The sequence below is a fragment of the Bombina bombina genome, chromosome 5 (genome assembly GCF_027579735.1).
Source record: "Bombina bombina isolate aBomBom1 chromosome 5, aBomBom1.pri, whole genome shotgun sequence".
Taxonomy (NCBI): domain Eukaryota; kingdom Metazoa; phylum Chordata; class Amphibia; order Anura; family Bombinatoridae; genus Bombina; species Bombina bombina.
The window spans coordinates 234,509,283-234,581,371 of NC_069503.1; positions in this window are offsets into that span (position 1 = coordinate 234,509,283).

A 72,089-nucleotide genomic window follows, 5' to 3' on the forward strand; every position below is an offset into this window, starting at 1 on the left:
AAATGCAAGAATGTAAGTTTAGATGCCGGCCCATTTTTGGTGAACAACCTGGGTTGTTCTTGCTGATTGGTGGATAAATTCATCCACCAATAAAAAAGTGCTGTCCAGAGTCCTGAACAGAGAAAAAAGCTTAGATGCTTTCTTTTTCAAATAAAGATAGGAAGAGAACAAAGAAAATTTGATAATAGGAGTAAATTAGAAAGTTGCTTAAAATTGCCTGCTCTATCTGAATCACGAAAGAAAACATTTGGGTTCAGTGTCCCTTTAAATATTTTTATGAAAAATTACATTTTCAATTGATTGTCCCTATAAGTTCAAAATATTTTCTCCCTGCTACCAAATTGACCTGTTAAAAGATAGATAGATAGATAGATAGAGATGGATGGAACTATTACAATTGCTATCAAGAAGCCCATGTTTGTGCAAAACTCACAGAAAACTTACTGGCAGACAAAGAACAACGCAAACATAGTGTACAGCGTCACTTCCCAAAAACATAAAATAAAATGTGTTTTCCGCCTCATTACAAGATATTACTTCTTTAATGTGTATTACATAATACCTATTGCAACATTTATATCATTCTAAAATTAAAATAACTGCAGCAGAATGCTACCTTGGCACCATCAGTCAATTCCCAAGCAACTATAAAAACTAAAAAATGTTCTAGGACTAAGGTGTCTCAAAAATGTTATTGACTTATGAATTCACATATTATTTCAAAACACAAAGAAAGACCAATAAAAGTATTATGTTGTAGAAACTCCAAATCAATGACAAATATAGTGCAACTAGAAACTGTAAATCAATGGGACCCATTCCAACCAATCAGCGCTGGTAAATCAATAGGGTCAATTCTAACCAATCAGTCAGTGCTGGTAAATCAATGGGGTCCATTTAAACCAATCATCACTGGTAAATCAATTGTATTAATTTCAACTAGTCAGCAATGGTAAAGCAATGTGGGGTCCATTCCAATCAATCAGGGCTGTAAAATCAATGGGGTCTATTCCAAGTCCAATCAGCCGAGTTAAATCAATGGGGTTTATTCTAACCAATCAGCACTCATAAATCAATGGCATAAATTCCAACCAGTCAGAGCTGGTAAATCTATGGTGTCCATTCCAACCAATCAGTGCTTGTAAAGCAATGGTTTCTATTCCAACCAGTCAGCGCTGCTAAATCAATGATGTCCCTTCCAACCAACAAGTGCTGGTAAATAAATGGGGTCCATTCCAACCAATTAGCAATGGTAAATCAATGGGATCCATTCAAACTGATCAGCAGTGCATGGCAGGACCTGAGTGGCATTTCCACTTTGTGTTTGCGGGGGGGAGCACTAATGGGTCGCTAGTAGTAGATTGACATGCTCTAATGCAGCATGTAACTTTTCTACTAGAATGGCCCTTTAGTTGTAAATTTGATTAAAAATATTAGGAACCCTGAACTGGCATAATGATTGGTAATGTAACGTTTTATTATTATACGGGCTAGATTACAAGTTTTGTGTTATACTGAAAAAGCAGCATTATCAGGTTATAACGCAGCTTTTCACTACCACTGGTATTATGAGTCTTGCAGTTTTTTGGCCTTACGCAAATTGCGTATAGTCATTTTTCTATGGAACTTCCATAGCACCGGTATTATGAGCTTGTCCTAGGAGGCCAAAAAGTGAGCAGTACACCCTATACCATCAAGATTCCTACCGCATTTTAAAGTCAGTAGTTATGAGTTTTACACTACAAAGCCGTAGCATAAAACTCATAACTAAAGTGCTAAAAAGTACACTAACACCCATAAACTGCCTATTAACCCCTAAACCGAGGCCCTCCCACATTGCAAACACTAAAATAAAAATATTAACCCCTAATCTGCCGCTCCGGACATCGCCGCCACTAGAATAAACATATTAACCCTAAATCGCCGTACTCCCGCCTCGCAAACACTAGTTAAATTATATTAACCCCTAATCTGCTGTCCCTAACATCGCTGCCACCTACCTACATTTATTAACCCCTAATCTGCCGCCCCCAACGTCATCGCCACTATATTAAATTTATTAACCCCTAAATCTAAGTCTAACCCTAACACCCCCTAAATTAAATATAATTAAAATAAATATAAATAAAACCTACTATTAATTCCTATTTAAAAATTAATACTTACCTGTAAAATAAACCCTAAGCTAGCTACAATATAACTAATAGTTACATTGTATCTAGCTTAGGGTTTATTTTTATTTTACACGCAAGTTTGTATTTATTTTAACTAGGTAGAATAGTTACTAAATAGTTATTAACTATTTACTAACTACCTAACTAAAATAAATACAAATTGACCTGTAAAACAAAAAACCTAACCTAAGTGACACTAACACCTAACACTACACTACAATTAAATACAATTACCTAAAATAAATACAATGAACTAAATTCAATAAAATTAGCTAAATTACCACAAAAAAATCTAAATTACAGAAAATAAAAAACAAATTACAAGATCTTTAAACTAATTACACCTAATCTAATAACTTTATCAAAATAAAAAAAAGCCCACCCAAAATAATAAAACCCCCTAGACCAGTGCTTTCCAAACTGTGTGTCGGGACACACTAGTGTGTCGGCAGCAGTGTGTAGGTGTGTCCCTGCTTCAGCACAAATTTCTTTTATTTTTATTTTTTTGGTTTCTGACTTTCCGCCTGCCTGCTATGCATATCACATGGTTGACACGTTATTGATACCTAGGGGGACACAGATCATCTTAACCTATTGGCGCAGCTCAGTGGGAACTGAAACTATTCCCATTGGCGGCACATTTATCTCCTGACTGCACGTGTAGTCTCCTTAATTGGCTCGTGACTGCATGTGTAGTCAGTGAGTGGGAGAGCAGTGTGTTTGCAGCGCGGGCAGTAGTCAATCGAACTCACCGAGCTCTGAGGGCGGCAGCTTAAATGCTGAGCTGAAGTCAGTGGGTTTTTTTTGCAACTAGCTCCCAGTAGTGCATTGCTGCTCCTGTTCTTGATATATGGATAGGAAGTGGAAGCTTAAAAATGCTTGATGATGAAATGTGAGTGTCTTTATCTAATATTCCACCAAATATTCAGAAATTGTGTTCATCCCATCAACCTCATACATCCCATTAAAATAGTAAGTAGCTATTGGTGTTGTTAAACTTTTTTTAATTCTTGCACATACTTACTGTTACTTGTAAATATATTTCATTATTATATAATTTATGTATGTGTCCGTATCTCTTAAAACAAGTTAGTTTAACCTCCTTTTTGCTAGTACAACTGAATTACTGTTGCAAAATGATGTAGGTCTAAAAAGTGTGTCACCAACATGAAAAGTTTGGAAAGCTCTGCCCTAGACTAAACTAAACTACCAATAGCCCTTAAAAGGGCCTTTTGCTGGGCATTGCTCTTTACCTGTAAAAAAAATTACAAACAACCCAACCAACAGTAAAACCCACCACCCACACAACCAACCCCCCAAATAAAATCCTAACTAAAAAAACCTAAGCTCCCCATTGCCCTGAAAAGGGCATTTGGATGGGCATTGCCCTTAAAAGGGCATTTAGCTCTATTGCGGCCCAAAGCCCTTATCTAAAAATAAAACCCACCCAATACACCCTTAAAAAATCCTACCACTAGGCCATCCGCCATCTTTAAGACATCCAATGCTGAGCATCCTCTTCTTCCGATGGACTGAAGGTTCCTTTAAATGACGTCATCCAAGATGGCGTCCCTTAGATTCCGATTGTCTGAATTAAGGTTGAAAAAATCCTATTGGCTGACTGGATCAGCCAATAGGATTGAGCTTGCATTCCATTGGCTGATTGGAACAGCCAATAGAATGCAAGCTCAATCCTATTGGCTGTTCCAATCAGCCAATCCTATTGAAGGATTTTTTCAACCTTAATTCTGATTGGCTGATAGAATTCTATCAGCCAATCGGAATCTAAGGGACGCCATCTTGGATGACGTCATTTAAAGGAACCTTCATTCATCGTTAGTCCATCGGAAGAAGAGGATGCTCAGCGTTGGATGTCTTAGAGATGGCGGATGGCCTAGTGGTAGGATTTTTTAAGGGTGTATTAGGTGCGTTTTATTTTTAGGTTAGGGCTTTGGGCCGCAATAGAGCTAAATGCCCTTTTAAGGGCAATGCCCATCCAAATTCAGGGCAATGGGGAGCTTAGTTTTTTTTTCGGAATTCGGAATCTAAGGGAAGCCATCTTGGATGACGTCATTTAAAGGAACCTTCATTCGTCGTTAGTCTGTTGGAAGAAGAGGATGCTCCGCGTCGGATGTCTTGAAGATGGACCCGCTCTGCGCCGGATGGATGAAGATAGAAGATGCCATCTGGATGAAGACGTCTGCCCATCCGGAGGACCACTTCTGCCCGGCTGGAGGACTACTTCTGCCGGCCTCTTTGAGAACATGTTGCCGCTTGGATGAAGACTTCTCCCGGTAACTGGATCTTCGGGGTTAGTGTTAGGATTTTTTAAGGGTGTATTGGGTGGGTTTTATTTTTAGGTTAGGGCTTTGGGCCGCAATAGAGCTAAATGCCCTTTTAAGGACAATGCCAATCCAAATGCCCTTTTCAGGGCAATGGGGAGCTTAGGTTTTTATAGTAAGGGTTTTATTTGAGGGGTTGGTTGGGTGGGTGGTGGGTTTTACTGTTGGGGGGGTTGTTTGTAATTTTTTGTACAGGTAAAGAATTGATTTCTTAGGGGCAATGCCCCGCAAAAGGCCCTTTTAAGGACTATTGGTAGTTTAGTTTAGACTAGGGGTTTTATTATTTTGGGTGGGCTTTTTTATTTTGATAGGGCTATTAGATTAGGTGTAATTAGTTTAAAGATTTTGTAATTTGTTTTTTATTTTCTGTAATTTAGTGGGGGGGGGGGTTTGTGGTAATTGAATTTAGTTATTTGTATTTATTTTAGGCAATTGTATTTAATTGTAGGGTTAGAACGAAGAAAGTGTCCACGGCTCTCCAATGCTTAAAAGATATCTTTATTAGGACAAATATAGCAACGTTTCGAGGCTAATACCTCTTAGTCATGCATAGGCTTACACTAACTTAACACACCTTAAATACCTGTTGGTTTGGCTCCACAAGGCCCACAACCTGTAGAGATAGTGACACCTACTGGTGTTAATTGACATTACATTAAAAAATTATTATACAAATATATGTACATACTTGCAATAAAATATTATATTATATTGTATAGATGGAACACATAAAGCATACATAGTAGTTAAATTTGAAAAATTCTTTGATAATTCAAGTTTCACACATGATAATAAAAAAGGATAATTGAAACCTGATGGTAGCAAGAAAATATCTGTCTAAGGGTAAATACCTCCCATTAACTATCTAAGAACGTTACACTCTCTTCACTAAAGGTGATTGTTAACTCTAGGCCCTGTACTGCTGAATTTACCTCTCTGACAAATTCTTCCAGGGATCCAATGTCACCCCACCACACGCCAAAGACATCATCTATGAATCTCCACCAGATGGAGCCATATTCTTTAAAGATATTGTTCTCGTAGATGATTTTCTCCTCTATCTCATTCATAAAGAGATTGGCGTATGATGGGGCGACATTGGACGTGTAACGTTCTTAGATACAAAAGTAATAAAAGCTGCCAATGTACTAGAATTTGATTTATATACCAAAAGCACTGATAAGAATACCTTACTCAGATTTGACAGTTTCCATCCAAGGCCTTTGGTAGAATCTCTCCCTAAGAGCCAGTTACTTCGAGTAAAAAGAATAGTCAGCAGTACACAGAAATGTAACCAACGTATAGATGAAATGGCAGACAAATTCATTGAAAGAGGCTACCCAGCTAAACTAATTGAAGAAAAAAAGCATGAGGTATTAAAGTATCACAATAAAAACAGTACTGTTAAACAATAAGAGAACAGGATGGTCTTTATTTCTCAGTACAGTAACTATAGTATGGAGATTACGAAAAGTATAAGAAAACATTGGCATATACTAAATGACTGTAATGATAAAATACCTATTTTCAAAAATCCTCCCTTAATGGCCCACAGACGCGTAAAAAATTTGAGAGACCACTTGGTAAAATCTGATGTTGGACCAAGTAAGGGCAGTATTCAAACCCACATAGGTAGTAAAAACTATGGCACATACCCATGCTTAAATTGCATGAGTTGCAGATCCATAATTAAAGGTAAATTTTTTCATCATCCCCATAATGGTACTAGATATGATATTAAAGGCTTTTACACGTGTGATACTACCCATGTTGTATATTTAATAAAGTGCCCTTGTTCTTTGGTTTACTTGGGTGAGACCACCCGTAAGGTAAAAGATAGGATGAGCCAACATCGCTCGAATATACGTTGTAAAAACAAAGAGGCCCCTGTATCTAACCATTTCATAGAGAAAGGCCATAACATCAGCCAAATGAGATGGCAAGTAATTGACCATATAAAATCACAGAGAAATGGACAGGACAGAGAAATTATATTGAAACAAGTTAGAAACTATGGTCCCTAGAGGCCTAAATAGAGAATTGGATTTGTCTGTCTATCTATAACAAAGGTTCAATAAATAATAAAAAAGAACATAACATTTCTTTACATCTCCCTTACACTCATCTTGACTTTAAAGAGTAATAATATATTATTATGGCCTAGTAAATTTTTGTCCCTTTGATGGATTTTAATAATCTTTATCAGTTGATATAAATATCTTTATCTTTTGATATCATATACATACTATTAGTGTGCCCTATAGTCTTGATCCAATAAAATAAGCTAGATAAAATAAGTTAGATAAAATAAGGATTTAACTTTTATGCAAGATGCATTTGGATAGTTCATGGGAGGTATTTACCCTTAGACAGATATTTTCTTGCTACCATCAGATAAGAGTTTTCAATTATCCTTTTTTATTATCATGTGTGAAACTTGAATTATCAAAGAATTTTTCAAATTTAACTACTATGTATGCTTTATGTGTTCCATCTATACAATATAATATAATATTTTATTGCAAGTATGTACATATACAGGGAGTGCAGAATTATTAGGCAAGTTGTATTTTTGAGGATTAATTTTATTATTGAACAACAACCATGTTCTCAATGAACCCAAAAAACTCATTAATATCAAAAATGAATAGTTTTGGAAGTAGTTTTTAGTTTGTTTTTAGTTATAGCTATTTTAGGGGGATATCTGTGTGTGCAGGTGACTATTACTGTGCATAATTATTAGGCAACTTAACAAAAAACAAATATATACCCATTTCAATTATTTATTTTTACCAGTGAAACCAATATAACATCTCAACATTCACAAATATACATTTCTGACATTCAAAAACAAAACAAAAACAAATCAGTGACCAATATAGCCACCTTTCTTTGCAAGGACACTCAAAAGCCTGCCATCCATGGATTCTGTCAGTGTTTTGATCTGTTCACCATCAACATTGCGTGCAGCAGTAACCACAGCCTCCCAGACACTGTTCAGAGAGGTGTACTGTTTTCCCTCCTTGTAAATCTCACATTTGATGATGGACCACAGGTTCTCAATGGGGTTCAGATCAGGTGAACAAGGAGGCCATGTGATTAGATTTTATTCTTTTATACCCTTTCTTGCCAGCCACGCTGTGGAGTACTTGGACGCGTGTGATGGAGCATTGTCCTGCATGAAAATCATGTTTTTCTTGAAGGATGCAGACTTCTTCCTGTACCACTGCTTGAAGAAGGTGTCTTCCAGAAACTGGCAGTAGGACTGGGAGTTGAGCTTGACTCCATCCTCAACCCGAAAAGGCCCCACAAGCTCATCTTTGATGATACCAGCCCAAACCAGTACTCCACCTCCACCTTGCTGGCGTCTGAGTCGGACTGGAGCTCTCTGCCCTTTACCAATCTAGCCACGGGCCCATCCATCTGGCCCATCAAGACTCACTCTCATTTCATCAGTCCATAAAACCTTAGAAAATCAGTCTTGAGATATTTCTTGGCCCAGTCTTGACGTTTCAGCTTGTGTGTCTTGTTCAGTGGTGGTCGTCTTTCAGCCTTTCTTACCTTGGCCATGTCTCTGAGTATTGCACACCTTGTGCTTTTGGGCACTCCAGTGATGTTGCAGCTCTGAAATATGGCCAAACTGGTGGCAAGTGGCATCTTGGCAGCTGCACGCTTGACTTTTCTCAGTTCATGGGCAGTTATTTTGCGCCTTGGTTTTTCCACACGCTTCTTGCGACCCTGTTGACTATTTTGAATGAAACGCTTGATTGTTCGATGATCACGCTTCAGAAGCTTTGCAATTTTAAGAGTGCTGCATCCCTCTGCAAGATATCTCACTATTTTTGACTTTTCTGAGCCTGTCAAGTCCTTCTTTTGACCCATTTTGCCAAAGGAAAGGAAGTTGCCTAATAATTATGCACACCTGATATAGGGTGTTGATGTCATTAGACCACACCCCTTCTCATTACAGAAATGCACATCACCTAATATGCTTAATTGGTAGTAGGCTTTAGAGCCTATACAGCTTGGAGTAAGACAACATGCATAAAGAGGATGATGTGGTCAAAATACTAATTTGACTAATAATTCTGCACTCCCTGTATTTGTATAATAATTTTTTAATGTAATGTCAATTAACACCAGTAGGTGTCATTATCTCTACAGGTTGTGGGCCTTGTGGCGCCAAACCAACAGGTATTTAAGGTGTGTTAAGTTAGTGTAAGCCTATGCATGACTAAGAGGTATTAGCCTCGAAACGTTGCTATATTTGTCCTAATAAAGATATCTTTTAAGCATTGGAGAGCCGTGGACACTTTCTTCGTTCTACATTTTATGTGGTGAAGTGGCAGTTCACCTGTCTGCACGAGCACTCCCATCCTTTTGTGCTGTTCCACATCGGACTGTTTGGTAATTGTAGGGTTAGGTTAGGTGTTAGTGTAACTTAGGTTAGGTTTTATTTTACAAGTAAATTTCTATTTATTTTAGCTAGGTAGTTAGTAAATAGTTAATAACTATTTAGTAACTATTCTACCTAGTTAAAATAAATACAAACTTGCCTGTAAAATAAAAATAAACCCTAAGCTATGCAAGAACCATAGGGAAAATTACAAAACAAATTAATACAACACACAGAGAAAACCCAGCACTCACTTACAAGCTCTCAGCTAAGATTTAAAAGCAAAAATAGAAAGGTTAGTCACCGCATCTGGCCAAATGGGACAAGCTCAGGTACCACGTCAAGGTCCTTTCCAATACCTGAGACCCTAAAACAGCCACACAATGAAAGCTTTCAAATCCAAACAAACTGAAAACAAGGGAAGGGTGCACAGGAATATGTAACCACCCTAGACATATACAAAACACGGAAGGGAACTGCACTCTCATACCGGACCGGGTACACATCCCATGACCCTGCAACATGCTCAGTGCTGGGTGCCACCGGCACTCACAGGAAGCTGTGCTGTCCCCAGAGCCACAAGCAGTTAACCCCAGACAGGTCTGGGTGCAAGAACCATAGGGAAAATTACAAAACAAATTAATACAACACACAGAGAAAACCCAGCACTCACTTACAAGCTCTCAGCTAAGATTTAAAAGCAAAAATGGAAAGGTTAGTCACCGCATCTGGCCAAATGGGACAAGCTCAGGTACCACGTCAAGGTCCTTTCCAATACCTGAGACCCTAAAACAGCCACACAATGCAAGCTTTCAAATCCAAACAAACTGAAAACAAGGGAAGGGTGCACAGGAATATGTAACCACCCTAGACATATACAAAACACGGAAGGGAACTGCACTCTCATACCGGACCGGGTACACATCCCATGACCCTGCAACATGCTCAGCCCTGGGTGCCACCGGCACTCACAGGAAGCTGTGCTGTCCCCAGAGCCACAAGCAGTTAACCCCAGACAGGTCTGGGTGCAAGAACCATAGGGAAAATTACAAAACAAATTAATACAACACACAGAGAAAACACAGCACTCACTTACAAGCTCTCAGCTAAGATTTAAAAGCAAAAATGGAAAGGTTAGTCACCGCATCTGGCCAAATGGGACAAGCTCAGGTACCACGTCAAGGTCCTTTCCAATACCTGAGACCCTAAAACAGCCACACAATGCAAGCTTTCAAATCCAAACAAACTGAAAACAAGGGAAGGGTGCACAGGAATATGTAACCACCCTAGACATATACAAAACACGGGAGGGAACTGCACTCTCAGGGTCATGGGATGTGTACCCGGTCTGGTATGAGAGTGCAGTGCGGTGACTAACCTTTCCATTTTTGCTTTTAAATCTTAGCTGAGAGCTTGTAAGTGAGTGCTGGGTTTTCTCTGTGTGTTGTACATATGTATATATATATGTACTGTATATATATATATATATATATATATATATATATATATATATATATATATGTCTGTGTGTGTGTTTATATGTGTATATAAGTATGCATGTATACATATATAGACATATAAACATAAATACACGTGTATACACACACACACACACACACACATATATATATATATATATATATATATATATATATAATGGTAACAAAAACTTGCACTCACTGGTCTTTTTAAAACACACTTTTTTACTGTGAAAAAATAGTGACGTTTCGGGGACAAAGTATCCCCTTCCTCAGACATCTGAGGAAGGGGATACAGGCAGTCCCCGGGTTACAGACATCCGACTTAAGTACATCTCATACTTACAAACAGAGAAAATAGAGCTTTATTGAATAGTAGCAGATGTGGTGTATGCACTCTCACCATCCAACAACAACAGCCACGGTGCTAAAAAATAATATAGTAGTAAAGCATGGGGGTTTCCGCATAAGAGTTGTGCCAGCCCACAATATGACGGTTGTAAACAACTAGGGATGTCCTATGATATGCGTGATTTGGGCTGTGTATAAACAAGATATTAGTATTGTGCATTTGAACTCGAGGGTTGTGGTTATTCACTAGCAAGGTTGGGTATGGTTGTGTGGCTGGTAAGGAGCTGTGTTTAATGTTTACATAGAGAATCTCCAAGCATTGATCATATTGACGTTAGCCAGTGGGGGCATTATCAACATGACCTTTCAGACATGAGGGGCCCACTGATAGGGACATAGATGCGTATGTCAATGGGAGTAGTAAGAGATATTAGAAGTACAATGCTGAATATGTGGGGTGCTTCATAGGGTCCTACATGTTAGGTATGCTAATTGCTGTAAGCTACAACTCTCAACCTGAGAGAGCGGTTTACGATCCCCCAATGGAAGGCGAAGGGAGTGACCCATTAGACAGAATGGAAATAACACTTAAAGCTTAGTGATTGGACAACATCCGGGGGTTTGAGATTCCCCTATGATGATAATTGGCTGTGGTTTACTCTTGGGAGTCCCTGATGAGGAGCTTGTAAACGTAATGATTAGGTGGTTTTCTGTTTAACTCCATTTATTTTGATCCCCTGCAGGCCTTGGGATAAGTGTACACTTATACACATGTTTATATTTCACATTGATCACAATGACAACGTTTCGGACCCATGTCCGGGAAAAGAGAGAGAGAAAGAGACAAAGAAAGAGAGACAAAGAAATAGAGAGGGAGAAAGAGAGAGAGAGGGAGAGAGAGAAGGAGAGAGGGAGAAAGAGAGAGAGAGGGGGAGAGAGGGAGTAAGAGAGAGAGAGAGAGAGAGAGAGAGAGAGAAAGTAGGAGAGGGAGTGAGAGAGAAAGAGAGGGAGAAAGAAAGAAAGAAAGAGAGACAAAGAAATAGAGAGGAAGAATGAGAGAGAGAGAGGGGGAGAGAGAGGGAGAAAGAGAGAGAGAGAGAGAGAGAGAGAGAGAGAGAGAGAGAGAGAGTAGGAGAGGGAGTGAGAGAGAAAGAGAGGGAGAAAGAAAGAGAGAGAGAGAGAGAAAGGAGAGGGAGGGAGAGAGAAAGAGGGTGAGAGAAAGAAAGAGAGAGGGAGAAAGAGAGGGGAAGAGAAGGAGGGGGGGGCGAAGGGAGTGACCCATTAGACAGAATGGAAATAACACTTAAAGCTTAGTGATTGGACAACATCCGGGGGGTTTGAGATTCCCCTATGATGATAATTGACTGTGGTTTACTCTTGGGAGTCCCTGATGAGGAGCTTGTAAACGTAATGATTAGGTGGTTTTCTGTTTAACTCCATTTATTTTGATCCCCTGCAGGCCTTGGGATAAGTGTACACTTATACACATGTTTATATTTCACATTGATCACAATGACAACGTTTCGGACCCATGTCCGGGAAAAGAGAGAGAGAGAGAAAGAGACAAAGAAAGAGAGAGAAAAAAATAGAGAGGGAGAAAGAGAGAGAGAGGGAGAAAGAGGGAGAGAGGGAGAAAGAGAGAGAGAAAGCGGGAGAGAGGGAGAAAGAGAGAGAGAGAGAAAGAGAGAGAGAGAGAGAGAGAGAGAGAGAAAGTAGGAGAGGGAGTGAGAGAGAAAGAGAGGGAGAAAGAAAGAAAGAGAGACAAAGAAATAGAGAGGGAGAAAGAGAGAGAGAGAGGGGGAGGAAGAGAGAGGGGGAGAAAGAGAGAGGGGGAGAAAGAGAGAGAGGGAGAAAGAGAGAGAGGGAGAAAGAGAGAGAGGGAGAAAGAGAGAGAGAAAGAGAGAGAGAGAGAGAAAGGAGAGGGAGGGAGAGAGAAAGAGGGTGAGAGAAAGAAAGAGAGAGAGGGAGAAAGAGAGGGGAAGAGAAAGAGGGGGGAGAGAGAGATGGGGGAAAGAGGGAGAAAGAGGGAGAGAGAGAGAGAAGGAGAGAGAGAGAAGGAGAGAGAGAAAGAGAGAGAGGAGGAGAGAAAGAAAGAGGAAGAGAGAGAGGGAGAAAGAGAGAGAGAGAGAGAAAGGAGAGGGAGGGAGAGAGAAAGAGGGTGAGAGAAAGAAAGAGAGAGAGGGAGAAAGAGAGGGGAAGAGAAAGAGGGGGAGAGAGAGATGGGGGAAAGAGGGAGAAAGAGGGAGAGAGAGAGAAGGAGAGAGAGAGAAGGAGAGAGAGAAAGAGAGAGAGGAGGAGAGAAAGAAAGAGGGAGAGAGAAAGAGAGAGAGGGAGGGAGAGAGCAAGGGAGGTGTCGGAAGGGGGGAGCGAGAGGGAGGGGGGAGAGAGAGGGGGAAGAGAGAGAGGGGGTAGAGAGAGGGAGGCGGTAGAGAGAGAGAGGGGGAGGGAGACAGAGCGAGTGGGAGAGAGAGGGGGAGAGAGAGGAGGGGGAGAGAGAGGGGGGGAGAGAGAAAACACAGAGCTTACAGAGCCCATATACTGTATCAGCTACTGTAACACTTTGTTTGAAGGGCAGTCTGCCTCTTAAATGTATTAAAAAATGCAATAAAAATGGTAATTGCCTGAAGTGGCCAAACTATTATCTTGTGTGAGATGAGGGAGGATTTAACGATCTCCATATCTCCCTCTAGTTTGATCTATAGGAACAAATGGCATTGGCCCATGATCAATTCATTCTTTTAAATTTCCCCCTAACATGCAGGTGATATTTGGGGGTTCCTTTCTATTAACCCCCATCCAACACAATACAGAGGATGTCAAAAGGCTGGTCTTGTGTTACCTTTTGATAAACTCTCTGCTCTGGTGACGTCTTCCGCTGCTGCCACCCTGTCCTTTCAACTGGTAGTGCTACCAGCATGGAGAGGAGGAAGTAACTGTCCCGGTCCGGATGAAGTAACAGTCATTTAGGGAGGGAGGCAACAGTCTGGCAACCGGTCCCGGAACTTGATTTTAAAGGAGGGACATTGACTGTGCCTAGCTTTCTTGCTGTGACAGTGACACTGCCAGTCTCCCTCCCTTGAAATCAAGTTTCAGTTGCACTTGTCAGTTGCCAAACTGTACTCTGTTGCCTCCTTGAATGTCGCCTGCCTCCATCTCACAGCAACTCTGCACGGCTCCCAAAAACGTACAGCAATAGTGCCCTGCTCGCCTCACCCATTGACTGTGAGTCTGTGACAGTGCGTGTGATGGAAAAAAGAGCCACACAAGCCAGTCAGCCAGCCAGCCACTTCAGTAGAGTGGCCGCGTGGCACGTGCCATGTGTCAGTGGTACTCAGTAGGGATTCAGTCACCGTGCACCAGAGACAGTGTACGGCCGTTATTATATGTATATGCTGCAGCCTAATAAACATAATTATAACACAGTCACATACTCATCAATTATTGAATACATATTCTTAACAAATAAATAAAATAATGTGGCCGGTCGTGATGGGCAGGGCTAACTAACATGCGGCCTACCGGGCATTTGCCCGGTATGCCTGACGCTCAGTCTGGGCCTGAGTGAATGCTTTTGTATTCATGCTATATATATGTATGTACGGTATATATACATTATAGCCCTTTCTATTCAAATAACTTGTCATATTCTATATACCTTTTTTTTAATATTTATATAAATATTTTTTATCAGATAATGTATATATGAGTGTAGCATTTTATTTTAATGTATTAAAGTGAAGGTCAATTTTCATGTGAAAGTGCCCGGTTTTTAAAAAACTATTAAAAACAGGGGCATTTTCATTCATGAAAATTGACATAGCACTGTATTTTAAAAATACTTACCTTGTTCTTCTGAAACGCTGGATCGCCGTTCTGAAACAATGCCCCGCCTGCTTCTTCCTGGTTTACTTACCCAGCAATGATGAAACCAGCTTCCTTCAATCACGGCGTTGCCTCAGGCAATGATTACCCCGGGGGAGAAGCCGTGATTGGAGGATGTCGGAATCGTCATTGCTAATGTATGAAGAGGCTTGCAACGGGCTAGTGAAGCACTGGAGCGGCTTCAAGAAGAGATGGTAAGTAAATTTAAAAAAAACAGCTGAAATGTAAATTTTCATGAATGAAAGTGACCTTGTTTTTAATAGTTATTTTAAAAAGCGGGTACTTTCACATGAAAATTGACCTTCACTTTAAAGTGAAAGCACATTTTTCTATTCCATATTAATGCCATTCACTAATCTTATCTAGCTAACTTTTTTTTTTTTTAAATCTTTCATCTTTTGTAGAAGTTTATATTATAAATACCATACCGTTTTCTGTCTTTCCTCTGCCCACCCACTCATTTCCTGCTTTTTCTCCTTTACACGTAAGAGTGGTCCAACCCGCTGTTACGTATACTTCCGTGCACGTTCTTGTGAAGCGTCCTTTTATTGGGCATGCGTAGACAAAAACTTTGCCGCAGTGATACATATTGAATCAATGAATCACTAGATTAATTCTTGTTTATCGTTGCAGCGTAACGACGGTCCGAAATTATTGATCACGGAGAGAATACGCATGCATGTCTCATGAGCGTGCATCTATAGAGGCCGTGAATTATGTGAGACACGCATGCATATTTTTAATTGTGGGCATAGAGCAAGTATGTTGGGACGCCAGTGGAGGACCAATCAAAACGTTTATAAAGATATTCGTCATTTGAAAACAAAAAAAAATTGTATACACAGGCTGAATTATGGCGTGAGAAGCTATCGGTATAAAAGGTAGATTTCTAGGTTTAATAGTAAAGATGTAAATAAATGATGAATGAAAGTCTAACTAAATTTCGATGTTATTTACGATGCTGCATATCAGATCAGATCATATTCCAGTTATAAATTTAATTAGTAGTAACAGCAAAAGGGACAGTAAATTTAAAATTAAACTTTCATGGTTTAGATAGAGCATACAGTTTAAAACAACTTTCCCATTTACTTCTATTATCAAATTTGCTTTGTCACTTGGTATCCTTTGTTGAAAAGCATACCTAGGTAGGCTCAGAAAAAGCAAGGCACTACAGGAAGCTAACTGATGATTAGTGACTGTACATGTACGCCCATTGGCTCACCTAATGTGTTGCATTGCTCTATCTGAATCAGTATAATTTTTACTTTACTATCCCTTTAATACAATGATTTTATTTTTATGCCAACCACTAAGTTCGCAGCCAGTATGTGATAAGTTCACTGAAAGGTATCACAGCCTGCATAGACTCTTATTGTTAGGTGATATACACTGTAGCAATGCTGTGAAAGCAGACAGCTGGGACTACAGACAGAATAGTAGAGAGAGAGAGAGAGGGAAAGATCCCTCAGGGAAAATGCACAAACGAGATAGGCAACAATTATTGTAATTGAAGGTAATGACGCTCAGGCGCCAGCCCAAGAGATCTGCTTTGCATCATTCAATCCACAGAAAGAAAAGCTTCAAAAGACAGTTTCTTAGTCAAGGGCTGCTCAGCACAACAAGGCAAAGGAAATCTGCTTTTATGAGAATGGATCATGTGTCTGAGTTGTTAGGACTTTTAGCTGCATGAATCAACTGATCAGAGAAGTACAGAAGTGGCTTTGCTAAGCAGGCAGTGTACTTATTATACACTGTGTATTTGTATCTACTTTTTTTTATATATTACACAAACACTATTCAATCCAAAAATGATACTGACACATACAACTCTTTCTTCAACATTTATAAGTTTGTTAAACTTATTTACACCTCCTTACAGAGAAGAACTCATATACATGTATACTGTAGTTTATCTTCCTGACATTAATAATAATAAATAATATAATAATAAAAATAAAGTACTGTGCCCAAGATAGAGTTGTCGCCCAGTCAGTATTTTACCGACATGGGGCTCGTTTCCATTGAGCTACCAGTGGGTTTTCGCCAGGTCACATAAAGAAAAAAATTGCTGTCAGAATCCATTACAGTTATCGCCAGTTTCCGATGGCACATTTTCCATTATTACCAGTAGCCTGAGTCTGGCTGCCAAAAAAGAATTACGCATTCCAAAGAAAATAATAGAGGCCGAAAAGCAAAAATTTACACTCGGTTTCCATTGAACGCACAAACAGGTAAAAGATTTTTGGAAGCTGTCAATAAGGTCTCAAACTTTACAACATGGCCAACTGAGTGTAAAAGATATATTAACATTTTCAAACAATACTTATTATTGCTAATACAAACAATATTTATTGCTGGAGTTATGTTCCTAATTAAATATCAATATGTATTTACATATTAAAATATAATCAAAAACATATATTCAAAATTCCAACTAGGCCTATGCCTAGGGCAGAACTAAATATTACATATATCAATACGTTTTAAAATGTAATAAAACCAACAAAATGTTTTTTCATTAATAAAAAATAGTTTCATTTTATTTAATTGGTTAATTAATTCAATGTATCTTTGTTTTTATTTCTCTCTAAAGGCAATCACAGGTAAGGAGTGCAGACGAATACATTTAGATAAATGTTATAGTGTACGGCCGAGTTACCATGGCAACAAACTTGTTATGCCGAGATTTTTGAGAAGAAATCCAATGTCAAATTAAACCTGGTGCTAAATGAAGCCATAAACTACTTTTAGCTGTCGGCAACTTTGGTAGCTTACGGCTTTATTTTTAACAACTCAATGGAAAGGAGCCCATGGGTGGCATTTTTAAGGTTCAGGTCAAGTTAAAAATAAAGATTAAATACAGATATAAAAATGCTAACATGGTGAATCTAATTATAAACCAATGATCATTTATTGATACTATTTTTGTATGGGTTTTCTATTCGGGTATTTGGACAAATCTCAAGACCTCTATATTTGCGAGAATAAAATAGAGAAATAGGGAAAATGATTAGAGAATACACCAGACCTGGTTGAGAAATGTCAGCTTTACCTATAGAATTCCCCTGTTCCGCCAACTAGCAGGGGCAGAGAAATTCATTATACAATAAGCAAAATAAAACGCCCTGCATTTTGTGTTAAAAAATACGCATTTCACAGCTTTTTTTGCATGTGCAGTATCATTTTATTAACATTTCTACTGTGTTTTAAATTGTCTTTTTCTTGTGTAATTTCAATTAAAAATTTTCCATAAATTACAATTTTTGTAGAACAATATTCTTAGGGGTTTTAATTCAATTAAACAATAACATTTTTATTTCAATATTTAATTTATTAATTTTGTAAAAAAAATTGTTAGTCCTATTTTAATCTATGCATCACTTCTTTGTGAAATAAACTGTTCTCAAGGTAAACTGCCTTTATATAATTTTGACAAGGGGTTTAGTAGTACTGGTGAGATTTCTTAGAGAATCTCACAAGTGCAGAGAGCTTTAGAGAATTGTGCCCACATAAGTAACAATGTCTATTGTGTATAGGAATGAACAGGGTGTAAAATGGTGTTGATTTATTTATTTATTTTATTTTGTTTTTGCCTAAACATTTTTTAAATACAATTTATCTCAATTTAAATTGAATCTTCTACGATAGACAATGCTTTACAGATAATAATTATAATAATAATGATAATAAAACCAACTGAAATACATTTTGAAACATTCTCTTTAATAGGAAAAAAATAAATAAAAATGTTAACTACAATGTTCCATTAAAGTAGCAGATACATAAGGATTAAAAATAACCCCTATTACAATAAATCCAAAATATGGTAATGATTTTCATGGTTTATAAATCTTTGTTTTTATGGTTTTTCCTTATCTGGCAGTTTAAAATGGCATCATGCTAATAATGCTCAATTCTTTTTTAAACAAACAATTGAATCCTGTTTTTTATCTGTGAAATCAACACAATATCTATCGTCTGTTTATCTATCTACTTATCTATCATCTATATATCAAATTATTATTATTTTACTAAAAATGAATATGTTATGGAACTATATAAAGTAATAATTCCAAATACTATTTATTTATTGCTTAGTCTATCCAGTTACCCAGATAATGGTATAATGGAAATATTTTTTACATAGCCATACTTTCCAATATGTATGAATATAAACCCTATTTCAATAAACACGGAGACAAAAATTATTTGTCACCTACAAATCAGGTTTTTTTTTAATCACAAACAAAGGATGCCATTAGGTTACAAGTGGTGTGCTTAGCGTAGCGCGAGTCGTGATATCAATATTGCATCCACGCTAACTTTAGTGGAAAGTAAACCCGACCGTTTACATTTACATGTAGCCACCAATCAGCAATCGCTACCCAGGTGCTGATCCAAAAATGGGTAGGCTCCTAAGCTTACATTCCTGCTTTTTAGACAAAGATGCCAAAGAGAACAAAGAAAAATTGATAATAGGAGTAAATTAGATAGAAAGTTGCTAAAAATTGCATGCTCTATCTAAATCATGAAAGAAAACATTTGGATTTCACATCTCATTAAAGGAAGATACAAATGGTATTTTAAAATTTCATTAGAACCTGTTTTTTTTAAATGCATCTTTGAAAGGATCAGGGTTGTTGTATGCACAGGAAAATATAGACTAACTACAGGCAATTGATTGAATTTAAAATATTCTGCTGTTTATTTAAAATTCCACTTATCCATAACCAGTACTACTGTCAGGCTTTTGGTATTAGTGTTAAAGCTTTTACAGGGATTTTTGTAGGAGAAAGCAAGAGCGACAGTAGCTTTAGCATCAGATACTTTAATAATGTAATCTCCTTGTCCCACCTAAGAACAAGTCTAAACGAGAAATTCTGCTGCTCTATGTAACCACAAGTACAGTTTGCTAAGTGCATTCTGCCCCCTAGTGGTTGCAATAAATATTACTGATAAATTGAGAGACTTGTACTTTCTTTTATTATGAGATCATGCTATAGTATTTGAAATAAGAATGGAATCTGCCCAGCTTTTTAAAACAGAATTACAGTTCTACTTGCTTGTGTCAACATTTTACTGCCTCCTTTTTAAAATGTTAACATTGCTATTGGAATGTTAGTAGTACAAATACTACAACCAAATGGTTAAAATGACATAATATTCATTTTCTACTGTGTATAGGAAAGAACAGCAGTTAAATATATTACAAATGTGTTTGGCACAAATGCATGGTTATGTACAACTGAGTCCCAGTACATTGCTGCTCAGTGGCTGACAGGGACAACTCCCACATTAAAAAAAAAAGTTTATTCAGCACAGAAACATCCAGTTTTCAAAAAGTAGTAATCTGTTACACATTTTCAAACATTCACTTTTAGATGGAGCAGAGAACATTTTTTTTAATATCATGTTCCTGTATTATAATTTTCATATAATTGGAAAGTGTGCATGTGTGTTTATGGCTGTGTCTGTTCAGGTGCATGTGTGTTTATGGCTGTGTCTGTTCAGGTGCATGTGTGTTTATGGCTGTGTCTGTTCAGGTACATGTGTGTTTATGGCTGTGTCTGTTCAGGTGCATGTGTGTTTAGGGCTGTGTCTATTCAGGTGCATGTGTGTTTAGGGCGGTGTCTGTTCAGGTGCATGTGTGTTTAGGGCTGTGTCTGTTCAGGTGCATGTGTGTTTAGGGCTATGTCTGTTCAGGAGCATGTGTGTTTAGGGATGTGTCTGTTTAGGTGCATGTGTGTTTAGGGCTGTGTCTGTTCAGAAGCATGTGTGTTTAGGGCTGTGTCTGTTCAGGTGCATGTGTGTTTAGGGCTGTGTCTGTTAAGGTGCATGTGTGTGTAGGGCTGTGTTTGTTCAGGTGCATGTGTGTTTAGGGCTGTGTCTGTTCAGGTGCATGTGTGTTTAGGGCTATGTCTGTTCAGGAGCATGTGTGTTTAGGGATGTGTCTGTTCAGGTGCATGTGTGTTTAGGGTTGTGTCTGTTCAGAAGCATGTGTGTTTAGGGATGTGTCTGTTCAGGTGCATGTGTGTTTAGGGCTGTGTCTGTTCAGGTGCATGTGTGTTTAGGGCTGTGTCTGTTCAGAAGCATGTGTGTTTAGGGATGTCTGTTCAGGTGCAGGTGTGTAAGTGTGTGTGTGTGTTTAGGGCTGTGCCTGTTCAGGTGCATGTGTGTTTAGGGTTGTGCCTGTTCAGGTGCATGTGTGTTTAGGGCTGTGCCTGTTCAGGTGCATGTGGGTTTAGGGCTGTGCCTGTTCAGGTGCATGTGTGTTTAGGGCTGTGTCTGTTCAGGTGCATGTGGGTTTAGGGCTGTGTCTGTTCAAGTGAATGTGTGTTTAAGGCTTTGTCTGTTCATGTGTATGTGTGTTTAGGACTGTGTCTGTTCAGGTGCATGTGTGTTTAGGGATGTGTCTGTTCAGGTGTATGTGTATTTAGGGCTGTTTCTGCTCAGGTGCAGGTGTGTTAAGCGCATTTTATTATTGCACTATTGCTTGCAGATAATGAATGTGTACCTACCTACATATTCCTAAATGGAAATACATACATGTACACACACACACATGTATCGATACACACAATATCTATCTACCATATCCCTCTAAAACCATGTTAAAACTATTTTGTTTTGTTTTTTTAAATAGAAATCCTTAAAATAGCATTGTGAGCTGAATGTTTTAACTGTTTGACAATCGGTGCTCTAGCCTTACGGCACTCACACCATTTTTTTTTTTAGCTAGAGCACCAATTGGAGAACTGTTCAAACCTTTAGCTTACAAAAAAAATGCTTTAGAGGTGGGCGGCCGGAGCGCGGGGTATTTGAATTCAGAGTTACATTAAAAAGTAAGTTATAGCGCATCTTAAAGGGAAACTGAACCCAATTTTTTTCATTTGTGATTCAGATAGAGCATGCAATTTTAAGCAACTTTCTAATTTACTCCTATTATCAAATTTTCTTCATTATCTTGGTATCTTTATTTGAAATGCAAGAATGTAAGTTTAGATGCCGGACCAATTTTGGTGAACAACCTGGGTTGTTCTTGATGATTGGTGAATAAATTCATCCACCAATAAAAAAGTGCTGTCCACAGTTCTGAACCCCCCAAAAAAGCTTAGATGCCTTCTTTTTCAAATAAAGATAGCAAGAGAATGAAGAAAAATTGATAATAGGAGTAAATTAGAAAGTTGCTTAAAATTGCATGCTCTAAAAAATTTGGGTTCAGTGTCTCTTTAATTAAAACTGATGAATTAAAATCCATCTAAAATATCACTAACATTCCAGATCTTTTTTTATATAAAGGCAGAAGTTTGTGTAATTAAAGGTGTTCACTGTCCGTTTAAGATAATCTGTTCACATTTTAAATTGTGAAATAATAACCCTGACAACCTGCTAGAAATATATACAAGTGTTCTTCACCGTATTTAGAGTTCCTTCTGGCCATTCACACACATATTTGAGTTGTTGCTACTGTCATATTTTGTTGCCTATCAATTGACAATAAGATTTGTGAAAGGACTGACATCTGCAGTAACAGCTGTGGGGCATATGCTTTGCTGACCCTCTTTCCACCTAGAACAATAGTAAATCCAATATCCATGGAGTCACAAACATATATGTAATGAGTAGAAAAGTACTTTACAATTGTTTGACCTTTTTTGCTCAAGTGTCCTTTATAAAGCTTATACTGCCATGGGCATAACATTTCCATGATAAATACATTTTGGAATATATAACACAGTGTGAGAATCAAGGACAACTTATAATTCTTAGGATTTTCTAGATATCTTAATAAAAGTGCATGAAACACAATTTTTTTTTCTTTCATGATTCATAAAGCATGCAATTTTAAACAACTTTTCAATTTACTTTTATTATCAAATTTTCTTTCTTGTTTTGCTATCTTTTGTTGCAAAGCAGGGACGTAAGATCAGAAGCGTGCACGTGTATGGAGCACTATATGGCATGTTATCCATTTGCAAGAGCACTAGATCAGCCAATAGAATGCGAGATCAATCCTATTTTTTCACCTTTAATTCCGATTGGCTGATAGAATTCTATCAGCCAATCGGAATTCAAAGGACGCCATCTTGGATGAGGTCATTTAAAGGAACCTTCAGTGTACGGCTGGAACTGTATGAAGAGGATGCTCCACGCCGGATGTCTTTAAGATGGAGCCGCTCCGCGTCGGAAGGATGAAGATAGAAGATGCCGTCTGGATGAAGACTTCTGCCCGCCTGGATGAAGACTTCTCCTGGCTTCGTTAAAAACTTCTTGCTGCTTGGATGAAGACTTCTCCCGGCTTCGTTAAGGACTTCTTGCTGCTTGGATGAAGACTTCTCCCGGCTTCGTTAAGGATGGATGTCCAGTCTTCAAAAACTATAATTGGATCTTCGGGGGTTAGTGTTAGGTTTTTTTAAGGGTTTATTGGGTGGGTTTTATTTTTAGATTAGGGGTTTGGGCAAAGAAAAAAAGCTAAATGCCCTTTTAAGGGCAATGTCCATCCCAATGCCCTTTTCAGGGCAATGGGGAGCTTAGGTTTTTTAGATAAGATTTTATTTGGGGGGTTTGGTTGTGTGGGTAGTGGGTTTTACTGTTGGGGGGTTGTTTGTATTTTTTTCTACAGGTAAAAAAGCTGATTTCTTTGGGGCAATGCCCTGCAAAAGGCCCTTTTAAGGGCTATTGGCAGTTTAGTTTAGGCTAGTGGGTTTTTTATTTGGGGGGGGGTTATTTTGATGTTTGTTGTTTTTGTAATTTAGTTAATTGTATTTATTTTATGTAATTTATTTAATTTTATTGTAATGTTAGGTGTTAGTGTAAGACAGGTTAAGTTTTATTTTACAGGTAACTTTGTATTTATTTTAACTAGATAGTTAGTAAATAGTTAATAACTATTTTTTTATTTTTTTATTTTTTATATATATTTTTTATTGAGGTTGGAAAACAGGTTACGACACACATGCAACATTACAAGAGATATATCAACACAGAGAAAGAGCAAAATCATATCTGATATACTTTCAAGGATATAGTCATAGCCATTGTATCACAGAAAAATTTAACCATACAGAATAAATACCTCACATTTTCGAATTTAGTTTTGCTGTAAAACATTCTGCGGATATGCATGACTAATTTTATAACATAGAGAGTTAAGGGGTCCCCCTACAGCTTGAAACATTCTATAAACATATATAACTTGTGATACAGCATAAATGAATTTAAGGAATACAGCATTAATACTTGTTAAACTTAGGGGAAACAATCTATAGCCATGCATAACCAGCATAACCACCATATCTTACATCTACATGAAAATTTGAGTATAAATATAAGGAATCTCACATCATCAAACTGTATTATACTTTGGACCATTCTTTAGACATATATTACCAGTGTTACAGCATAAATGAAAAAGAGGGATGTCACATTAATACTTTCAATATTTAAGGATGCGGTACAAGTAAGATAGACCGCTTAAGTAGCCCTTCCAAACAGGAACGTACATTATATGAAAATGGGGGGGGGTGATCAATCAGGCGTGGACGATAATATAGACTAAAAGCTATGGCAATGAAATAATGGGAGTGTTAGCACTTAATGCAGCATTGTCTGTAATAACATGTAGGTTTTTTCAAAAGTCTGAAGGTTAAATTATCAACTTATAAATACCGTATTAACGTATAGGGAGAGTAGTGTTGTTGATCACAAAAACCCTAAAACCATAAATGTTATCGTTTGGAACATCTAAACTAATAAAATCTACTCTAACTGGCTCTCCAAACTGAGTGGGTTATGGAGTTTGTTAACTCATTAATAAGTGTGACAGATAACATGCATAGCAAGCAACCCTAAGTGATAACAACATAACATTGCATGAACTGCAAGAACATATAAAACTGTGTACCACATAAAACCCATAAGCTTGCCACTTAACAAGTAGCATATAAACATAGTCAGTCCTATAACCATAAAGCAAGCATTCTGCTCAAGAAGTGAGTAAAAGAATGCAGTCCCACGGTAGCTTAAAGTCAGTCCACCCTCATAGTTGCATTATCTATTTAGGGGAGCCTTCGGTAGCTTCACACTTCAGTATATCTGTCCCACACTGGATGGCCAGAATAAGGAAAGTCTGTCCCCAAGTTCATGAGCTAGTTCCGAGCTGAGTCTCAAGTGCAGTCCAAATATTTGGTCAGAGGAAAAGCAACACTTATCTTTCTTCTCCTGGCATCTTAGATAAAAAGCATAACCACTGGGGGCGTGTCCGAGCAGCGTACCTGACAGGATGCATCTACTGAGAGCTCTGAAAGAAACTCCAACAATCCGCCGATTAAAGAGCATCTAACAGCCAAATCAAGCCTATAATTAAACATATTATAACCGCAGCGGATATAATAGATATATCACACAGTTTGATTCCTGTTTTCATGATATCAGAGCTACAGTTTGGCAAGTTAAGACCTAAGGCGGCGGCCTACACATAGGTAACGACCCCCCCCCCCCCGGTTATACCGGGTCTACAGTGCTGGCGGCAGTTGCTTGCCTTACTGACTTTCAATATATATTGCAAGGCTTTTCTAAGTACAAAGGGAGAGATTTACAATTATAACCTTAGTGACTACGCATCCAGCAGACAACTAAAATGGCGGGTGTGGCGGGAGACTGTTTCAAGCAAGACTCAGACCCACACCTAGAAAGATTTGAACGCCTAATGAATAAGTTGATAGATAAAGCTCCTTATGATTATTTAATACTACGGGTATTCCCTAGCGCAGCTGACCCAACAGAAGCAAAGCGTTTTGGAAGCATAGTGCCTGCACTCCATTTGGTGTCACATCAGATACAGAGAGACCCACAAACAGTACAGAAAGACGCAAAGATTCCTCGCAAAGTAAAGAGGGAGACCCAGCTTAAAATGAGCCTAAAAGAGATCACCTGGCAGAGAAGATCCTCATTGGAAGAACCGGCTCTATGGCTAACGAGAGGAAGGGTGCTGCAGTCCACGGTGGGGTGGAGACCGGACTATGCTGAGAAGGAGCTGTGCCTGACGGGGGTGGAAAGCTCTGAGATCCGCAGCGCATCGGAGACTCCTTGGAAGATGATGGACCCCTGTGTTTTAACACCCTGCGGGGGTTACATCTCTAGATCCGGGGTAGGGTAGACTGCAAATATCCTCCCTGGAAGAAACACTTAGTTCAATATGATGCTATTTGCATCTAGAGGATAAATGTATTATAGTTAATTTAAAATTAGAACCTCTGACAACTTGCGGCATGAACTGATCATCAGCTTTATCTACAGCCATATCCTCAAGGTACTTAACGCTAAGAGCAGTGGACACTAGCTTGCTTTAAAGGTTTTACAGTTTGTTTAGCTACACTTTAAGATGTTTCTGAGTCATTTTTTACATTGTCAATACGCTAGTTTTTATTTCCTAGTATAGCAAAGACTGGTTACAATAGGTTGTATGAGAATGATTAACAATATAAAATTGTATTACAATAATGTTAGCTATCACGCAGTGTTACCCTACATCTATCTACATTATGGCATTGTGTGCGAGGTCTGCCTTTAAGGATTTACCTTCCTACAGTCCCCTTAACATAGCATGAGACATAACCCCTCATAACCAACACTGGATATAATACCTCCACCCTATAAAGAGCTGGATAGCGTGGTTATGGCTCTTAATTATTATAAATCCCTATATCCCTACATTATAAAACTCCCTGGGACTTATGTGTTGATTTAAAATTTTAAAGCCTTGCAAAAAAAGTGAGGAATATTAGTGAAGGTATCCATCTATGTTTCGTGGTATAAACTGATATGAGTGTTGATAATTGAATATCCCTATGCTGATTTTATTTTAGTATAGTGCAAATCCTCAACCTATCTCTCCTTTGTTGAATGTTAACCCCATGGACTTAAACAAGCACCAAATCAGGCCCAAGAGAGACCTGTATATATATATGTTTATACATGTGTATGTATGTGTTCATATGTGTATATATGTTTATACATGTGTATGTATGTGTTCATATGTGTATATATGTTTATACATGTGTATGTATGTGTTCATATGTGTATATATGTTTATACATGTGTTTGTATGTGTTCATATTTGTATATATGTTTATACATGTGTATGTATGTGTTCATATGTGTATATATGTTTATACATGTGTATGTATGTGTTCATATGTGTATATATGTTTATACATGTGTATGTATGTGTTCATATGTATATACGTTTATACATGTGTTTGTATGTGTTCATATGTGTATATATGTTTATACATGTGTATGTATGTGTTCATATGTGTATATATGTTTATACATGTGTATGTATGTGTTCATATGTGTATATATGTTTATACATGTGTATGTATGTGTTCATATGTGTATATATGTTTATACATGTGTTTGTATGTGTTCATATGTGTATATATGTTTATACATGTGTATGTATGTGTTCATATGTGTATATATGTTTATACATGTGTATGTATGTGTTCATATGTGTATATATGTTTTGTTTCGCTCAAATGCAACTGTTTACTTTCCACAAGTTAGCGTGGTCACAACATTGCTTAGCACAACCGCACCACTTGTAATCTAGCCCAATTTTTTAAATTATTTATAATTAAAATGAATTGCAATGCACTCTTATTATTTATTTTGGCTGATTATTCTGTAATTGAATTAAAAAAGGCTGAAATGCAAACCCTGGAAGCCTTACCTGTTGCACAGTGAATGGTTGATAAATGCATGAGCTTATTTATATTTGTCCCTAATTGGACTCAGTAACAGAAGTAAAATAAACAACATTCAAACCTTCATTCTAATAGTGGAACCAATTCCAGTCTTTCCAATCGTGTTTACCTCTGTATAACGGCTCTTGGTGCACCTTTTTCACTATCAGAGCAATCACTATCCAGTTCTAACACCGTTCTGTATTGGAAAAAGAGAATCTCAGATTCAATCAGATATCTCAAAATTCACCCATAGTATTTATGGGCTACATCAGATATCGTTGATAACAAAAAGATAGAGAAACTGGCACTAGATATAGTAAGTTAGGAATAATAGAATATTACTTCCGGTGCTAACCCTAATATTGAACATACAATTATAAATTGGTAAGAGAACCAAAAAAGAAAAGGGTTTTACTAGCACTCATTCCTAATTAGTAGTATTTTTTAAAAAAAAATTATTAATTTTTATTAAATTCGTGTTAAAACAAGGACCACCTTGGTAAAGTACCCAAACATAAAACTGAACACCTAGCCCCCCTGTTTCCTGGCCGATAGCAGCTCCCTCGGCTTCAGGTGTCAGGGACTAGGGACAGCGTTAAAACCAACAAATAGTGCACCTAAAGTGTGCTTACTAAGAGCACAAACGCGTTTCGGCTGTAGTATTCAGCCTTTTTCAATGTGATATGTCAAGCCGAGGCCCCGGTGCCACCCTCTTAAGTAGTGGTTGTTGTAAGTTTTCCAACCAATCCCATTCCTTTCTCGTGAAACGCCCTATTACCAGCCAATAAGAGTCTGTTGTACGGTAGGCGTGAGAACCGGCTGTGAACTGATTGGATTGGCTGTATGAATTTCAACACCAATGATTATTTGATTTCAGAGAGCGAATTACTTTAACTTTCAATTATAAACCTTGTATCATCCAACATTTACAAAGAGACAAACATATAGAAAGACGCTATATTCGATCTTTACTAAAGTTTATGTGTGATTATATCGCCTCACTTATCGGCGATTATGTTATATCTCCGTGCTAAGTTATGGAGATTTTACATCCATGTTATCTGTTGCACTGTTTACTTTATTCACACTCGTCATCATTGTTTCCTACATATCACAATAAACAATCTGAAATATATATAATATAAGTCTGATCATTTGTAAAATAGTGTCCATTTTCAAATCACACAGCCCTACAGCATTTAACACTCCCCTTCAAGGATATTGCTAAAACAGTGTCATTAACCCTTTAGGGGCACTTGTAAGGATTTACTGTGATCTGATCCTCATAGAACATTTTTACAAAGACTTTAAAATATATTTCATTGATAAATCACATAGCCTTATGGCGTGCAACACGCCCGTCCAATTGAGGGGCGCTTGTAAGGAGTGAATGTGATTTGGCCTTCGTAAGAAGATATAATACTGCAGAATTATTTATGATATGTTTCATTTGAATCTACATTAAGAGTAATTCACCAACTCAAAAAATTATTTTTGCAGTGGGGTACTATGTATGATTAAATTCTATTGTAAATGACATATACACCTTCTATGTATTTGTCATCTGATTTAGGGCTTCTGCATCAAATCTCCAAAAATGATATAAATCATTGAATTGCATTAGTATGAAAATACATATGCACTGATTATGAAGAGCATGATGTGTCGTATGTTCTATATGGTCAACAATAGTTATATACATAACAGACAATAATTATAGTCTGAATACCCATTGCATATACAGTGATGTTAGAAATTGTTTAAAACTGCACTACGGGCGGCACTTTTGATATGAAGTACATTACATTGTATTTAAATTCAAAATTGGCGAGAATAGATGACCACAGGGATAAGACACTTGTGTGCATCCGATCCCTGTAAGTCACCATGTCCGCCCATCTTTGAGTGTGATTCCCTGGTGATTATAGCCATGACATTTTTTGCTTATCAGGGATTATACAATGAAGAAATTTCACAGAGATTCACTATATATAAGAGAGATTTATTCATTGGATTAAAGGAATACCCAATAATTATTCGCTTCGTTCATTCCATGTGGCATGACTGAATTTAATTTGAATATCCAGCCTGTTTCTTTTTGTAACAGAATATTCTCGGTGTTCCCACCTCTGATCCCTGGTTTAACGCTTTCAATGCCCCAACATTTGAAAGATGTTGTTTTACCTGCGTGGTGTGATAAAAAGTGTCTAGCCACACTGGTTATTTTTTTACCTTCTTTCTGATCTTTCTGGGCATTACGTATGTTACATAGATGTTCTGTTATTCTTGTACTTAGTTTACGAGTTGTCATGCCTGTGTATATCAAAATACACGAGCATGATAAACAGTAGATGACATTATCACTTTGACAGTTAATGTGTGTTTTAATTTTCCATTTTTTTAAAAATCTGTCTGTGATAAATTCCTTTTTACTCATAAATTGACAGGTTTTACAATGACCACAGGGTGTTGAGCCTTGATAGATTGGTTTTTTATTCCTATTCCTATCAAAGTGACTTTGTGATAAATTATCATTGAGATTCCTGGCACGCCTAAAAGTAAAGGATGGTTTCTCAGGTAATAAACCTTTCAATCTGTCATCGCTTCTAAGGATGTGCCAGTGTTTTCTCACTATTGTATTTACATGTTCACTTTGATTGTTGTAAGTTGAAATAAACCTCATAGTGTTCTGCTCTGATACACATTTTTTGTTTTTCGGTATAAGAAGATCTGACCTATTTTTTGTAAGTGCTTTTTGATAAGCCTTAGCTAACAGTTTTTTAGAGTAGCCCCGTTGAAGGAGTCTGTCACGTAGTTCTAATGCTGACTTTTTAAAGGAATTTATGTCAGTGCAATTTCTCCTTATTCTGAGATATTCGCCATATGGGAGGCTATTAATTGTAGACGGGTGGTGTTTGCTTTGAGCATGTAAAATATTGTTAGTCGCAGTTGCTTTTCTATAAGTGTCTGTCACCAGTTTGTCATTGCTCTTAGAAATTGTTAGGTCCAAGAATTCCACTTTGTTATAGCTTGCGCTATGTGTCAAATATAATCCAAATGGATTAGTGTTCAGTATTTTAATGAATTCTTCCCAAATTTCTAATGGGCCTTCCCATATAAGCAGAATATCATCTATAGACCTGGACCAGTGGGAGATGAATTTGGTATACTGGTTCATGTGTTCATTGAACACTATCATCTCTTCCCACCAGCCCAGGTATATATTGGCATATGTTGGCACGCAAGATGTGCCCATTGCGGTGCCACAAACTTGTAAGAAGAACTTATCATCAAACACAAAGTAGTTGTGTGTTAGCACAAATTTAAGCAGTTTGACAATAAATTCTTTGGTGGCTAGATCCATGTCATTGTCTTTCTCTAAGAAATGGGCTACTGCTTTAATGCCCCAGTCAGTTTTAATGCTCGTATACAGAGACTCTACATCACATGTTATCAGGATAGATTGTTCTGTTAAGGTGATATTTTGCATCTTGTTTAAAATGTGCATTGTGTCTCTGGTATGTGACGGTAGGGCATCTACAATTTTTCTTAATCTTGCATCAACATATCTGCTGGCTCTTTCTGTGAGTGAGCCTAATCCTGACACTATGGGTCTCCCAGGAGGACAGGAAAGGTTTTTATGGATTTTAGGCAGCAAATACATAGTGGCTACTCTAGGATTTGTGACTGTTAGATATTTATACTCTTTTTGGTCAATGATCTTGTCTTTGAAAGCTGTGTTAATAAGTTTTTTATATAGTTCAAGAAAATTCTCTGTTGGATTCCCTAAGAGTTTCTTATAATTGGCGTCATTAGACAGTTGTTTCATGGCTTCTGAAATGTACATTTTATTTGGCCATATCACTATGTTGCCCCCCTTATCACTATTTTTGATTTGGACATCTGTCCATTGTGTAATTTCCCTCATAGCTTCAGTTTCTGCTTTAGTCATATTTCTAGGACATCTCACATCTTCATTCAAAGATATAATGTCTTGGCAGACTAAGTTTAAAAATGTGACTGCTTGGGGTGATATAGTGCTTGGGGGAACAAACTGTGATTTAGTTTTTAAAATGTCACGCCATTCTTCATTACTCGATAACATTTCACTAGTTATCGTATCATTATCTTTAAGTAATGCTATCAAATCATTAAGGGCTGCTCTGTCTGCAGTATCAATATTAGACAGACTATCATTTTCATTACTATTAGAGAAATATTTCTAGAGTAACACCTTTCTAACAAAAAGATGTGTATCTTTGATTGCCTCGAACTTGTTAATATGGTTGGAGGGTACAAACGATAGGCCTTTCTTAAGCGCTGATATGTTGAATTGCATTAGTATGAAAATACATATGCACTGATTATGAAGAGCATGATGTGTCGTATGTTCTATATGGTCAACAATAGTTATATACATAACAGATTCAGAATGTACAGATATAGAGTATGAATCTGGAGATGCAGAAACATCAGATAATGAAACTACTACCAGATCAATACTCAGCAATAGCTCAACAAAACAAACGACAACAACAAAGAAATCTAAACCACACATAAATATCAAACAAATCCCTTTAGACATAAAATCCGGAGAGGGCGAGGTAAGACATCCCCAAACAAGAAGACAAGTTCGGTTCAATCAGAGACAACATTACAAGAACCAACCACGCAAACAGAAATAGATGATATAGATAGAGATGACAATCTAAATATCATAAATCTTTCTGATAAAACACTAAACCCTGCACACATATCAGCGCTTAAGAAAGGCCTATCTTTTGTACCCTCCAACCATATTAACAAGTTCGAGGCAATCAAAGATACACATCTTTTTGTTAGAAAGGTGTTACTCAAGAAATATTTCTCTAATAGTAATGAAAATGATAGTCTGTCTAATATTGATACTGCAGACAGAGCAGCCCTTAATGATTTGATAGCATTACTTGAAGATAATGATACGATAACTAGTAAAATGTTATCGAGTAATGAAGAATGGCGTGAGATTTTAAAAACTAAATCACAGTTTGTTCCCCCAAGCACTATATCACCCCAAGCAGTCACATTTTTAAACTTAGTCTGCCAAGACATTATATCTTTGAATGAAGATGTGAGATGTCCTAGAAATATGACTAAAGCAGAAACTGAAGCTATGAGGGAAATTACACAATGGACAGATGTCCAAATCAAAAATAGTGATAAGGGGGGCAACATAGTGATATGGCCAAATAAAATGTACATTTCAGAAGCCATGAAACAACTGTCTAATGACGCCAATTATAAGAAACTCTTAGGGAATCCAACAGAGAATTTTCTTGAACTATATAAAAAACTTATTAACACAGCTTTCAAAGACAAGATCATTGACCAAAAAGAGTATAAATATCTAACAGTCACAAATCCTAGAGTAGCCACTATGTATTTGCTGCCTAAAATCCATAAAAACCTTTCCTGTCCTCCTGGGAGACCCATAGTGTCAGGATTAGGCTCACTCACAGAAAGAGCCAGCAGATATGTTGATGCAAGATTAAGAAAAATTGTAGATGCCCTACCGTCACATACCAGAGACACAATGCACATTTTAAACAAGATGCAAAATATCACCTTAACAGAACAATCTATCCTGATAACATGTGATGTAGAGTCTCTGTATACGAGCATTAAAACTGACTGGGGCATTAAAGCAGTAGCCCATTTCTTAGAGAAAGACAATGACATGGATCTAGCCACCAAAGAATTTATCGTCAAACTGCTTAAATTTGTGCTAACACACAACTACTTTGTGTTTGATGATAAGTTCTTCTTACAAGTTTGTGGCACCGCAATGGGCACATCTTGCGCGCCAACATATGCCAATATATACCTGGGCTGGTGGGAAGAGATGATAGTGTTCAATGAACACATGAACCAGTATACCAAATTCATCTCCCACTGGTCCAGGTATATAGATGATATTCTGCTTATATGGGAAGGCCCATTAGAAATTTGGGAAGAATTCATTAAAATCCTGAACACTAATCCATTTGGATTATATTTGACACATAGCGCAAGCTATAACAAAGTGGATTTCTTGGACCTAACAATTTCTAAGAGCAATGACAAACTGGTGACAGACACTTATAGAAAAGCAACTGCGACTAACAATATTTTACATGCTCAAAGCAAACACCACCCGTCTACAATTAATAGCCTCCCATATGGCGAATATCTCAGAATAAGGAGAAATTGCACTGACATAAATTCCTTTAAAAAGTCAGCATTAGAACTACGTGACAGACTCCTTCAACGGGGCTACTCTAAAAAACTGTTAGCTAAGGCTTATCAAAAAGCACTTACAAAAAATAGGTCAGATCTTCTTATACCGAAAAACAAAAAATGTGTATCAGAGCAGAACACTATGAGGTTTATTTCAACTTACAACAATCAAAGTGAACATGTAAATACAATAGTGAGAAAACACTGGCACATCCTTAGAAGCGATGACAGATTGAAAGGTTTATTACCTGAGAAACCATCCTTTACTTTTAGGCGTGCCAGGAATCTCAATGATAATTTATCACAAAGTCACTTTGATAGGAATAGGAATAAAAAACCAATCTATCAAGGCTCAACACCCTGTGGTCATTGTAAAACCTGTCAATTTATGAGTAAAAAGGAATTTATCACAGACAGATTTTTAAAAAAATGGAAAATTAAAACACACATTAACTGTCAAAGTGATAATGTCATCTACTGTTTATCATGCTCGTGTATTTTGATATACACAGGCATGACAACTCGTAAACTAAGTACAAGAATAACAGAACATCTATGTAACATACGTAATGCCCAGAAAGATCAGAAAGAAGGTAAAAAAATAACCAGTGTGGCTAGACACTTTTTATCACACCACGCAGGTAAAACAACATCTTTCAAATGTTGGGGCATTGAAAGAGTTAAACCAGGGATCAGAGGTGGGAACACCGAGAATATTCTGTTACAAAAAGAAACAGGCTGGATATTCAAATTAAATTCAGTCATGCCACATGGAATGAACGAAGCGAATAATTATTGGGTATTCCTTTAATCCAATGAATAAATCTCTCTTATATATAATGAATCTCTGTGAAATTTCTTCATTGTATAATCCCTGATAAGCAAAAAATGTCATGGCTATAATCACCAGGGAATCACACTCAAAGATGGACGGACATGGTGACTTACAGGGATCGGATGCACACAAGTGTCTTATCCCTGTGGTCATCTATTCTCGCCAATTTTGAATTTAAATACAATGTAATGTACTTCATATCAAAAGTGCCGCCCGTAGTGCAGTTTTAAACAATTTCTAACATCACTGTATATGCAATGGGTATTCAGACTATAATTATTGTCTGTTATGTATATAACTATTGTTGACCATATAGAACATACGACACATCATGCTCTTCATAATCAGTGCATATGTATTTTCATACTAATGCAATTCAATGATTTATATCATTTTTGGAGATTTGATGCAGAAGCCCTAAATCAGATGACAAATACATAGAAGGTGTATATGTCATTTACAATAGAATTTAATCATACATAGTACCCCACTGCAAAAATAATTTTTTGAGTTGGTGAATTACTCTTAATGTAGATTCAAATGAAACATATCATAAATAATTCTGCAGTATTATATCTTCTTACGAAGGCCAAATCACATTCACTCCTTACAAGCGCCCCTCAATTGGACGGGCGTGTTGCACGCCATAAGGCTATGTGATTTATCAATGAAATATATTTTAAAGTCTTTGTAAAAATGTTCTATGAGGATCAGATCACAGTAAATCCTTACAAGTGCCCCTAAAGGGTTAATGACACTGTTTTAGCAATATCCTTGAAGGGGAGTGTTAAATGCTGTAGGGCTGTGTGATTTGAAAATGGACACTATTTTACAAATGATCAGACTTATATTATATATATTTCAGATTGTTTATTGTGATATGTAGGAAACAATGATGACGAGTGTGAATAAAGTAAACAGTGCAACAGATAACATGGATGTAAAATCTCCATAACTTAGCACGGAGATATAACATAATCGCCGATAAGTGAGGCGATATAATCACACATAAACTTTAGTAAAGATCGAATATAGCGTCTTTCTATATGTTTGTCTCTTTGTAAATGTTGGATGATACAAGGTTTATAATTGAAAGTTAAAGTAATTCGCTCTCTGAAATCAAATAATCATTGGTGTTGAAATTCATACAGCCAATCCAATCAGTTCACAGCCGGTTCTCACGCCTACCGTACAACAGACTCTTATTGGCTGGTAATAGGGCGTTTCACGAGAAAGGAATGGGATTGGTTGGAAAACTTACAACAACCACTACTTAAGAGGGTGGCACCGGGCCTCGGCTTGACATATCACATTGAAAAAGGCTGAATACTACAGCCGAAACGCGTTTGTGCTCTTAGTAAGCACACTTTAGGTGCACTATTTGTTGGTTTTAACGCTGTCCCTAGTCCCTGACACCTGAAGCCGAGGGAGCTGCTATCGGCCAGGAAACAGGGGGGCTAGGTGTTCAGTTTTATGTTTGGGTACTTTACCAAGGTGGTCCTTGTTTTAACACGAATTTAATAAAAATTAATAATTTTTTTTAAAAAAATACTACTAATTAGGAATGAGTGCTAGTAAAACCCTTTTCTTTTTTGGTTCTCTTACCAATTTATAATTCTACATCAGATATCATAATCCATCCAACAACTAGTTTTCGAATAAATATTGACCACAAAATGGACACATTTTGCTCTGATCATAAAAAACATTATGGTGCAGCCGATGCCAACAGTAGCAACAGCCCTTTTGATGATGACAGATTTTTGTCAAATGATAAATGATACTGAATATCATCACCATCAATATGTAAATGTAAAAAACATGAATGAAATATACTTACAAGATATTGACAGCTGCAAAATCAATACAGATATCAATATATATATAATATATACCTATCATTGGGTATCACTATATATACCCAATATATACCTATCAGTTAATGCTACACAAAAATCACCCACTGATAGGGGCCATGTTGCATGTTAGTCATGTTGTCAGTGTTTCTGATTGGCTGTGGAGGCTATAGGAATGTAACTTAGGGACAACAAGAGAGTGAATTCCCCATATTAAATTTGCACCGTTATATTGTTCGGTTTATTAGTTCTGGTGTTTGTTGATCGGCATTAACAGTGGTTCAGGGTGCAGCTGTGGAAATGTTGAGATCAAATCTCGTGTAAGTTATCCAGCTTGTCTGTTTTTTATTCGGAAACATTGTGATTGCTTCATTAACAAAAGAAAAAAATAATCCATTCCCTTTTTTCCTAGATCAAAAACATAAATGAGTAAAAATTGGAATCAACCAGACTGTTAGCAGTGTCACTGCATTATTATTATTATTTATTTATTTGTATAGCACTGCAAAATTCCATAAAACTATATATATATTTTTTAGTGGAGAATTATTTTTTCTTATCAGTTAAAAGCATATATACAAAATGCCCAACGCTAATTCCATGCTTCAGTGAGATGGTATTTACCATAGGTCTCTTAACGAATATATATTTTTGTCCTTTGTTTGTTTCATAAATTATTATTTTCTTAAAAATATTCCTAATAATTGTGACTGCATGGAAAGAGATAGTATACGTTTATCAACAAAGGGGTTTGCTCTGTCTTTTTGAAATCCAATTCTACTTGTGGCTACAAATAGAAACATTTCTCTCTAATGTCACCGTGATTGAGTATCAATACCTGAGCCCAGATGTGACAATAATTAGCTCGTTCACTTTCACTATATTTAACAAAGAAATCCAAAACAGCTGGCTTGCAAGAAGTTATTGGGCCCTTTATGATTTTTAGGTGTGTGTGATCTCATGGGGCTGAGTTGTTTTGCCTCTAGGGTTGTACTTGATAAATTGTGATTATTTTGGATAATCTTCTGTAGCACCTGATCTGATACACCAGTTGGGTTTTGCTTTTTGCTTCCACCAACCACATAGTTGCACCCCAAATTGAAGCTTATATTTTGAATTTCTCAACCCCTGGATACCCTGTACTTGTACTTTTCCATAGCACTAAATATGTACAGCTAAAACGTCACATTTCTGCCAATTTCTCTAATGGCTTCCATTTGTTTTAAGAATAAAATTCAAAATCCAGATCCAAACTTACAAGACCTCCAATAGCATGTCTGCAAATACTCTCCAACTAGCCCTGCCCAAGACCAACTTCATTGGCACTGTAAAAATAAATAATAATGATAATAATTATGTCCAACTAATTTGATTATTTCAATTATAGGGTAGTTCTGGACCTACCTAATTGAGGGTGCTAAGGAAGGTTGTCACAGAGCTACATATCAGGAGTGGTCTGGGTAAAGTCTCATCATTTTTTAATGTTCTTTTTTTATTTAAATATCTCTTTTACCTCCTATTTATCTCTGTCCTGCAAAGTAACTGTTTAGCAAATTTATGGCTTTGAGAATTAGGATTGCTATAATATTAATTGTGGTAGCTTAGCAAACCGTAGAACCATCACTGTTTCCCCTGTTCCCATATAGAGAAATCCTGAAATTCTGTAGTCTTGATGATCCTTGAGGGCCAAACTTGGACACCATGGTTGGTGTCTAAGCATCCATAAGAATTTGGAAAGGACCCCTGGGATGACTGCGAGCAAATCCATGTGGAAAACTGACCTTTTATGGAAACTGCCCATTTTGCAAGGTAACTTTTACCAGTGGAAGACAAAATAATCTTTCATGATAAAAAATTTTTTCCAATTTACTTCTGTTATCAAATGTCATCTTTTTCATAATATTCTTAAAGGGAAATAAAACCCAAAAAGTTTCTTTCATGGTTCAGATAGAGAATACAATTTTAAAAATGTTTCTTATTTACTTCTATTATCAAATGTGCTTTGTTCTTTTGTTACTCTTTGTTGAAGAGATATCTGGATAGGTAGCGTGCACATGCCTGGAGCACTACATGACAGGAAATAGTGCTGCCATCTAGTGCTCTTGCTAATGTATAACATGGTTGCAAAGTGCTGCTGACACATGAACGCCCCTGAACTTACCTTCCTGATTTTCAACAAAGGATACCATGAAAACGAAAAGAAAAAAAGTCTATAAACAGTTCACAATAGTTGGTGTAAAAAGGAGTTGTAATTAGGAATTTCATCAGCTACCATTTTATTTAAATTGGGGTAGATTACAACAGATCCATACAGTTAAAGGGACAGTCTAGTCAAAATTAAACTTTTATGATTCAGATAGGGCATACAATTTTAAACAACTTTCCACTTTACTTTTATCAGCAAATTTGCTTTGTTCTTTTGGTATTCTTTGTTGAAAGCTAAACCTAGTTAGGCCCATATGCTAATTTCTAAGCCCTTGAAGGCCCTTTCTTATCTCAGTGCTTTTTGATAGTTTTTCCAAGCTAGGCACTGCTAGTTCATGTGTGCTATATCCAGTGGAGTCAGCACTGATTGGCTAAAATGTAAGTCTGCCAAAAGAACTGAAATAAGGGGGCAGTCTGCAGAGACTTAGATACAAGGTAATCACAGAGGTAAAACGTATATTAATATAACAGTGTTGGTTATGCAAAACTGGGGAATGGGTAATAAAGGGATTATCTATCTTTTTAAACAATACAAATTCTGAAATAGACTGTCCCTTTAAATGACCTGTCAGTAGATCGTCTGTTTTCAAGAACTGTAGCTCATTCTGACAGCAAACAAAAATGAGCTATGGTAAGCTGCTAATAACACCAATTACAGCTAGAAGGGTTACCATGACAACCCCAACACACAGTCACTAATTCTAACTCCAATTAAAATAGACTGGGAATAAAAAAATAAAAATAAAGATGTGACAGAATAAATAACGCTTATTTTTTAACTTTAAAAAGTAAAGGTGCCCATAAGAAACTGTGTACTGTGCCTAATTATTATTGTCCCAAGAAACGGTACTTTAAAAAAAAAGTATATATAAAGTCATTTGAATGTATTTGTAATTTATTAACCAATTCAAATTTGTTAATATATTATTATAATTTTACAAACATATTTATTTTCCTTCTTTTATACATCTTCTCGGGGTTGTGACTTGTAGTAAAGAATTCACACTATCATCGGGTAGTGACATCTCGCTCCAGGAAAGCTGTTGGAAAGTACCAGTTATGATTTCCATATTAGATGTTTGAAACCTGTTGCTTATATAACTTTCTGCACCTTTAATTTTATGGGCCACAGGGCTTGCTTCCATTGAGCCGTTAAAAATGGAGCCGTAAGTTTCCGAAGCAGCCAACAGCTAAAAGTAATTTTAGTAACAGGTTTCCATTGAAAAAGTTACCGCTTTGCGTGCGTTCGCTCTTTTCATGTAGGTGTAAGTTAGCATTGTTTTAATGCTTCCACCCAATACTGGATTTCTAAAACATTAATAGGTTACTACGTTAACCTGACCTTATACTACAATCGATCTCATATAAGGCGCCGTTTACAAGTATATTTTACCCGTTGCTCGCTGGTTAAATAAAATCAAACACATAACGCATGTGCAATATCTACCTCTCAACCGCAGCCCCCACCGCAATAACTAATTATTAACCCCTAATCTGCCAACCCCATTTCGCAAAGTATCTATTTAAACTATTAACCCCTAATCTGCCATTCACCCACATCGTAATTAACCTAATAAATCTATTAACTCCTAAACCGCCAAACCCCAAAATGCAAATAACTAATCACTAAGCCCCATAACCTAACACCCCCTAAAATAACCCATTACATGAATAAAATAATAAAATAATCCCAAATTACAATTAAAATAAAAAACCTAGGTTTAAATTAAACTAAAATTACAAAAAAATAAAAAAAGTCTAACATTACATAAAATTAAAAACCAAATTATCAAAAATAAAAAACTTAAACCAATCCCTATGAAAATAAAAACAAAACAAAATAAAAACACCCCCTAATGTAATAAAAAACTACTAATAGCCCTTAAAGGACCTTTTATAGGGCTTTGCCCTAAGTTAAACAGCTCTTTAACCTTTAAAAAACGAAGTTCCACCTAACAGTAAACCCCCCCCAAAAAAAAAAGCTAACACTAAAAAATCATAAACTACCCATTGCCCCTAAAGGGCATTCGGCTCTTTTACAATTGCCCAAAATCCCTAAGCTAAAAAATAAAAAATGTAAAAAAAAAAAACTAAGTCTAACCCTCAGATAGGTACTCACAGTTCCTGAAGTCCGGCTGTGAAGTCTTCTTCCAAGCGGCGACCTCTTCTATCTTCATCCAGGACCGCGGAACTGAAGACCGGCGACCATGGAGCCAAGGAGCGCGGGGGATCATCTTTGTATGATCACCGCCGTACACTGAATATTGAATGCAAGTTACGCATTTAAATATGGCGTCACTTGCATTCCTATTGGCTGATTTGATTCTTCAAATTCAAATCAGCCAATAGGATGGGAGCTACTGAAATCCAATTGGCTGATTTGAACAGCCGGTCTTCAGTTCCTCGTTCTTCAGTTCCTCGGTCCTGGATGAAGATAGAAGAGTCCTTCATCCAGGACCGCGGAACTGAAGACCGGCGACCATGGAGCCAAGGAGCGTGGGGGATCATCTTCGTACGATCACCGCCATACACTGAATATTGAATGCAAGTTACGCATTTAAATATGGCGTCACTTGCATTCCTATTGGCTGATTTGATTCTTCAAATTCAAATCAGCCAATAGGATGGGAGCTACTGAAATCCAATTGGCTGATTTGAACAGCCGGTCTTCAGTTCCTCAGTCTTCAGTTCCTCGGTCTTCAGTTCCTCGGTCCTGGATGAAGATAGAAGAGTTTGTTGCTTGGAAGAAGACTTCACTGCCGGACTTCAGGAACCGTGAGTACCATTTTGGGCAATTGTAAAAGAGCTGAATGCCCGTTTTAGGGCAATAAAAGAGCTGAATGCCCGTTTAAGGGCAATAAAAGAGCTGAATGCCATTTTAAGGGCAATGCCCATACAAATGCCCCTTTAGGGGCAATGGGTAGTTTAGGATTTTTTAGTGTTAGATTTTTTATTTTGGGGGATTTGGTGGGTGGGAGGTTTTACTGTTAGAGGGGGGTGTTTTTAAAGCTAAAAGAGTTGTTTAACTTAGGGCAATGCCCTACAAAAGGCCCTTTTAAGGGCTATTGGTAGTTTAGTATTAGATTAGGGGGTGTTTTTATTTTGGGGGGGCTTTTTTATTTTCATAGGGATTAGGTATATTTTTTTTATTTTTGATAATTTGGTTCATTATTTTATATAATGTTACACTTTTTTATTTTTTGTAATTTTAGATTTATTTAAACTTACACCTAGATTTAGAGTTCTGCGTTAGCTGTCAAAAGCAGCGTTAAGGGGTCCTAACGCTGCTTTTGGCTGCCCGCTGGTATTTAGAGTCAGGCAGGAAAGGGTCTAACGCTTACTTTCAAGCCGCGACTTTTCCATACCGCAGATCCCCTTACACCAATTGCATATCCTATCTTTTCAATGGGATCTTCCTAACGCTGGTATTTGGAGTCTTGGCTGAAGTGAGCGGTAGACCCTCTACCGACAAGACTCCTAACGCCAAAAAAAGTCAGTAGTTAAGAGCTTTATGGGCTAACGCCGGTTTATAAAGCTCTTAACTACTGTGCTCTAAAGTACACTAACACCCATAAACTACCTATGTACCCCTAAACCGAGGCCCCCCCCACATCACCGCCACGCTAATAAACATTTTTAACTCCTAATCTGCCGACCGCACATCGCCGCAACCTACATTATCCCTATGAACCCCAAATCTGCTGCCCCTTACACCGCCGACCCCTATATTATATTTATTAACCCCTAAAATACCCCCCCCACGTCGCCGCTACCTAACTACACTTATTAACCCCTAATCTGCCGACTGGACCTCGCCGCCACCATAATAAATGTATTAACCCCTAAACCGCTGCACTCCCGTCGGACAAACACTATAATAGATGTTATTAACCCCTAATCTGTCCTCCCTAACATCAACGCCACCTAACTTCAAGTATTAACCCCTAATCTGCCGCAACCTGCATTATCCCTATGAACCCCTAATCTGCTGCCCCTAACATCTCCAACACCTACATAATATTTATTAACCCCTAATCTGCCCCCCCCCAACGTCGCCGCTACCTAACTACACTTATTAAACCCTAATCTCCTGACCGGACCTCGCCGCCACTATAATAAATGTATTAACCCCTAATCTGCCCTCCCTAACATCGACGCCACCTAACTTCAAGTATTAACCCCTAATCTGCCGACCGGACCTCGCCGCTACTATAATAAATGTATTAACCCCTAAAGCTAAGTCTAACCCTAACACCCCCTAAATTAAATATAATTTTAATCTAACGAAATAAATTAAATCTTATTAACTAAAGTATTCCTATTTAAAACTAAATACTTACCTGTAAAATAAACCCTAATATAGCTACAATATAACTAATAGTTATGTTGTAGCTATTTTAGGATTTATATTTATTTTACAGGCAACTTTGTATTTATTTTAACTAGGTACAATAGCTATTAAATAATTATTTACTATTTAATAGCTACCTAGTTAAAATAATTACAAAATTACCTGTAAAATAAATCCTAACCTAAGTTACAATTAAACCTAACACTACACTATCAATAAATTAATTAAATAAATTACCTACAATTACATACAATTAAATAAACTAAACTAAATTACACAAAAAAACAAACACTAAATTACAAAAAATAAAAAAAGATTACAAGAATATTAGGCTAATTACACCTACTCTAAGCCCCCTAATAAAATAAAAAAGCCCCCCAAAATAATAAAGGTCCCTACCCTATTCTAAATTAAAAAGTAATCAGCTCTTTTACCAGCCCTTAAAAGGGCTTTTTGCGGGGCATGCCCCAAAGTAATCAGCTCTTTTGCCTGTAAAATAAAATACAACCCTCCCCAACATTAAAACCCACCACCCACATACCCCTACTCTAACCCAAACCCCCCTTAAATATACCTAACACTACCCCCCTGAAGATCTCCCTACCTTGAGTCGTCTTCACTCAGCCGGGCCGAAGTCTTCATCCGATGGGGCAGAAGAGGACATCCAGACCAGCAGAAGTCTTCATCCTATCCGGGCAGAAGAGGACATCCAGACCGGCAGACATCTTCATCCAAGCAGCATCTTCTATCTTCATCCATCCGACGAGGAGCGGCTCCATCTTCAAGACCTCCGGCGCGGAACATCCTTCTTGACCAACGACTACCCGACGAATGAAGGTTCCTTTAAGTGACGTCATCCAAGATGGCGTCCCTCGAATTCCGATTGGCTGATAGGATTCTATCAGCCAATCAGAATTAAGGTAGGAAAAATCTGATTGGCTGATTGAATCAGCCAATCAGATTGAGCTTGCATTCTATTGGCTGATCGGAACAGCCAATAGAATGCAAGCTCAATCTGATTGGCTGATTGGATCAGCCAATCGGATTGAACTTGAATCTGATTGGCTGATTCAATCAGCCAATCAGATTTTTCCTTCCTTAATTCCGATTGGCTGATATAATCCTATCAGCCAATCAGAATTCGAGGGACGCCATCTTGGATGACGTCACTTAAAGGAACCTTCATTCGTCGGGTAGTCGTCGGTCAAGAAGGATGTTCCGCGGCGGAGGTCTTGAAGATGGAGCCGCTCCTCGTCGGATGGATGAAGATAGAAGATGCTGCTTGGATGAAGATGTCGGCCGGTCCGGATGTCCTCTTCTGCCCGGATAGGATGAAGACTTCTGCTGGTCTGGATGTCCTTTTCTGCCCCATCGGATGAAGACTTCGGCCCAGCTGGGTGAAGACAACTCAAGGTAGGGAGAACTTCAGGGGGGTAGTGTTAGGTTTATTTATGGGGGGTTTGGGTTAGAGTAGGGGTATGTGGGTGGTGGGTTTTAATGTTGGGGGGGTTGTATTTTTTTTATAGGCAAAAGAGCTGATTACTGTGGGGCATGCCTCGCAAAAAGCCCTTTTAAGCGCTGGTAAAAGAGCTGATTACTTTTTAATTTAAAATAGGGTAGGGACCTTTATTATTTTGGGGGGCTTTTTTATTTTATTAGGGGGCTTAGAGTAGGTGTAATTAGCCTAATATTCTTGTAATCTTTTTTTATTTTTTGTAATTTAGTGTTTGTTTTTTTGTGTAATTTAGTTTAGTTTATTTAATTGTATGTAATTGTAGGTAGTTTATTTAATTAATTTATTGATAATGTAGTGTTAGGTTTAATTGTAACTTAGGTTAGGATTTATTTTACAGGTAATTTTGTAATTATTTTAACTAGGTAGCTATTAAATAGTAAATAGCTATTTAATAGCTATTGTACCTAGTTAAAATAAATACAAAGTTGCCTGTAAAATAAATAAAAATCCTAAAATAGCTACAATATAATTATTTGTTATATTGTAGCTATATTAGGGTTTATTTTACAGGTAAGTATTTAGTTTTAAATAGGAATACTTTAGTTAATAAAATTTAATTTTTTTCGTTAGATTAAAATTATATTTAATTTAGGGGGGTGTTAAGGTTAGACTTAGCTTTAGGGGTTAATACATTTATTATAGTAGCGGCTAGGTCCGGTCGGCAGATTAGGGGTTAATACTTGAAGTTAGGTGGCGTCGATGTTAGGGAGGGCAGATTAGGGGTTAATACATTTATTATAGTGGCGGCAAGGTCCGGTCAGGAGATTAGGGTTTAATAAGTGTAGTTAGGTAGCGGCGACGTTGGGGGGGGGGCAGATTAGGGGTTAATAAATATTATGTAGGTGTTGGAGATGTTAGGGGCAGCAGATTAGGGGTTCATAGGGATAATGCTGGTTGCGGCGGTGTACGGAGCGGCAGATTAGGGGTTAATAATATAATGCAGGTGTCGGCGATAGCGGGGGCGGCAGATTAGGGGTTAATAAGTGTAAGGTTAGGGGTGTTTACACTAGGGGTTCATGTTAGGGTGTTAGGTGCAGACTTAGAAAGTGTTTCCCCATAGGAAACAAAGGGGCTGCGTTGGGATCTTAACGCTGCTTTTTTGTAGGTGTTAGTTTTTTTTTCATCCCAAACTGCCCCATTGTTTCCTATGGGGGAATCATGCACAATAGAGGCAAATGGAAGATATTATTATTAATGTCTCTGTAACTCCACTAGGCAACCAAACTAAACCAAAAAACCTAGAGAAATTGGTAATAGATAGATTATGGAGACAATAAAGAAAGCGTGGTTGCGCCTGTGACTATTAACCTTTAAATGGGAAAATAGAAAAGTCTAAAAGTGGATTATACAGTTCTAAAATATATTCAAACCATAATATGTAATAATATGAATAAATGTATTTTAAAACTTCATAAATGACTATACAAAGATATGGTTAAATCAATATAATTTTATTCAATCAAATATCCCTCAATTATTTTAAAATATAAATACATGCATAAATAAATGAATCATTTAAAGACTGGCCAGTCTAACAAAAACTAAATAATCAAATCTATTTTTTTTTTTAAAAATATTCAAAATATATCTTATTTCTAAATATATGTTATTTTTTTTTTTTTAAAAAGAGTCAGTATATTGCATCAGTAACCAATAGGGAACCATTCGAGCAATATCCAACACTAATTCAAAAATAAATATATTTATAAATTCATAAATAATGGAAAAATGTTATTCTCAAATTGATACAATTAAAAATTAATACACTTTAAAAATATATAAAGCAATCCTTGAAAGGGCAGGCTATCTTATGTGACTACTATTTTTAACAGATATGGGTATCTAAAACACTTTTGGTGCAGTTAAATTAGTGATGAATAAATGGATCCATATGACTTTGAAAATAGGGGAAGGCAAAGAATTTTTCCAATCATTTAGTTTCTTCAATATGTTAAGTCTCACAAATATTCTTCAGCAGATACCGGTAAGTGCTACTTTAAAGTGCATTTTATCAGAACAGAGTCAATGTAATTTATTGTCTTAACGGAGTCTTACTTATTTTGTTTTGTTTATGGAGAAAACAAATAATCCTGGATTCACATAGGCTCCAATGTGTCCTCTGTATCTTTCTCTGTACAAGCGTATTTCTCACGCCTGACAGAAGTGAGCTCAAGCTACACACAGGTCGGTCCTTCACAATCTTCAGTCACCTGTTAAAACAGTGACTCTAGTATTAGGACAGATGGTTTCCCCAAGCTCCGTCGTCAAGTTGGATTGGAAAAGCAGAGTTCTAAATGCTACGCGTTTCAGCTGCTACTGCAGCCTTTTTCAAGCTCCGGAATCGTGCATGAGCACGTTTTGCCAGCTTACCGCTACCGTAAGCAACGCTGGTATTGAGGGTTGAAGTGGCGGTACATTAGGCTCAACACACCCTTTTTGGAGCCTAACGCAGCCCTTCAGACAACTCTAAATACCAGCGTTGTCTTAAGGGTGCGTTGGGAAAGAAAGCTGCGTTAGCTACGTGGGTCTTTACCAACAAAACTCTAAATCTAGGCGTTAGTTTTTTATTTTTAAAGTAATGTTAGGTTTTTTATTTTAATAGTAATTTAGGATTTATTATTTTAATTGTAATTTAGGATTATTTTAATTTATGTAATGGGGTTAGTTTAGGGGGCTTAGTGATTAGTTATTTGCGATATGGGGGCATGGTGGTTTAGGGGTTAATAGTTTAAATGGCTAGATTGCGTTGTGGGGCGTGGCGGATTAGGGGTTAATAGTTTAAATAGATACTTTGCGATATGGGGATTGGCAGATTAGGGGTTAATGGTTTTAATAGATACTTTGCGATATGGGGGCATGGGGGATTAGGGGTTAATAGTTTTAATAGCTAGTTTGCCTTGTGGGGCATGGCGGTTTAGAGGTTAATACATTTATTATAAGTTGCGATGTGGGGGGGATGGCGGATAGAGGGGTTTTGACGTGTCGGGTTAGATTTCAATGAGAAAAAGGTCTCAAAGAGCACCTTTTTCCTGTTTTACACCTAGTTGAGCTGGGTGTAACTTTTGGTACTGTATCGGCAGCCTCCGATAGTGTAGTAACGGTTTGCGCGGGCACTGGAAACTGGGTATTATTTAAAGATTAGCGACTTCAGATACTTTGTATGGGACACAATAATGTTTTCGGGAGCCAAAATTGAGTTATAACGGGCCGTTGGAAGCAGTTGATAAACTATATTGCTTCCGACAGCTTATTTAACAGTTTGCGAGTGCACGCAAACCGAATTATGGCTCAATGGAAACAAACTCACAGTTGGTAACAACAAGGCTTATACAACCATAACAATACTTTACGGTCCTTTGTATTTTTTTATTTTCTCTTTATCTTCGGTAACATCTGTGAAAACTCAAACTCCAAAAATTAAAATTTATTTTTTTATTTTATTTTTAAATTATGCATGATCCTTTTATGAAACCATTTTTAAATAAAAACCCAGTTAACACATGCTTTTTCTGTGGAATAAAATTTTGAGTAGTATTTCCTGTCTGCACATATATTCCTTGTTTTTTATGTGCATGCCACCATATTTATACAGCAAGGCAAATACATATGTTCTGATGTAGACTAACCAAGAGGAAAGGATGAAACACAGTTACAGAGAAGCCGATCCTCTTTCTTGTTTGTAGCTGTTGGCTCAGCTTTTCTAAACAACCAGAAAAGTGCTGTGGAAATGGTGGGTCCTCCACAGCCTTTGCCCCCGGGCCCAGTGGGGTCAAGTTAAGCTCCTGAGTGCAATGACTGCTGTCATACATGCTAAAGACACATGTACGCTCCTAAGCAGAGGTGGGATCAAGCCATTGTTTTCCAAGTCTCAAGTAAGTCTCTAGTCTTGAGACCCTTACGGGTGAATAGCTGCGCTTTACAAGAACCCAATAGATAGAGATAGATAGTCTTTGCACTCAAACTTCTCAAGTCCTGAATCAACACAAGCAAGTCCCAAGTCAACATAGGCAAGTCAAAGTCAACTTGCAAGTCTTTAACTTTAAGCTTCATGTGTTATATCAGGAAGGCTTTTTTTTCCCAGTTCAAATTTATATGACATTTAGGGCTCAATTTATCAAGTAGTTTGCCCCCCTATGACTGCAGATTCTCACAAGAGAACCTGCAGTCAGTATTTACCTTTTTTCCAGCTCTTAGGTGGAGAATTTCAATCTCTGCAGTCTCGTCCGACTGGTGAGATTGACAGCTCCTGCCCACGCGTGATTAGCTTGTAGTTCGACTAAGACCAAAATGACTCGCAACTTGACTTGGACTCGAGCCTTCTGACTTGAAAAGACTATTTACCTTCTAAAATCAAAGATCAGTGGAGTCTTACCAGCCTTTTGTTTTTCCCTTAGTTGGGGATGGAGTGAGAAGAAAATAGAATGAGCTCCTATGGCCTACCTAGGTTTAACACCTCAGCGACCACTGAGGTACTTTGTACATAAACAGCCATTCAGATGCGCACATACATGCGCTGGAAATAGCACAGGTCTTGCAGATGTCGGCAAAACCACCCTACACCTGCATGCCTCCAGAAGTAAAGCATGCAGGCAGTACTAGCACTGCTTCCATACAGGGTACGTCGGCCGTTAAGGGGTTAATAAGCAAAGGATAACAAAGCAAATTTAAAAAATAGAAATTGTAAAGTTGTTTAAAATTGCATGCTCTATCTGAACAATGAACATTTAATTTTCATTTTAATTATCAAATAGCATACATTGTATGAGATTGCTAATTGCACTTGTAATTGCTAGTTATTTATCGCGCGCCCGTAAACAGGCAAATTTGCCCGTTTATGGGCGCATGATAAATTAGCACTCCGCTTGTAATGTAGCCCTTAAAGGGCAGCATAAACTAGATTTTTTCCAAAGAAGAAATATATATCTAATTAAGTATATGACCAGTTTCTCAACCTATATTTAGAATTTTCTACTATAAAATTCCTTTAGCATGATAATTCCCTGTGTAAAACAATACAAAGTGTTGTAAGCATTTATGACCATAAAAAGCGTTAATACTTTGTTTCATTTGACCTCCTGCATCCAATTCAGATGAATAGGCCAACAGGCTGTAGAAAGAACTCTCATAGGATTCTCGTGTTCTATTAATATTATACACTTTTTCATATTTTAGTTTATCTGTTGGTTAATTAGAGAATACTGTAATTTATTTATCCCTGAAATGTATTAAACAACCGACAGAAAAATGTAAGATCTTTAAGACAAGAGAGAAAATTGAGTATCTCCTTCAAATGCTTATTGCAAACCATTTGGAAGTCATGTTTTATTAAAGACCGAGGGGATGTTTGTTTTATGTTTTATTAACAACCAGAGGGAGGATATGTTTTCCAATTAAACTTGTCATCTGCCATCAAACAAGTAATATGTCAGTGCAGTCTGAATTACTGATGGGAACATCTGGCCAGTGCATGTAGATCTTAGATTATTTTTTTTTCATGTTCAGGCTGACTATAAAATCTGTGGCTTTAAGTCAAACTAGATTTTTTTTTTCTTTATAAAGCCTGCTTGCCAAACATAGACAACACATACAACTAGCACTTCCTTTAATGTAGAAGTGATTTCAATAGGAATCTTTATACATCTTTGATTTGATAAATCATCTTCAAACATATTGGGGTTAATGCTTTAGAAAAAGTTATCAAATTATTTATCTACAATAATCTCCATAGACTTTAATGGTGGTTTTCTGTTGAAAAGCAGTAGATACGTTTTTTCTAAAGAATTGCAATAAATCCCATTGCTTGAACCAAAATCTGAAGCACCTACCACACCCTCTGCTCTCCGCTAACCACCACTTTGTCGGCGATCTTAATCTTTGCTAAGGTCGCCACAAGCATTGCTCATGCACTGGGAAACCGGATGACTCACATGCGTAACATTCACAGCGAATGGGCGCATGCCCAGTGCTGTAATTTCACTGCTGGCAACCATCTTAGTTAAGGTCCCCAGCTAACAGGTATTTATAATAAGCAGAGAAAAGCCTCTCTCTATTGAGGGCACCTGTAGGCACATGCCATATCTGCCTTATTATAAATCCGGCCCTGGCTTGAACCACATAATCATATTACAACAAGCAAATAATTGAGCTTGTAGTACCATTTTTCTATTGATGGAAATGTTTTCTGCATGCAAAAGCTTATCATGACAACTGTTACATACTACAGCAGGAGATATAATCTCAGCTAATTTATAACAGATACACTTAGTTTGGTAGAACTGTGATCAGACAGCAGGGTTCCAACAGTTTCAGGAATGGGAAAAAATGCAAATAGCATAGCCTTCTGAGCATATAGAAGGCAAGGGGCATATAGGAAGTGGGGTGAAAAATAAGCTAATTTTTTTTTGTGCCAAGAATTACACACAATGCAAAAGGAAGTTAAAAAAATTTTTGGCGCCAACAACAACCGGAAATGACGCAACTTGCAACATAACAGACGCAACCTCGTGCAAGGAAACCTGGCGTCAACTAAGACGCTGGAAATGGCGAACTTGCATCATCAAAGACGTACCTTCGCACCAAAAAAATTGTCACACCAAGAATGACGCAATAAATAACAGCATTTTGCGACCTCGCAAGCCTAATTTTGCACGCAAAATTAAAAGAAAAAACAGTCAATATGAAAAAAAGGACTATACCCCAGGTAAGAAAAATAACTTCCTTAAACATGCTTCCCAAACTGAAACTGACAGTCTGCAAAATGAAATAGACATAGACCTGACTCATGGCAAAATATAAGTAAAATACATATATTTAAAACTATATTAATACATAAAGCACCAAACCATAGCTGAGAGTGTCTTAAAGGAGCAGTCAAGTCCAAAATAAACTTTCATGATTCAGACAGGGCATGTAATTTTAAACAATTTTCCAATTTACTTTTATCACCAATTTTGCTGAGTTCTCTTGGTATGCTTAGTTGAAAGCTTAACCTAGGAGGTTCATATGCTAATTTCTTAGACCTTGAAGACCACCTCTTTTCAGAATGCATTTTAACAGTTTTTCACCACTAGAGGGTGTTAGTTCATGTGTGTCATATAGATAACACTGTGCTCATGCACGTGAAGTTACCTGGGAGCCAGCACTGATTGGCTAAACTGCAAGTCTGTCAAAAGAACTGAAATAAAAGGGCAGTCTGCAGAGGCTTAATACAAGGTAATCACAGAGGTAAAAAGTATGTAAATATAACTGTGCTGGTTATGCAAAACTAGGGAATGGGTCATAAAGGGATTATCTATCTTTTAAAACAATAAAAAATTCTGGTGTAGACTGTCCCTTTAAATAATGATAACATACTTACTGAAAAACACCCATCCACATATAGCAGATAGCTATATGTGGGTGTGGTGAGGGGTGTATTTATAGGCATTTTGAGGTTTGGGAAACTTTGACCCTCCTAGTAGGATTGTCTATCCCATAGCTCAAGGACTCTTGCCAATTACATGAAAGAAAGACGTTCCTTCTAGGAAGAAGGATTGGGACAAAAAGAAGGAACAACAATATCCTGATTAATATTGCAATCGACACTACCTTAGGGAGAAATCCCAGCTTAGTACGGAGGACCGCCTTATCAGCATGAAAAATTAGGTAAGGGGAATCACATTGCAGAGCCGAGAGTTCGGAAACTCTGCAAGCAGAAGAAATAGCAATAAGAAACAAAACCTTCCAAGATAATAATTTAATATCAACAGAATGCATCAGATGAAATGGAGCCTGCTGCAAAATTTTAAGAACAAGATTAAGACTCCAAGGAGGAGCAATGGACTTAAACACAGACTTGATTCTGACCAATGCCTGAACAAAAGACTGAACATCTGACAGAACTGCCAGACGTTTATGTAAAAGAATAGACAATGCAGAAATTTGACCTTTCAGAGTACTGATTGACAAACCTTTCTCCAGGCCAACCTGAAGAAAAGCCAAAATTCGAGGAACTCTTACTTTGCTCCAAATAAACCCATGTGAATCACACCAAGAAAGGTATTTACACCATACCTTATGGTAAACCGGTTTACGAGCCTGAATCATAGTATCTATGACATTTTCAGAGAAGCCAAGTCTAACCAAAACTAGACATTCAATCTCCCAGCAGTCAGCTTCAGAGAAACCAAATTTGGATGGAGGAAGGGACCCAGAAGTAGAAGGTCCTTCCTCAGAGGTAACCTCCAAGATGGAAGACATCGTCACCAGATCCGTGAAGCAGATCCTGCAAGGCCATGCAGGAGCTATTAGATGCGAGCAATTACTTGTGGAAGGAGAGCAAATGGAGGAAACAGGGAAGCTTGATTGAAATTCCAAGTAACAACCAGAGCGTCTATCAGAACAGCTTGAGGATCTCTTGTCCTTGAACCATACCTTGGAAGCTTGGTGTTTTGACGAGATGCCATCAGATCCAATTCCGGAACCCCCCATCTGAGGGTTATTATCAAGAAAACCTCTGGGTGGAGAGCCCACTCTCCTGGATGAAAAGTCTGCCTGCTCAGAAAATCCACTTCCCAGTTGTCCACTCCTGGGATGTGGATGGCAGAGAGACAATAGTGAGACTCCACTCACTGGAGAATGCGAGTCACCTCCATCATTGCTAAAGAGCTTCAAGTTCCTCCCTGGTGGTTGATGTAAGCCACTGAGGTGATGTTGTCCGATTGGAATCTGATAAACTGGACCAAAGCTAGCTCAGGCCAAGCTGTGAAGACATTGAAAATTGCTCTCAACTCCAAGATGTTTATAGGAAGAGAAGACTCCTCCAGGTTCCACGAGCCATGAGCTTTTAAGGAGCCCCAGACTGCTCCCCAACCTAACAGACTGGCATCCGTGGTCACAATCACTCAGGAGGGTCTCAGGAAGCATGTGCCCCGAGACAGATGGTCCTGAGAAATCGACCACAAGAGAGAGTCTCTTGTCAGCAGATCCAGATCTATCTCCATTCCATTGACTGAGCATGCATAACTGCAGAGGTCTCAGATGGAACCAAGAAAAAGGAACTTTGAAGTAATTATTTGATCAATCACTTCCATGCATTGAGCCACTGATGGACGAAAGGTAGACTGGAGGGAAAGGCATGAAGCAAGAAGTTTGGATTTTCTGACATCCGTCAGAAAAATCCTCATGGACAGAGAATCTATAATTGTTCCTAGGAAACACACCCTTGTATCTGGTATTAGGGAACTCTTTTCCAGATTCACTTTCCACCCGTGGGAATGTAGAATAGACAACAACATCTCTGTATGAGATCTTGCTAAATAAAAAGATGACGCTTGAACCAAGATGTCATCCAGGTAAGGCACCACAGCAATGCCCTGAGACCTGACCACTGCTAGAAGAGCCACCAGAACCTTTGTGAAAATTCTGGGAGCTGTAGCAAGGCCAAAAGTAAGGGCAACAAACTGGTAATGTTTGTCCAGAAAGGCAAACCTCAGATACTGGTAATGATCCCTGTGAATGGGAACATGAAGATATGCATCCTTCAGATCTATAGTTGTCATGTACTGACCCTCCTGTATCAAAGGAAGAATTAAGTGGATAGTCTCCATTTTGAAGAACGGAACCCAGAGGAATTGGTTGAGAATCTTTAGGTCCAGAATAGGATGGAAAGTGCCCTCCTTTTTGGGAACTACAAATAGATTTGAATAAAATCCTAGACCCTGTTCCTCTAGTGGAGCTGGAACAATCACTCCCAGGGAAGATAGATCCTTTACACAGTTTAAGAAGGCCTCTCTTTTTATCTGGTGCACAGATAACCTTGACAAGAGGAATCTTCCCCTGGAGGACAGGATTTGAATCATATTCTGTATCTGTGGGACACTAAGTCTACAGCCCAAGGATCCGGAACATTGCGTATCCAAGCCTGAAGAAAAAAAGAGAGCATGCCCCCCATTTGATCCAATACAGGATCAGGGGCTTTCCCTTCATGCTGATTTAGAATCAGTGGAAGGTATCTGGACTGTTCCGGCTTGGAAGAAGAGGAGGAAGACTTTTGTCCTTTGAAGTTACGAAAGGAATGAAAATTAGAATTCTGTCGACCCCTAGGTCTATTCTTTTTATCCTGAGGTAAAAAAGAGACATTTCCACCTGTAATCTCTGAAATTATTTCAGCCAAACCTGGGCCAAACAAAGTTTTGCCCTTATAAGGCAAAGACAAAAGCTTGGACTTGGATGAAACATCTGCAGACCAAAATTTAACCGAAGAGCTCTGCGAGCTAAAACAGTGAAACCAGAAATCTTAGCTTCCAGTCTAAGAACTTGCATATTGGCTAATTTGAGAGCCTTGATACTGTCTTGAATCTCCTCTATAATGGTTTTCTCTAAAATGAGATAAGATAAATCACCACTCCAATAAGACCCGGCCCCTGCAACTGTAGCAATACTAACAACAGCCTGCCACTGTAATCCCTGATGAATGGACATCCTCTTCAAAAAAGCCTCAAGCTTCTTATCCTTGAGATCCTTGAAAGAACAACTATCCTTAATAGGAATAGTAGTTCTTTTGGCAAGAGTAGAGACAGCTCCCTCTACCTTGGGCACAGTGCGCCCTGAGTCACGAATAGAGTCAGCCACAGGAAACACCTTTCTAAAAAGAGGGGACAGGGAAAAAGGATTCCCTGGTTTATCCCATTCCTGAGTTATGATATCTGCCATACGGTCCAGAACGGGAAAAACTTCCACAGAAGAAGGTTCATCATAAACCCTGTTAAGTTTACTAGATCTCTTTGGATTCTCCACAACAGACGAGTTGGATTCTTCTAAAGTAGCAAGAACCTCCTTTAATAGAACTTGAAGGTGTTCAAACTTAAATCTTAAATTAATCTCCTCTGAATCTGCAGAATTGATCATTACAGAATCAGAATTTGACAATTCACCCTCAGAAGCCACTGAGGCATCCTCCTCATCAGATAATTGAGACATACTGACTAATGCAGCGTTAGCGGATTCAGAACCCTTAGGCCTAGATTTGGAGTTTGGCGTTAGCCGTGAAAACCAGCGTTAGAGGCTCCTAACGCTGGTTTTAGGCTACCGCCAGTATTTGGAGTCACTCAAAATAGGGTCTAACGCTCACTTTTCAGCCGCGACTTTTCCATACCGCAGATCCCCTTACGTAAATTGCGTATCCTATCTTTTCAATGGGATCTTTCTAACTCCGGTATTTAGAGTCGTGTCTGAAGTGAGCGTTAGACATCTAACGACAAAACTCCAGCCGCAGGAAAAAAGTCAGTAGTTAAGAGCTTTCTGGGCTAACGCCGGTTTATAAAGCTCTTAACTACTGTACTCTAAAGTACACTAACACCCATAAACTACCTATGTACCCCTAAACCGAGGTCCCCCCACATCGCCAACACTCGAATAATTTTTTTTAACCCCTAATCTGCCGACCGCCACCTACGTTATCCTTATGTACCCCTAATCTGCTGCCCCTAACACCGCCGACCCCTGTATTATATTTATTAACCCCTAACCTGCCCCCCACAATGTCGCCTCCACCTACCTACACTTATTAACCCCCACCTACGTTATCCTTATGTACCCCTAATCTGCTGCCCCTAACACTGCCGACCCCTATATTATATTTATTAACCCCTAATCTGCCCCCCACAACGTCGCAGCCAGCTACCTACAATAATTAACCCCTAATCTGCCGACCGCAAAGCGCCGCCACCTACGTTATCCTTATGTACCCCTAATCTGCTGCCCCTAACACCGCTGACCCCTATATTATATTTATTAACCCCTAATCTGCCCCCCACAACGTCGCCTCCACCTGCCTACACTTATTAACCCCTAATCTGCCGACCGGAGCTCACCGCTATTCTAATAAATGTATTAACCCCTAAAGCTAAGTCTAACCCTAACACTAACACCCCCCTAAGTTAAATATAATTTAAATCTAACGAAATTAATTAACTCTTATTAAATCAATTATTCCGATTTAAAGCTAAATACTTACCTATAAAATAAATCCTAATATAGCTACAATATAAATTATAATTATATTATAGCTATTTTAGGATTTATATTTATTTTACAGGTAACTTTGTATTTATTTTAACCAGGTACAATAGCTATTAAATAGTTAAGAACTATTTAATAGCTAAAATAGTTAAAATAATTACAAAATTACCTGTAAAATAAATCCTAACCTAAGTTACAATTAAACCTAACACTACACTATCAATAAATTAATTAAATAAAATACCTACAATTACCTACAATTAACCTAACACTACACTATCAATAAATTAATTAAATACAATTCCTACAAATAAATACAATTAAATAAACTAGCTAAAGTACAAAAAATAAAAAAGAACTAAGTTACAAAAAATAAAAAAATATTTACAAACATAAGAAAAATATTACAACAGTTTTAAACTAATTACACCTACTCTAAGCCCCCTAATAAAATAACAAAGCCCCCCAAAATAAAAAAATGCCCTACCCTATTCTAAATTACTAAAGTTCAAAGCTCTTTTACCCTACCAGCCCTGAACAGGGCCTTTTGCGGGGCATGCCCCAAGAAGTTCAGCTCTTTTGCCTGTAAAAAAAACATACAATACCCCCCCCAACATTACAACCCACCACCCACATACCCCTAATCTAACCCAAACCCCCCTTAAATAATCCTAACACTAAGCCCCTGAAGATCATCCTACCTTGTCTTCACCTCACCAGGTATCACCGATCCGTCCTGGCTCCAAAATCTTCATCCAACCCAAGCGGGGGCTGGCGATCCATCATCCGGTGGCTGAAGAGGTCCAGAAGAGGCTCCAAAGTCTTCATCCTATCCGGGAAGAAGAGTAGATCCGGACCGGCAACCATCATCTTCCAAGCGGCATCTTCTATCTTCATCCGATGAGGACCGGCTCCATCCTGAAGACCTCCGACGCGGACCCATCTTCATCTGGCGACGTCCAACTGAAGAATGAAGGTTCCTTTAAGGGACGTCATCCAAGATGGCGTCCCTCGAATTCCGATTGGCTGATAGGATTCTATCAGCCAATCGGAATTAAGGTAGGAATATTCTGATTGGCTGATGGAATCAGCCAATCAGAATCAAGTTCAATCCGATTGGCTGATCCAATCAGCCAATCAGATTGAGCTCGCATTCTATTGGCTGTTCCGATCCAATATTTTTCTTATGTTTGTAAATATTTTTTTATTTTTTGTAACTTAGTTCTTTTTTATTTTTTGTACTTTAGTTAGTTTATTTCATTGTAGTTATTTGTAGATATTGTATTTAATTAATGTATTGATAGTGTAGTGTTAGGTTTAATTGTAGGTATTTGTAGATATTTTATTTAATTAATTTAATGATAGTATAGTGTTAGGTTTAATTGTAACTTAGGTTAGGATTTATTTTACAGGTAATTTTGTAATTATTTTAACTAGGTAGCTATTAAATAGTTAAGAACTATTGTACCTGGTTAAAATAATTACAAAGTTGCCTGTAAAATAAATATTAATCCTAAAATAGCTATAATATAATTATAATTTATATTGTAGCTATATTAGGATTTATTTTACAGGTAAGTATTTAGATTTAAATAGGATTAATTTATTTAATAAGAGTTAATTAATTTCGTTAGATTAAAATTATATTTAATTTAGGGGGGTGTTAGTTTTAGTGTTAGACTTAGCTTTAGGGGTTAATACATTTATTAGAATAGCGGTGAGCTCCGGTCGTCAGATTAGGGGTTAATAATTTAAGTTAGGTGTCGGCGATGTTAGGGAGGGCAGATTAGGGGTTAATACTATTTATTATAGGGTTAGTGAGGCGGATTAGGGGTTAATAACTTTATTATAGTAGCGGTGCGGTCCGCTCGGCAGATTAGGGGTTAATAAGTGTAGGCAGGTGGGGGCGACGTTGTAGGCGGCAGATTAGGGGTTAATAAATATAATATAGGGGTCGGCGGTGTTAGGGGCAGCAGATTAGGGGTACATAAGGATAATGTAAGTAGCGGAGGTTTACGGAGCGGCAGATTAGGGGTTAAAAATAAAATGCAGGTGTCAGCGATAGCGGGAGCGGCAGATTAGGGGTTAATAAGTGTAAGGTTAGGGGTGTTTAGACTCGGGTACATGTTAGGTGCAGACTTAGGAGGTGTTTCCGCATAGCAAACAATGGGGCTGCGTTAAGAGCTGAACGCAGCTTTTTTGCAGGTGTTAGGTTTTTTTTCAGCTCAAACAGCCCCATTGTTTTCTATGGGGGAATCGTGCACGAGCACATTTTTGAGGCTGGCCGCTTGCGTAAGCAACTCTGGTATCGAGAGTTGAAGCTGCGTTAAAAATGCTCTACGCTCCTTTTTTGGAGCCTAACGCAGCCTTTATGTTGACTCTCAATACCAGAGTTATTTTTATGGTGCGGTCAGAAAAAAGCCGGCGTTAGATTTTCGGGTCGTTACCGACAAAACTCCAAATCTAGCCGTTAATATTTTTATATTTCCTCTTGCGTTTACCAGTAACTGGAAAGGCTGATAAGGCAGCTGAAACAGAATATGTAATCTGTACAGTAAAATTCCCAGGTAAAAAAAACACCCCTAGAAGGTTGTAGAGAGGAACTGCAGGGCACTGCATGTGAAGCATGGGACGTTTGAGGGGAAAGCTGAGGCGTGGCTAGCACAACAATTTCCTGAGAGACAGATGGCTCTGAGAAAATCTTATCTTTATGCAATAGAGTTTTATTTAGGCAAGAGGAGCAAAACTGCACAGGAGGAATAACATCAGCCTCCAAGCAAAATAAACATCTTTCATCATTAGTGCTCATAACTATGAATAAATTGATCCCCACAACAAAAATAAATGCCCAAAAAGTTGATATATCATACACAAAAAACTAGCACCGTAAAAAATTAATCTCTGCTGAGGACTTACCACCTCCTGAACCAGTCAATCACTCCCACTAGCTATTCCGAATCTTCCACGACAATAGCAGGGCTATAACTAGTGATTCAATCAGGAGCTTGAAAAGGTGCACCTCCATTACAGCACCGTAGATAGAGATTTTGTGCCAGGACACATGACCGCAACAGAACTTAACTGCGCCATAAAAATGGTGCAAAAATTGTTTAACCCCTTCTGAACCAAAATGCTCCAATATCTCTCACAACTTGTACAAACTGTTAGCCTCATAAACCCCTCAATAAAATGCAGTGCCCTTTAAACATCTACATTCCTTAATAAAGAAAAATAGGAGTCCCAATAATGAAATCCACCAGAGAAGTAACCCTAAGAGTGCTAGTACCTTCTAACCTAGAAGGGAAGCACTTACCTGTGGATCCTGCTGTTCAGGCAGGGAATGACCTCTAAGGTATAGCAGATACTCTCACTTCTGCCATGGACCTGTAGAAAAAGAAAGAACAAAGTAACCAACCCTGGCTTTCCAAAAAGGGGTAGCAATAATGTTAGAAATAAAGCAAAGATCACCTCGCCACTTTCTAACTGCTAATAGCCATCATTACTCTTACTAAAGAGATTGACATGGACACAGCATAGCCCCAAATCCTTGCTTGCAGGGAAAAGTACCCATTTAAATGATTTAAATATTTTCAGACACCATCTTCACACATCCTCCATTGACAGAGGCAAAGAGAATGACTGGAGCTTATGGGTAAGGGAAGTGATATTTAGCAGCTCTGCTGGGGTGCTCTTTGCCTCCTCCTGTTGGCTAGGAGAGAATATCCCACTAGTAATTGGAATGATTCATGGACTCTCCATGGCAGAGGAAAGAAATGTCAGGAGTTTGTGAATCTGTTTGATCCAAAACTCCAAAAATTTAGAGATGGTGCTCACTTGAGCTGAGAAGCAGTGGACTGATCCCCCATATACCCATAAGGCAATTACAGTGGTGAAATAGTCAATGAAGAATAATCTGAAAAATCACAGACAAGAATCAGACAGGGGTAACTCCTGGAAGTCTAACCGGAGAGTGATAGGCAATCATTGTTGCACACGCCAAAGCGGGAAGGGTTGTAAATAGCCCCTAAAGGACATCAACCTAGATGGATGTGTAGCCATCAACAAAGGCAGTAATTACACACATGTTCTAACAGCGTTACAATACATACATAATTTTATGATTAACAAAGTGGAACTTTAAACCTCAACAGTGGCATATCAAGGTTTACTTATTGACAGCATTTGGAGAAACTGTCTGGATTGACTTTTAACATTATTTTATTCCTTACATTTTATAATTTTTGTATTATATGCTATTATCTTATTTAAGTTTATTGAAGTACCACCAGTGGTTTCTCATTTATAGGGAATTTAACATAGTGATGTTATTTAACTAATAGGATTAAAATTATTTATAATATACTGGTTGATGTGTTGCTGTTTTTAGCGCACTTTTTGTTTTTACATACATTTACCCTGGGAAGGCTGTAGAGGACTTCCCCTTTTTTAACCCTTTGAGTGCTAACGACGGCTCTGAGCAGTCGCCGAGTTTCCCACTCTGGTGCTAACGACCGCTCAGAGCCGTCGCTAGCACTCTCGCACCTTGAGGAAGATCTGGGGGCTCCCACCCGCTCCTACCCTGGCAATCATGCCTGTATAGTGACAGGCATCGCTGGGGCTTCACGTTTTGTGTGGTGACATCACGTGTAATGAGATAATGACATCACCACGCAACTTTATTAACAAAATGACAATGTTAAGTATAGGAAAAGGGGGCATGCTGCTTAGAAGCCTGTATCTCAGGCATCTAAGCAGCTACAGACCCCCAAGACCCACCGTTGTAAAGTTAATCGCCTAACCTTTCCAATAGTGTAAGTATTGGGGATCTGGGGGGAAAAAATATTTCAAAAATAAAAAATAATAAAAAATTTTTAAAACAGCTTAGCACCAGGTAGGAAAGTGCTTAGCACTCAAAGGGTTAAGTTGCCTAAACACATCAGTTAGTGGCATAGGTTTACCTTTGTGTTTCATTAATGATTCCCCCATATAGACATAAGGCAATTTCAGTGGTGAAATAGTCAATGAAGAGCAATCTGAAATATCACAGACAAGAATCAGAGAGGGGTAACAGGAGAAATGTTTATGAATATCAGACATGTAGAAGATCAAATTCAGGAAACTGGAGAGACAAGAATTTAAATGGTGATATAAACAGAAAAGAGAAAACAGAATAAGTATAAAAATTGGAGGTTCAGGACAGATGAGAGAAGCCATAACGCCATCTTAAGTTATCGGGAACTCAAGCAACAAAACAGGAGACTGAAATTGATTTTCTAAAGAAACAGTCTTATCTTGCAGGAAGAAAAACAATTTAGACAGAAGACTTCTCTCCTTTCCTTCTAGTTTTAACCAATAAATAATGTATATTGTAGATTGTTTTCCACTTTTCCAGGTGTCATCAGGAATGATCTAACCAAGAAGCTATGATAGTGGAGTTGGACAAATGAAATAAGTATAAAATGTATCACAATGGAGATGTAAAATAGGGCATTAGGCAAAAACATTAAATGGCATAAAGGGGTAAATAAATAATCATATAGGGCAAGCAACATCATTTTAAGTAAGGGGGCAAGTGGGATGATGTTAATAACTGTGAATGTGGTTTCTACTGCAGATGAAGTGTTGTAGTGTGAAGTATATGTGCCTGGTTTTAATCTCTTTTCATTCCTTGGAGGGTCCTGGAAAAAACAAAGAGAGGGGATTGTTAAAGCAAAAGCAAGGACCAGATGCCAAAAAGATGACAACAAAGAACTTCAGTGAACCATTGCAACTAATAATAAAGATTTTACTACACGCATACCCATCTAGTGTACCTACACTCAAGCACTCATACATGACCTTTTAACTTTTTTCAATTTTAAAAACATTGTGTAAATGTTGCTAATGGGGATTAGCATAGGATTTTGTGTTTAAATCTATAATTTTGAATTATTCTTTTTGAATTAATTGTATAAAGTTAGACTAGAAATTGACAGTCCTAGAAAAGTACAGAAGAGCTCATATCGCCAAGGGAATGATTGTTCCAAAGGGATTGGGGACAGAATTTTTCATGAAAGGTTTTCGCTCCCACTGTCTTCTTCTGTACTAGTGGCTATAACTAGAAAACTCTGCAACATAAGAGAAGAAAAAGTCGGGGAATGTGGTGACATAGCTTAGAGATTTTATCCCTGGAATTAAAACATCAGGACTTTTTCATATAAGACCCCCCCCCATACACCTTTATATTCTAAACTAGGATTTTGACCCACTCTAAGACTACTCCCTATAGCCTTTGAATGGCATATTATAGGCCACTCCCTATTGAATTGTGTATAAAATTGAAAAACCAAATTAGTTTTTACTCTCTTCTCCTCTCCTGCTGAAGATGGCTGATTTTGGACAACATAATAGTAACATTAAATTCACTGGTGCTGGATAAGGAGGTATCATCTTTTTTTTCCAATAGAGATGGTATACAACATCTGTTAAAATCAGTTACAATACAGGAATTTCCCTGCTTTTTTGTGTTTTAGGACTCTTTGATCAAAGGATCTCCGAGTCCAACAAGAAATGGTCAATTCCACCTTGCCAGTCTCACAAAGTTTAACTTCAGTGTAAGAAAGTAATTAATAAAAAGAAAAGTAAAGAGTAGATGGGCAACAGGGAAAAAAAAGGTTTGTTAAATAGTAGGAGATTGTGTGCTAAAAGGAGTAATTTACTGTAATATTGTGAGTGTAAAATACTTCTATGATGGCTTGAAACATTATACTCCTCACTCACTGAGAGTCTTTACTATAAATGTATGTTATAATGTTACAAAATATACACTGCTTAAACATCACTTTTTTTATAAAGGTAAATGTGTAATCCATATCATTTGGGGTAGATTACATTCCAATTGAAAACAATAAAAATAACCAAGAAGAATAAAAAAAAGAAAAAAACTTTCATGGGGAATTTAAAGAAACAAAGTTTTTCAGTTGAACTAGAATCTCCCCTCTAGTGTTTAAAATACCAGATATTTTAATTGAATTCCTAGACTTTAAAGATGAGTGAGAGAGTGACAGGAGTCAAGTTAGGATTTATTTTAATGATTCCAAGTGAAAATTCACAACCTGGACCTTTAGTGCTACAAACATCCTCCTGGGTATAGCCATGTGTGTGGTCATATAATCCTTTAAGAGCTACTGGCTATTGAATACTGAGATGGAGGGATGTGTTTTTGTGAAGAGAACCTAAGTGAAGAATGATATTTAAAAATCAAAACTAAATGCAAACATTATCAAATATTAAACCTCTCCTAAAAGAGTAACATGTCTGCAGAGTCTGAATTATATTTGAACAGATTAACACCTTGTTTATGTTTTTCATTGATCCAACTTCACTCAACCTTTTCTTTTTTGGAGAAGGAAATCTGGTCTGGAGATTACAGGGCTTGCCCACTGTCATTATGTTAACAAAAACATAATTTATGTAAGAACTTACCTGATAAATTCATTTCTTTCATATTAACAAGAGTCCATGAGCTAGTGACGTATGGGATATACATTCCTACCAGGAGGGGCAAAGTTTCCCAAACCTTAAAATGCCTATAAATACACCCCTCACCACACCCACAAATCAGTTTAACGCATAGCCAAGAAGTGGGGTGATAAGAAAAAAAGTGCGAAGCATATAAAATAAGGAATTGGAATAATTGTGCTTTATACAAAAAAATCATAACCACCACAGAAAAGGGTGGGCCTCATGGACTCTTGTTAATATGAAAGAAATGAATTTATCAGGTAAGTTCTTACATAAATTATGTTTTCTTTCATGTAATTAACAAGAGTCCATGAGCTAGTGACGTATGGGATAATGACTACCCAAGATGTGGATCTTTCCACACAAGAGTCACTAGAGAGGGAGGGATAAAATAAAGACAGCCAATTCCTGCTGAAAATAATCCACACCCAAAATAAAGTTTAACAAAAAAACATAAGCAGAAGATTCAAACTGAAACCGCTGCCTGAAGAACTTTTCTACCAAAAACTGCTTCAGAAGAAGAAAATACATCAAAATGGTAGAATTTAGTAAAAGTATGCAAAGAGGACCAAGTTGCTGCTTTGCAGATCTGGTCAACCGAAGCTTCATTCCTAAACGCCCAGGAAGTAGATACTGACCTAGTAGAATGAGCTGTAATTCTTTGAGGCGGAATTTTACCCGACTCAACATAGGCAAGATGAATTAAAGATTTCAACCAAGATGCCAAAGAAATGGCAGAAGCTTTCTGGCCTTTCCTAGAACCGGAAAAGATAACAAATAGACTAGAAGTCTTACGGAAAGATTTCGTAGCTTCAACATAATATTTCAAAGCTCTAACAACATCCAAAGAATGCAATGATTTCTCCTTAGAATTCTTAGGATTAGGACATAATGAAGGAACCACAATTTCTCTACTAATGTTGTTGGAATTCACAACCTTAGGTAAAAATTCAAAAGAAGTTCGCAACACCGCCTTATCCTGATGAAAAATCAGAAAAGGAGACTCACACGAAAGAGCAGATAATTCAGAAACTCTCCTAGCAGAAGAAATGGCCAAAAGGAACAAAACTTTCCAAGAAAGTAATTTAATGTCCAATGAATGCATAGGTTCAAACGGAGGAGCTTGAAGAGCTCCCAGAACCAAATTCAAACTCCAAGGAGGAGAAATTGACTTAATGACAGGTTTTATACGAACCAAGGCTTGTACAAAACAATGAATATCAGGAAGAATAGCAATCTTTCTGTGAAAAAGAACAGAACGAGCGGAGATTTGTCCTTTCAAAGAACTTGCGGACAAACCCTTATCTAAACCATCCTGAAGAAACTGTAAAATTCTCGGTATTCTAAAAGAATGCCAAGAAAAATGATGAGAAAGACACCAAGAAATATAAGTCTTCCAGACTCTATAATATATCTCACGAGATACAGATTTACGAGCCTGTAACATAGTATTAATCACGGAGTCAGAGAAACCTCTATGACCAAGAATCAAGCGTTCAATCTCCATACCTTTAAATTTAAGGATTTCAGATCCGGATGGAAAAAAGGACCTTGTGACAGAAGGTCTGGTCTTAACGGAAGAGTCCATGGCTGGCAAGATGCCATCCGGACAAGATCCGCATACCAAAACCTGTGAGGCCATGCCGGAGCTATTAGCAGAACAAACGAGCATTCCCTCAGAATCTTGGAGATTACTCTTGGAAGAAGAACTAGAGGCGGAAAGATATAGGCAGGATGATACTTCCAAGGAAGTGATAATGCATCCACTACCTCCGCCTGAGGATCCCGGGATCTGGACAGATACCTGGGAAGTTTCTTGTTTAGATGAGAGGCCATCAGATCTATCTCTGGGAGCCCCCACAATTGAACAATCTGAAGAAATACCTCTGGGTGAAGAGACCATTCGCCCGGATGCAACGTTTGGCGACTGAGATAATCCGCTTCCCAATTGTCTACACCTGGGATATGAACCGCAGAGATTAGACAGGAGCTGGATTCTGCCCAAACCAAAATTCGAGATACTTCTTTCATGGCCAGAGGACTGTGAGTCCCTCCTTGATGATTGATGTATGCCACAGTTGTGACATTGTCTGTCTGAAAACAAATGAACGATTCTCTCTCCAGAAGAGGCCAAAACTGAAGAGCTCTGAAAACTGCACGGAGTTCCAAGATATTGATCGGTAATCTCACCTCCTGAGATTCCCAAACTCCTTGTGCCGTCAGAGATCCCCACACAGCTCCCCAACCTGTGAGACTTGCATCTGTTGAAATTACAGTCCAGGTCGGAAGAACAAAAGAAGCCCCCTGAATTAAACAATGGTGATCTGTCCACCACGTTAGAGAGTGCCGAACAATCGGTTTTAAAGATATTAATTGATATATCTTCGTGTAATCCCTGCACCATTGGTTCAGCATACAGAGCTGAAGAGGTCGCATGTGAAAACGAGCAAAGGGGATCGCGTCCGATGCAGCAGTCATAAGACCTAGAATTTCCATGCATAAGGCTACCGAAGGGAATGATTGAGACTGAAGGTTTCGACAGGCTGTAATCAATTTTAGACGTCTCTTGTCTGTTAAAGACAAAGTCATGGACACTGAATCTATCTGGAAACCCAGAAAGGTTACTCTTGTTTGAGGAATCAAAGAACTTTTTGGTAAATTGATCCTCCAACCATGATCTTGAAGAAACAACACAAGTCGATTCGTATGAGACTCTGCTAAATGTAAAGACGGAGCAAGTACCAAGATATCGTCCAAATAAGGAAATACCACAATACCCTGTTCTCTGATTACAGACAGAAGGGCACCGAGAATCTTTGTGAAAATTCTTGGAGCTGTAGCAAGGCCAAACGGTAGAGCCACAAATTGGTAATGCTTGTCTAGAAAAGATAATCTCAGGAACTGATAATGATCTGGATGAATCGGAATATGCAGATATGCATCCTGTAAATCTATTGTGGACATATAATTCCCTTGCTGAACAAAAGGCAATATAGTCCTTACAGTTACCATCTTGAACGTTGGTATCCTTACATAACGATTCAATAATTTTAGATCCAGAACTGGTCTGAAGGAATTCTCCTTCTTTGGCACAATGAAGAGATTTGAATAAAACCCCATCCCCTGTTCCGGAACTGGAACTGGCATAATTACTCCAGCCAACTCTAGATCTGAAACACAATTCAGAAATGCTTGAGCTTTCACTGGATTTACTGGGACATGGGAAAGAAAAAATCTCTTTGCAGGAGGTCTCATCTTGAAACCAATTCTGTACCCTTCTGAAATAATGTTCTGAATCCAAAGATTGTGAACAGAATTGATCCAAATTTCTTTGAAAAAACGTAACCTGCCCCCTACCAGCTGAACTGGAATGAGGGCCGTACCTTCATGTGAACTTAGAAGCAGGCTTTGCCTTTCTAGCAGGCTTGGATTTATTCCAGACTGGAGATGGTTTCCAAACTGAAACTGCTCCTGAGGATGAAGGATCAGGCTTTTGTTCTTTGTTGAAACGAAAGGAACGAAAACGATTGTTAGCCCTGTTTTTACCTTTAGACTTTTTATCCTGTGGTAAAAAAGTTCCTTTCCCACCAGTAACAGTTGAAATAATAGAATCCAACTGAGAACCAAATAATTTGTTTCCCTGGAAAGAAATGGAAAGTAGAGTTGATTTAGAAGCCATATCAGCATTCCAAGTCTTAAGCCATAAAGCTCTTCTGGCTAAGATAGCCAGAGACATAAATCTAACATCAACTCTAATAATATCAAAAATGGCATCACAGATGAAATTATTAGCATGCTGTAGAAGAATAATAATATCATGCGAATCACGATTTGTTACTTGTTGCGCTAGAGTTTCCAACCAAAAAGTTGAAGCTGCAGCAACATCAGCCAATGATATAGCAGGTCTAAGAAGATTACCTGAACATAGATAAGCTTTTCTTAGAAAAGATTCAATTTTTCTATCTAAAGGATCCTTAAACGAGGTACCATCTGACGTAGGAATGGTAGTACGTTTAGCAAGGGTAGAAATAGCCCCATCAACTTTAGGGATTTTGTCCCAAAATTCTAACCTGTCAGGCGGAACAGGATATAATTGCTTAAAACGTTTAGAAGGAGTAAATGAATTACCCAATTTATCCCATTCCTTAGCAATTACTGCAGAAATAGCATTAGGAACAGGAAAGACTTCTGGAATAACCGCAGGAGCTTTAAAAACCTTATCCAAACGTATAGAATTAGTATCAAGAGGACTAGAATCCTCTATTTCTAAAGCAATTAGTACTTCTTTAAGTAAAGAGCGAATAAATTCCATCTTAAATAAATATGAAGATTTATCAGCATCAATCTCTGAGACAGAATCCTCTGAACCAGAAGAGTCAAAAGAATCAGAATGATGGTGTTCATTTAAAAATTCATCTGTAGAGAGAGAAGATTTAAAAGACTTTTTACGTTTACTAGAAGGAGAAATAACAGACAAAGCCTTCTTTATGGATTCAGAAACAAAATCTCTTATGTTATCAGGAACATTCTGCACCTTAGATGTTGAGGGAACTGCAACAGGCAATGGTACATCACTAAAGGAAATATTATCTGCTTTAACAAGTTTGTCATGACAATTATTACAAACAACAGCTGGAGGAATAGCTACCAAAAGTTTACAGCAGATACACTTAGCTTTGGTAGATCCAGCAGGCAGTGGTTTTCCTGTAGTATCTTCTGGCTCAGATGCAACGTGAGACATCTTGCAATATGTAAGAGAAAAAACAACATATAAAGCAAAATAGATCAAATTCCTTATAAGACAGTTTCAGGAATGGGAAAAAAATGCCAAACATCAAGCTTCTAGCAACCAGAAGCAAATGAAAAATGAGACTGAAATAATGTGGAGACAAAAGCGACGCCCATATTTTTTGGCGCCAAATAAGACGCCCACATTATTTGGCGCCTAAATGCTTTTGGCGCCAAAAATGACGCCACATCCGGAACGCCGACATTTTTGGCGCAAAATAACGTCAAAAATGACGCAACTTCCGGCGACACGTATGACGCCGGAAACGGAAAAGAATTTTTGCGCCAAAAAAGTCCGCGCCAAGAATGACGCAATAAAATGAAGCATTTTCAGCCCCCGCGAGCCTAACAGCCCACAGGGAAAAAAGTCAAATTTTTGAGGTAAGAAAAAATATGATAATTTAAAGCATAATCCCAAATATGAAACTGACTGTCTGGAAATAAGGAAAGTTGAACATTCTGAGTCAAGGCAAATAAATGTTTGAATACATATATTTAGAACTTTATAAATAAAGTGCCCAACCATAGCTTAGAGTGTCACAGAAAATAAGACTTACTTACCCCAGGACACTCATCTACATGTTTGTAGAAAGCCAAACCAGTACTGAAACGAGAATCAGTAGAGGAAATGGTAAATATAAGAGTATATCGTCGATCTGAAAAGGGAGGTAAGAGATGAATCTCTACGACCGATAACAGAGAACCTTATGAAATAGACCCCGTAGAAGGAGATCACTGCATTCAATAGGCAATACTCTCCTCACATCCCTCTGACATTCACTGCACGCTGAGAGGAAAACCGGGCTCCAACTTGCTGCGGAGCGCATATCAACGTAGAATCTAGCACAAACTTACTTCACCACCTCCCTTGGAGGCAAAGTTTGTAAAACTGATTTGTGGGTGTGGTGAGGGGTGTATTTATAGGCATTTTAAGGTTTGGGAAACTTTGCCCCTCCTGGTAGGAATGTATATCCCATACGTCACTAGCTCATGGACTCTTGTTAATTACATGAAAGAAATATCCATTGATTGGCTTTAGCAGAAATTATATTAAAAAAAAAAAAAGAGAGAACAAAATGCAAATTAGGGAGAGATATGTGGGAAAAGATAGGCATGTAAAGCCTGATATGTGCTCTTTCAGTTTAAGGGCTGGAAAATCCACAATTTCTGACCTAAATTATAGTAAAAGGTGGCAAAAAAATAATGAAAGTATATTGTATACAGTTGTTTTTCTATGCATCTTTACTATGTATAATTAACCATTTTATAGTGTTCACTGTCCCTTTAATAAATATACCATTTGCACTTGATTGTTAAAAAAAAAGCAAAAAAAACAGATTTTGAACAAATGACATTATACAACAATGACACATCATTTATAGGTTTGTACATAGGTTTTCAGCCCAATCAAAACTCTCTAATCTTCCCTTTTATGTGTTTTTAAAAAGCTATTAATTAATCTGATATTATTTTGCATAATTTATTTCACTACTTTCGTTTAAAAAGAAATGTGGAAAAGGTGAAAGATCAAATATTTTTTCTCCACAATTGTATAATTTTAATGTAATGATACATTTAAAAACTCTTATAAAACAAGAGATGACAAACATTCTAGAAATGTACCTGCCTTTCATAAATAACAATGGGCCAGATTAGAAGTGGTGCACTAATGATAGCACGCCAATGGGATAAGCAATATCTCTGGAATATCTTGGACAAAAGAGAAAAATTTATCAAAGATTGCAACAAAGGATTGTTCAAATAGTGGATAAAGAACCTCGATCAACTTCCAGACAAATTCAAGATGACCTTCAGGCACAGGTTACAAATGTGTCAGCTCGCACTATACATCGCCATCTGAATAAAAAGGGACGCTATGGTAGGAGACACAGGAGGACCCCACTGCTGACACAGAAACATGAAAAAGCCATATTGGAGTTTGCCAAAACTTACCTGAGGAAGCCAAAATCCTTTTGGTAGAATGTGCTGTGGACAGATGGAACAAAATTACAGCTTTTTGGTAAAGTCCATGATTCTACTTTTTTTCAGAAAAAGAAATAAGGCTTTTAAAGAAAAGAATACAGTCCCTACAGTCAAACATGATGGAGGTTCATTGATGTTTTGGGGTTGCTTTGCTGCTTCAGCCACTGGATGTCTTGACTGTGTGCATTTTGTGATGCAATGTAGGACCCAGTGTCAGAAAGTTGGGTCTCCCTCGGAAGTCATGGGTCTTACAGCAGGACAATGACCCAAAGCACACGTCAAAAAACACCCAGAAATGGTTTAAGACAAAGTGCTGGTGCTGAAGAGTACTGAACTGGCCAGCAATGAGTCCAGATCTCAATCTCATAGAGCACATGTGTATAGATTTCAAAACAGCAGTTGGGAAAAGGAAGCCTTCTAATCTGAGAGACCTGGAGCAGTTGGCGAAAGAAGAGTGGTCCAAAATTCCAGTAGAGAGGTGTAAGAAACTCATTGATCGTTACAGGAAGCAATTGATTTTGGTTATTTTTTCCAAGGGGTGTGTTACCAAATATTAAATTGAGGGCGCCAATAATTTTTTCCAGTCCATTTTTGGAGTTTTGCATGGAATGTGTCAGATTTGGCTTTTTTCCTACTTTTTTTGTGTCATATCAATACAAACAAAAGAAATAAACATGAGAATACCTAAACATTTGTAATTGCAACAATTTTCTGGGTGAAGTGGTGTATTATCTGACAAAAATGCAGGGATTCCAATATTTTTGGCCATGACTGTATATGTGTATATGTATTTACAGACATATATACACATATAAATACATATGTATACATATATAGACATTGCATTGGAGCCCTTTGCCGTTAAGAAGATGAAAACAAATAAAAGCATATTTATGCAATATTCATATTTAATAAAGGCTTTAACTATGTATTTACTGTAAACATTTGACATTACCATGTTCTGCACATAGAAGAATATTTTCTATGTATTTGTAAATAGATATTCCTATATATATCTCTATATTTATACCTATATATAATCATGTATATATGTATAGGTAAAGATATATGTTACTAAAATATCTTCAGATATATATAGAGATATGTATTTCTGAATAAATGAGAATTTGCGATTGGATTTTCCCCCACTTTTTGTCTCCATTGACTTCTATGGGGGAATATGTGATTTTGCACTCAATATTCTTACTTCGTATTTTTGCACTCGTCGGGTTACCGCAAGAACAAAAACAGTTTACTTTCAACTCATAATACAAGTGCAAGACGCCAGACGCAAAAATCTAATTCTAGCACAATAAACACTCAAGCGGGAACCTTAATTTGCACTCCACTCGTAATCTAGCCCAATATCTGATGCATAAAAGCTGTAGAAAACAGTAACTAAAAGTGATAATAATCAAG